Source organism: Halichoerus grypus, chromosome 4 (assembly GCF_964656455.1).
Source record: "Halichoerus grypus chromosome 4, mHalGry1.hap1.1, whole genome shotgun sequence".
NCBI lineage: Eukaryota > Metazoa > Chordata > Mammalia > Carnivora > Phocidae > Halichoerus > Halichoerus grypus.
Window position 1 is genome coordinate 25,833,742 of NC_135715.1, and position 72,089 is coordinate 25,905,830.

Genomic DNA, 72,089 nt, shown 5'->3' on the forward strand with positions numbered 1-72,089 from the left:
TAAAAGCAATAATAGTAAAAATGTATTGGGTGTTTATAATGTATGTAAAAGCAAAAATGACATGAGATTGTAGGGAAAAATAAGGATATCTTGTTATAAGTACCTTACACATGAAGCAGAAATAAATGAATTTATACTTATTATTTTATATTCAGTATTGTAAAATATAGTTTAAACAAGCTTTGAAAAGGTAATAATGATAAAGATACAGGCAAGAAAATGTAGAATCCTAAGAAAGATTCAATTAAAATAAGGAAAGGCAGAATAAGAAGAAAAATGTAATAAAATATAAAAGGAAAAGAAAACTGATAACAAGATGTCAGATTATAATCTAACCATACCTATAATCACTTTAAATGTAAGCAATTTAAAAACACCATTTAAAAGACAATAACTGTCCCATTAGATAAAATTGTAGGACCTTCTTTAAAGAAATCCATTTAAGTAGCAGGACATAAAATGAGTTTACGATAAAGATATGAAAAGGGATGTAGCATGCAAACTCTAAAAGCTAGATGGCTATACTAATTTGAGACAAAACAGACCTCAGAACAAGGAAGATCATCAGGACTAAACAGGGATATTACATTATGAGAAAGCAGTCAATTCTATAAGAAGACGAAGTAATCCTAAAGGAATACAAATTTTGCAGTATAACTTCAAAACACATGAGGTAGAAACTGATATCTGAAAGGAAACTTAAACACAATTATAGTTGGAAATCTAATACTCCCTCTCAATTACTTTTCAATAATGTTACAAGGCAATCAGTGAGGCTTAAAAGCACTACCACCCAACCTGACCTGACTGACCTCTATGGAATACTATCTAATGACATCAAAAAAAGCATTCCTTCCAGGTGTACATGGGACAGTCAACAAGATACACCACATACCTGGGCAAACACCTTAGTATCTAAACAAATTTAAAAGAATATAAATCATACAAAATATATCTCAGACATAATAGAATGAAACTAGACATCAATTACAGAATATCTCAAAAATACCCAAATACTTAGAGATTAAACAATATACTAGTAGATAATTCATGTGTCAAACAGTAAATTGCAAGAAAATTTGAAAAATGTGATTTACTTAAAAAAAGAAACATAAAACATCAAAATCAGTGCATTGTTACTGAAGTGTCACTGAGAAGAAAATTTAGAGGATTAAACACATATTTTAGCAGAAAAATTTACCATCAACAGCCTAAACATCAAATTCTTCAAATAACCGGAACGAATAGATTTCAAGCAGGAAGAATAAAACAAAATATAATAAGAGAGTAGATATAGATTAAGTTGAAAATAGGAAAACAATATATATGTTCATATATATGTTTATTTTTAAATTTTTTAAATTTTTGATTTCAAGTTTTTATTTAATTCTAGTTAGTTAACAAATAGGGTAATATTGGTTTCAGGTGTAGAATTTAGTGATGTAACACTTACATACTACACCCAGGGCTCATCACAAGTGCCCAGTAAGGGAGAGAAGCAGACTCCCTGCTGAGTACAGAGCCCCACACCAGGCTGTGTCAAGACCCTGAGATCATGAGCTGAGTCAAAATCAAGTCAGACACGTAACTGACTGAGTCACCCAGCTGCCCCAAATTTGATTTATTTCTAAGATCACATTACAGGCATTATTTCTAATATTATATCACCTCATTTTATTGCACTTCGCTTTATTAAACTTCACAGATACTGCATTTTTTACAAATTGAAGGTTTGTGGCAGCCTTGCACCAAGCAAGTCTATCAGCACCATTTTTCCAATGGCATTTGCTCACTTTGCGCCTCTATGTCACATTTTAGTAGTTCTTGCAATATTTCAAACTTTTTCATTGTTTTTTTTTTTTAAGATTTTATTTATTTATTTGTCAGAGAGAGAGAGAGAGAGTGAGCGCAAAAGCAGGGGGAGAGGCAAAGGGAGAGGGAGAAGCAGACTCCCTGTTGAGCAGGGAGCCCAACGTGGGACTCTATCCCAGGACCCTGGGATCATGACCTGAGCCGAAGGCAGATGCTTAACTAACGACTGAGCCACCTAGGCATCCTCAAACTTTTTCATTGTTATATTTTTTTATGGTAATCTGTGATCAGAGATTATGAGTCACTGAAAGCTTAGGTGATGGTTAGCATTTTTTAGCAATAAAGTATTTTAAGGTATGTATATTGTTTTTTGACAGAGTGCTGTTGTACACTTAATAGACTACAGTATTGTGTAAGCATAAACTTTTATATGCATTGGGAAACAAAAAAACTTGTATTACTCACTTTCTTGCAACATCCACTTTATTGAGGTGGTCTAGAACCAGACACACAAAATCTCCAAGGTATGCTATGCCTTTGGGGAAATAATCAAAAGTGGGAAAGGAATCTAGAAAATGATGACATTTGTTTAGAGAAAAGACCATCTATACATGTTGACACAGTAACATTCCAGCTGAAATATTCAAGATAGTGCTGACTATCTTGATATTTTCTTCATGACTCTATTCAGACTGTGAAAGGAGAAAAAAAAAAAACACTCGAATGCTCCAAATAACACTCTGTATACTTATTTCCTTAGAGAGAAAATTCTTTTCATTGCATCAAATTTATGAGTTGCTTATTTCTGAATGGCAAACTTTTTTTTTTTTTTTTTTTTTTTTTTTTGTATTTTAGTCCCTATGATTCTAATTTCATACGTCATTCCTTCAGTGTTCTGACGGACCTGGACTTCTCTTGCACTAGTGTCAGGCAATGCCAGGTTGCTTCTCTGGCACTAAAAGAATCTTACTCTCCATCTAATAATACTAATGGCTGGACCAGTTTAAGATGTATAGATGTACTGAATTCCAACAAACACACTTGCTTTTAAATTTATAACTCTCTGAGGCTATTTTTTCATTGCTAATAGGATAGATCTTCTTATCTCCAGAGTTATTCATCCTATATGAGCAGTGCTTTCAAGGTGAATTGATTTCAGCCTGTGAAAACAAATACATTGCTCCACCACATGCTTTATTAATGCCACCTAGTGTGCTGCCACAGCCTTAAGAGTCTGGTTATAAATAAAATGACACATGATGAGTGAAAACACTTCTATGCCCTTAAATTGGCCCAATCAGAAGACACGATGTGTACAAGGAATTTTAAGACTAAAAACTTACAAAATTTTAAAAAATGGTTAAGATTGAAATCTAACTGTATAAACTTATTTTCAAGCTAAAAACAATACATTTAACAAACAAAAGTGATGCTATATACATAGTTTTGAACAGCCTTGAAAAAATCATATAATAGATTCTAAAGCAATTAAAATCAGTAATGAAATAACACACGCTCAGTTATTTATCAGGTGGTATACATAAATACATGCATTAAAATTAATTAAAAACAGTGTTTTAATAAAATTGAAATCAAATGTATCATTTTTGAGGAACAAAAAATGAATTTATCAATTCAGTATTTAGTAACAAAATATTTTAAGTATAGAATTTTGGAAAACAGGTACCTTGAATTAATTCTCATCAATTTTTAGGGGACCATAAATTGATCTTTCAAAAACACTATCTACACAAATATTTCCCAAGTCAAATTACTGACATCTCACACAATGCATATGATTTATTCCCATTTAGACATTTTTTCTTATGAATAAATATCTAATATTGGAATGAAAAATGGAAACTGCACTGGTCAAAGTGACCTATGAGAGATAATACATATAAGTCTAAGCAAATAAATTTGAAAATTTAGAAAATGGACATTTTCTTAGAAGAATAGAACATGATAATGTAAACAAACAAACAAAAAACAACTTTGTACATGTACCAATTTGAAACTCTCCTAATCCTTGGTCTTCTCATTTAATGAAGGTACATTTCACTTTTCATAATGACTTTCTTTCTTTCTATTTTGAAAACTTTAGTCAATAACCAAAGCTTCTCAGCTTTATTTTTCTGCCATCAGTCAAATGCCAGTCCTTCCTGTTCCCCAAATCCAAAAGACACATGTCTGTGAATTTTTTTTTTCTTACAAATCATAGTTCTTCACACATAGTTGTAATGCATTAGTCAAATCAGTGCTTTTTATAACACTCTGACAATTATCTCCAGAGAAATCCTCTAGTGACTTCTTCAAACTCAACAGTATTATTCCCTTCATGTGGATTTTAAGCTAAGGTTCAAGTGGCAGAGACATGTACTGTTCATACAATGTGCATTCATTCCTCTGTATTTCTCCTTATCTTGAAATTAGTTGCCCATACAACTAATTGTGCCCGTAGAACTGATAAGTGGAGTGTATGATTTCCTGCAGATGCATTTCAGAACTTGTTCCAGAAACAACAGCTAGTTTGCTCAACTGTCATAGTGACTACAGAGAAATTATTTTCTACATGATATAGCTACATATTTTAGAGGCCCTGTCAACCAGGGTACTTCAGCAACTCTGTAGACAAAAGGCTGCTGAACTATGCAGCACATAAGAAGTGAGTTAAAAAATAAATCTTTGTTGTGGTGAATCATTGAGAGTTTAGTTCCCAAATTCTCTACTATATCCTAAATATCAGGTGGTATACATATGCAGATAGATATCCCTGGTGAGTGCTTTTATAAGAAATACTTAAAATATTGGCCTCCCAGTCAGGTGATAGGGGAAAAAATGAATACTTTTTTTTTTAAATGAATACTTTAAGCTGGAAAATAAGTATTTAATTTTATGCACTGGCAAAACTCTTGGTAAACCATCAAATGTAATGATTTTGGAAACAGATCACACATACTGAGCAATTCTAGGAGAAAAGGCTTATAGTGGCTATTGGTTTGTATTGGTTATGTTTAGCAAAGTGCTAAAAGGAATAAAGTAAAAAAAAATCAACAGATTTTCAAGCAAATATGAAAAAGAAGAGTTTGGAAATTAGGTAACTTGGAAAATTGTAAAAGCTGATTCTTGATAGACTCCAAACACCAAGTATGTAGGATAATGCACATTCAATTATCTCATTCTCTTATCAGATTCCGAACATATTTGTTTGTATCATCTAAAACTCCATATAGGAGAAATAATTAATACTGCTAAAGTGACCAAAATCTTTCCTAGCAATAGAAAAAGCTAGTGAATGTATCCTATAGTTTCATGACCAATAACAGAGAGGGTAAAATGTCAGTGAACAGGAATAATGGGTATTTTATTTAGTATTTATTAAAAATTTCATATTCCCAAGGTCATCATAAGATAGTAAGTAAAAAAATGCATAAATCATATATCATCCTGCGTGAGATTATATATGTATGTCTGTATATATGTATGTATTGCCTTATTTAGCAAGTGATCGGCATTGTTTCATTTCATCTGAATAGCATTCATTACCGTTCCATTTCTAGGCATTTTTTTGTCAAAAGTATTTACAACTTCAAGTAATGCATTCACATTTATATGGAAACTATACAACAAATCTGAATTGTGATTTTCACCTTTAATTGATTTTATTTATAAGTTAAAATTCTAGAAACTTTCTAGAAACATCATTATCAGATATTTTAAAGCAACTTATAATTCCTTCTGATATTGGCACATTAAATGCTAAAAAATATGTAAATGGTAATGAGAAAGCAAAAGTAGTCTTTTTTTAAGATTTATTTATTTATTTGAGAGAGAGAGGAGGGGAGGGCCTGAGGGAAAGGCTCAAGAGAGGGAATTCTCAAATGACTCCCTGTAGAGAACTGAGACCAATGCGGGGCTCTGATCCCAGGACCCTGAGATCACCACCTGCACTGAAAGCAAGAGTCGGAGGCTTAACCAACTGAACCACCCAGGCACCCCTAATTTTCTTTATAAATGACACAGAATAACAACTTCATGCATTATGAGCTCCCTTGCATTTAATGAATTCAGTATTTAGTGATTTAATTAACTTTTTAATTAATTAATAGATTTAAACCAAGTCTTTAACATGAAATAAAATTATACGGATATTTGTTACTACTCTTACGAAAAAAATACAAAATATTACTTGTCCTGCACAGTTGTTTCAACAAAAGAAAGAGAGGTTAAGCAGCGATTTTTTTTTTAAGTATACTGAAGTTGGGTGAAGTTGTTCTCTGCATTTTTATCGTTATATTGTACACAATTATGCTAACTGCTGATTTAGATTTTCAGTTTTAATATTCATTAAATTTTAATAAATTTAATGAATTTGACCTTTTAAGCTAGAGTGTCTTAAACTTGGTAGTTTACTATCAATTTACTATTGATAATAAAATGAATTGTTAATCAATAAAATTGGTGACTTTAGGAAAATATTTTCACTTGTCATTGCATATTTAAATATTTTGAAATATTATTTAAAATAGTCACATTATGCAAATGAAAGCTTTAAGTAAAATTTTCTATAAATTATAGAATGTGATATATAATTTTAATATATAATTTGAAATTTTTCAATTTAAAAATTGGCATCTTTACATTCAAATAGGTAGGTGGTTGAAAGACACAGATAAATAAATTAGATAATTTATTTTGATAAATATTCTTTAGAATTTCTGAAAGCATTTTTTCCCTGTTGATGGTGGTAATGCGTTTTTGTATATCTAAGTATTTAAGAAAGAGAATCTTATTAATAACATTTGAAAATTGCCAAAATTAAAAATAAAGATTTAACAACAAAAAACTACTAGAACTAATAAAATAATTCAGTACAGTCTCAGGATATTTTACTATAGTAAAATAGGGATAAACTTAACCAAAGTGAAAAACCTGTACACTAAAAATCATAAAATACTGATATGTGGAATTTGAGAAACAAGGCAGAGGATCATAGGGGAAGACAGGAAAAAATGAAACAAGACGTTTCGAAACCAGAGAGGGAGACAAACTATAAGAGACTCTTAATCTCAGGAAACAAACAGGGTTGCTAGAGTGGAGCAGGGGTGGGAGGGATGGGGTGGCTGGGTGATGGACATTGGGGAGGGTATGTGCTAAGGTGAGTGCTGTGAATTTTGTAAGACTGATGAATCACAGACCTGTACCCCTGAAACAAATAATACATTATATGTTGATAAAAATAAAATAATAAAATAAAAAAACAAAAAAAAACATTGATAGAAGAAATTTAAAAAGACACAGGTTAATGGAAAGATATCCCCTGTTCATGGCGTTGAAGATTTAATATTGTTAAAATGTCCATTCTACTTAAAGTAATCTACAGGTTCAATGAAATCCCCATCAAAATCTCAATGGCATTTAGAGACAAAAAAAAATCCTAAAATTCATATGGAGCAAAATACCACAAAGAGTCAAAACAATCTTGACAAGAATAAATCTGGAGGCATCACTTTTCATTGTGGGGATTCACAGTGCCTGGATAGATAAAATCTGACTTGCATATGCCTCTCTGGAGGAGACTAATTGAAAAGCAAAGGAGGAGTGCCCAGAATGCCGGCCTCCTTTGAAGTTTCTTGGATGAAAGTGGCCAGATTCTTACTGTGGTTCAAGGTTCTCATCTAGGGAGTAAATGTGTAAATTTTGAAGAAAAACAGGCACCTGTGGTGGTCACATACTTCTCGAACTCCTTGCCTTGCATGCACGTCACAAGCACTGCTTGCCCCCATCACACTCTGCCACATGTATTATTGTCCTGATCATTAAAGCTACACACTCCTTCTTGTTTTGCTCTTGCACTTGGTGTACCAATAAAACTCACAATAAAAGTGGAGACAAGCTTGGCTCAGGGCCTTTCGCCACTAGAGCATCTGGTCCCCAGGCCCTCTCCTTTTTCCTACTAAGCTGTCTGGAGTAAATTTTCATTCACCATCTCAGGGTTTGCTGGCCAAACTTGACACTTCATGATTTCAAAATATATTATGAAGCTATAGTAATTAAAACAGTGTAGTACTAGCATAAGGATAGACACATAGACCAATAAAACAGAACAGAGAGCCCAAAAGTAAACCCATGCATATAAAATCAATTAATCTTTGACAGGGTATCAAGAATGCACAACAAAGAAAAGACAATCTCTTCAAAAAATGGCATAGGGAAAGCTGGATATACACAAGCAAAAGAATGAAACTGAATGCTTATCTTACACTGTATAGAAAAAAAACAACTAAAAATGGAGTGCAGACGTAAACATAAGACCTAATACCATAAAACTACTGAAAGAGAACATAAGAAAAATCTTGGCATTGCTTTGGCAATGATTTCTTGTTTATGACACCAAAAACACAGGGAACAAAAATGTAAATATATAATTGGGACTGTAGTAATCTAAAAAGCTTCTGCAGAGCAAAGGAAATAATCAAGAAAGTGATAAGACAACCTAGAGAACAGGAGAAAATATTTGCAAACCATCTGTTTGATAAGGGGTTAATATCCAAAATAGATAAGGAACCCATACAACTCAATTGTCAAAAAACAAATAACTTAATTGAAAAATGGGCAGAGGACCTGAATAAACATTTCTCCAAAGAATGCACACATTGTACAATGTGAATATGAAAAGGCATTCAACATCAGTAATCATCAGGAAACTGCAAACCATAAGAATAATAAGATATTACTTCATACCTCTTAGGATGGCTATTATCAGAAAGAAAAAGAAATATCAAGTGTTTGGGAAGATATGAAGAAAAGGGAACCCTGGTGAACTGTTGATGGGAATGCAAATTGGTGTAACCACTTGGAAAACAGTATGGAGGTTCTTCAAAAAAATTAGAAATAGAACCACCATATGATTCAGCAATCCCACTTTTGGGGAGGGGCAGAGGGAGAGGGAGAAGCAGACTCCCCACTGAGCAGGGAGCCCAACAAGGATCTGAAATCAGATCTTGAAGGCATATCTGGACTTCCATTTTTATTTCTGCTTATTCACATTAGCCATGATATGGTAAAAATTTAAATGTTCATCACCAGAAATATGTATAAAGAAAATGGGGTGTCTGTGTGGAATATTATTCAGCCATAAAAATGGAGAAAATCCTGTAATTTGCTATAATGTAAATGAATCTAGAGGACATTCTGCTGAGTGAAATAAGCCAGACTTATTTCATGTGTAATCATGTGTAATCACACTCACTTCATGTGTAATATAAAATAGTCTAACTCAGAGAGAGAGTAAAATGCTATTTGCCAGGGGCTGCAAGATTTTACATGGTAAGATAATGGTCAAAGCACACAAAGTTTGGGTTATACATGATGAATAAATTCTGGAGATCTAATGTACTGCACTGAAATTTGCTAAGAGGGTAGATTTTGAGCATTCTCACCAAGAAAGAAGGGCAGGAAGGGGAGGGGAGGAGGGGAACAGTAGTAAGAGGGGAGGGAAGGCAAAGGGAGGGGAAGGACGGGGAAAGAAAGGACAGCAAAGCACAGGAAAGGACAGGACAGGATGGGAAAGAAATTAAGAAAAGAAAAGAAAAGAAAAAAAAGAAAAGGAAAGAAAAGGAAAGTGGTAGGGAGGGAAGGAGAAAAGAAGAAGGAGAGAACAAAGGAGAGGGAAAAAGAAAGAAAAGGTAACTATGTGAGGTGACAGATATGTTAATTAACCTGATTTTGGTGGTCATTTCATAATGTATACATATATGAAAACATCTAGTTTTACACTTTAAACACATACCATTTTTTGGTCAATTTTACTTCATTAAAGCTGAAAAAAATGATGCTTCCTCATTTGGAATGAAACTATAAACTCACCCCACCTCCTTAATCTAAATATGAAAAAGGCATAGAAAATTATAAAGTATCTCTATGGCTGTAAAGTTGAAAAAAGTGTTTATAAATAGGGTACCACATCTCTCCTATAAAAGAAAAGACTGATAAATTGGATCTGTTCAAATTTAAAATGTCTTTGCTTTTAAGAAAATGAGATCATAAACTGCATCTTAACATTGTTTCACAGAGTAGTAAATTAATTTAAGATTTTCCTGAAGAAGAAAGCAAGCTCAAAATATTCAGGGATTAACTAATACATCTATTTATGGTTTGTGACAGTGAAAAAAAAATAGCTATGTAAAAATAACTACAGGGTTTTGTGGCATTTATTTATTTTGTTATCTATTTATTTATTTTTACACTTGTCTAAAGTACTTGATTTGATCTACTGTCAGCAGTCTTGGTAGTAACACCAGGTAGTTTTCAAATCTCTTGACTGTGAAATTTGTTCCTGTATACTAATGTGAATTTCTAAAACTATGGCATTCTGAAGGAATTTCTATATAAACCATTCTAGATAAGTAATCTTTACCCAAATCCATAAGCCAAATTCAAATTTGTACTTAGATTTTGAGCAAAACTATATTCCCATTCACAAAAATGATCATATTAACAGTAGTCTAACTTTTCCTTTTAGACTACCTCCAAAAATTCCTTTAGCTTTTCTAAATAAAAATAAACTGTATTTTCAAGATAGAGAAAATCATCTTTTTGCTTAGTATATTTATATTTTCTTAGTATTTATAGTATACTATGCTACTGTTATTTTATGATTCTTCTGTGGTTTGGGACTCATTACAAAAAATATTATATATCTATATGTATACCAAACAATATTAAATATGTGCGTTTCTATAGTACCTAGACCCAAACTGTTTCCTTGTATTTTTTTTTCCCCCACACCCTTCCCATTGACTTTCTTGTTGATCTGATCTTCTAGACCCTTTTTATGTTTGAGCTCTTCCCACTCAGGACAGTGTACTATCTTTGTGAGGAGGAACTCTTATTGAAATTTTATAGCTTATTCCCAATGCTGTGAAACCCCTGCAATCTCTCTTCATCCTTTAACTTTCGATGGACTCTGAGTTTAGAATGGAGTACATGCAAATTGTGATTTTTAGTGTGTCAGCTATACTTAAATTTTAAAAAATTAAAATTGTGATTTTTAGTTTTCTCTGACATCTATTTATGTTTTTACTTGTCCCCATATCTCTCTGTCTTGTTAGGAAGAGAAGAGAAGAGATTTGGATAAGGAAGCCATTATGCTTTAGAATTGATTTCACATATGAAGTCCGGAATGGATCCATTCCTGGACAAGTCAAATGGTGTGAGAGAGGTTGTGACAAGCCGCACTGGCACGCCGATGATGACAAATAAAATAGAAGACTCTACTGAAAATAAGTTTTATTAGCCTGTTACTCACCATTGTGAGTTGAAGGAACATGAGTGGTAAAAAATGGGAAGCAGGCAGCTAAACATAAGGACCTATTACTGAGCTACTTGTTGCTCATCAACTATCTACATGTGCCTTACATTGCCCACTCCCTGTGAAGGTGGAGACCTGTGACTAACTCTAAGTGAGCAGAAGTGAACATACATGAACATTTTAGGAAACAATGACAAGCAGAAGTGAGCATTTAAGAGGAAATGGTAATGAAATAACAAAGAACATTTTTTAAAATATTTTTCCAATATACTCATAGTTCAATTCTTAATTACTATAACTAAATACAGGTCTTCATAAATGGTGGAATATGTTTTCTGTATCAGTGGGATTTATCCCCAAAATGCAAGCATTGGTTAATATTGGAAATTTTATTTATTATACAGCTGACCTTTGAACAACACGGGGCTGAACTGCATGTTCCATTTTTTTTCCCTTTCAATAAATGTAGTACAGTATTATAAAGGTATTTTCTCTTCCTTATGATTTTATTAATACTGTTTTGTTTTCTCTAGCTTACTTTATTGTAAGACTATAGTATAGAATACATATTATACACAAAATATGTATTAATTGACTATGTTATCAGCAAAGCTTCCCATTAACAGTAGGCTATTAGTAGTTAAGTTTTGAGGGAGTCAAAAGTTAAATGTGGTTATTTGAATACACAGGTTTGAGTGCCCCTAACCCCTGTGTTGTTTAAGGGTTAACTGTAATAATGGAGCCAAAGAAGAAAAGGCATATTCCTATTAATAAATCCTGAAAGAACTTTTGGTCATATTCAAATCCATTTCAGAGGAAACTTTCCAGTGAATTAAAATTGAATGATTATTTAATATTCCTCAAAGCAAAATCTCACTAAATGGGATGATATTTTCTCTACTGTGTTAAAAACAACACAAACAAACAAACAAAAAACAAAAAAAAAATCCCATAAATTATGGTTCCTATTATCAAACATAATATATATTGGAAGCATTAGCCAATGCAATGAGATAAAATCAGCTGTTGGAGGTGTAAGTATTAAAGAAGGAAGCAAAACTATCTGTATTTGTAGATGACAAAATAAAGAATCACTTGCAGAGTAAATATGAAGCCAATACAAATTTATCCCTTTGAGGAAGGCTTAGGAAGTGGGGTAGGGGAGACAGGACTACTAGAAAAATCTTCTAACAAATAGCTTCTTATATGAATTTTAATGTAGATTATGTAAATTGCTTTCCTATTTTCATTCAAAAATGTCAAATACAAAAGAAGTGATCACATAAATTTCAAGTAAACTGAAACAAATGACATTAACTATGCCTTACCTTGGTTCATAACCATAATGAGGAAAGAATAATTTCAAATGGCTTAATACACTAAATTTTGATTACATGTCAAAAGTGGAAAACGTGAAAATGTGGAGAGGTACAGACCTCTGACACCCCAGCTTGATCTTGTTGGTCATACCCTTCCAGAAGCTGTTTTAGAGCAGCAGAGCTGTCAGTTCCATGGACCCCTGGTGTGCTAGAGTTCTTATCACAGCTTTCTAGAGCGATGTAGTCCTTTCTGTGTAGGTGAACTAAGACTTGAGCGACTCTCTCTTTTAACCAGCTGAATAATTCTCAATATATGATATATATATGTATATATATATATATATATATATTTTTTTTTTTTTTTTTTTTTTTTTTTTCTGAATTGAAAAGAAAAAGTAGGAAACATCTGAAACACTCCAACCTCCTTGGAGAAATGACTCAATCTAGATTTGGGGCAGAAAATGAATCAAGTGAGTTTGGGACATCTTGTACCGGGAAGCAAAACTAATGAGGACTTGTCACCAAGTTTAAAGGTCTCATACAGTTTAACTAGTGGAAATTTTATATTAAAAAATGATGTAAGTGTATGAAATACACTGAATATTCGAAAAAGTCCATGAGTCTATAATAATACTACAAAAGGAGAAAGAAAGTTGAAAATCTAATTTTCCAATATTGAAGTAGTGTTTACATCAACTTCTTACTCTGAAAGTTGGGAAATAATAAGAATATAGTAAGTCTTCATCTTGCCTTTTACAAAGAGTTTTACTAGATGGCAATCAAATAGACCCGGATAATGAATGAAAAGTATTTTTCACAGAGGGATGACAGCTGCAGATGTAGAAAAAAAGTATAAGATTTAAGCATAGTTTCACCATAATAACTTCGTGAAGGGAAAGCAGATTTAAACAGGCAAATAAAAACTACTTTGATATATTATTTGTAAAAACCCCAAATACATTTGCAACTTCTTTTCATCTACCTCAAATTTGTAATACAGCTATGATTTGCTAAATATGTTCAGTGTTTGTTTTTTAATCATTCATCTGTGGCTCTCAAATGGATTTAATCTGGGATAAGGATGTAAGCCAAAACAAGCAAAGCACCACTTGACTCACAGAGATAAACAAATGAATTTGCGGTTATCAGAATATGCATGTGTTTTAATAAACTCACAGAGAATGAAAGTTTAAAATTTAATATGGTTATATACATTATAATAACAAAGCTGAACATGGGGGCGCCTGGGTGGCTCAGTCGTTAAGTGTCTGCCTTTGGCTCAGGTCATGATCCCAGGGTCCTGGGATTGAGCCCCGCACTGGGCTACCTGCTCAGTGGGAAGCCTGCTTCTCCCTCTCCCACTCCCCCTGCTTATGTTCCCTCTCTCGCTGTGTCTGTCTCTGTCAATTAAATAAATAAAATCTTAAAAAAAAAAAAAAAAAGCTGAACATGGTGCAAATATTTTCCAGCTTGCTACATTAAAATATAAATTATATATATTAACTAATATTCATTCCTATTTAACTGAAGTTATGCTGACTAAAAAGCATACCTCATGCTAAAATAAATGACAGTATTAATCCAATAGTTCATTTAATCCTCATCTAATTTAGATCTGAAACATTTAAACTAAAACATAAATATAAGGGAAGCCAAATTCACATTTTGTCATACTTTGGAAAAGATTCTTGGTAGTTTAGGAAAACTATAAAAAGTAAAAGTTGTCAGAAGTTATAAGAGTAGAATGGGTGCCATTAAAGATAAGTGGGGTTGTATGCCTTTTACTAGATGAGACACTATGGCTAAGCATATTGGTTTAAATACTAAACAGGCCTGGGGATGTTTTCCTTGTTAGAAAATATAGCCAACATGATCATATAGTAAATATCTTACTACATTTAGTAGGCTTTATGTCAACTTTTACATTACTATTACTTTATTATATTTGCAAATAGCAATAAAATGTCCTTTCGTTTGTATTAAATACAGTTTCCATCAATGCTATTATCTTTTTAGAAGTTACTACTGGTTTCAAAAATCTCACTAAATACTTAGACAACAAAAAAGTTGATGAAATTCCCTATGAACTTCTATGAAGGATTCTATGTCAATAATTAAGCAATGCCTGCAAGGTACTGTGCTGCCAAGAAAAGAAGTAGAATCAGAGTAAAAGATGTAGATAAATAAAATAGACTTATTTTTACATGGAAATATGATTGAAAGATATTTAATCTTAAGCACCTTTATCTAATTAAGATCATTATACACTGATACAAAATAAATTTAATTGAAAGTTGTTTGCTTTTGAATAAAAATTAGGAAAGAAAAAATAAACAAAACCAAACAAAAAACAGCTTTATTTACCAGTCTGGTACAAAAAATAACAAAGCTTTACGTGAAATTTCATAACGAAACTAAGTTCCCAAAGGCATCTGGTGCAAAATTTCTCCCACAACTTCACCAGCTGCCTAACAGTTGAAATATAATTATTTTAGGGCATTTGATACATCTGCCATTTCATGTTATTGCAATTGAAGGCAGCAATACATAACCCAAGCAGATGCATTTCATAGGAATTGTATAATAGCAAAGGGTAGCAACTATATATACACAGTATACCAAATATGTTTTTCCTAAGGAAAAGGAGAATAATGTGGTCTTAAAGTAAAATGAGTGGCTGATCTAGAATGAGAAAAGGTAATATGGAGGATAAAATCTTAAGAGATATGAAAAGCTATATAAGGTTTGTGAAATAGGAATTTTTTTCTTTTGGTCAAAATGAGTAGTTTGGGGGTAAAATTCATATTCATTTATTTGTATGATTTAAAAAGGATTTTTTAGAAGAAGCTTTAGAAATAATAGCATACTGATAAAAAAATATAATATGATTTTGTCTATGTTAAAATGGCAGATTTTTCTTGGATTATTGGTCTTCTTGTAATACTTGGTTGTAAATGGCTTTTCTTTACCTCCTGAGTCAACTTCCTTAAAGTCAAAGATTGTATGTCAGATCAGAAAAATTTTTTGTTTTATGCTGGCTTTATGACACTCTTGATTATTTAAGAGAACCAAGTCTCACTTTTAAAAGAGCTAAGGTTTTTATAATATTTCCTCCTATATCTAGTTTTTAAAATACTGTCATTTTAAATAGTCTAGTACAGTTTCTCAACCACCCATAATCCAATTTAGCCAAGTGTTCAAATCTGACAACTTTTGACATCTTGTCTTCCCCAAAGAAAACTGGCCTTACCCAAAGAAAAAGTAAACTTGTTCTTTTTAAACATATAGTGTTATATTAGTTTCAGGTGTATAATACAGTGATTCAACAATTCTATACATTACTCAGTGCTCATCATAAGTGTATTTTTTAATCCCCATCACCTATTTCACCCCCCACCCCCACCACCTCCCCTCTGGTAACCATCTGTTTGTTCTCTATAGTTAAGAGTCTGTTTCTTGGTTTGTCTCTCTTTTTTTTCTTTCCTTTGCTTGTTTGTTTTGTTTCTTAAATTCCACATACGAGTGAAATAATATGGTATTTGTCTTTCTCTGACTGACTTATTTTGCTTAGCATTATACTCTCTAGCTGCATCAATATCCTTACAAATGACTTATGTCATTGTTTTTATGGCTGAATAATACCCCATTGCATATGTATACCACTTCTTTATCCATTCATCTAATGATGGGCACTTGGGCTGCTTCCATAATTTGGCTACTGTAAATAATGCTGCTATAAACATAAGAGGGCATGTATCCCTATCCCTTTGAATTAGTGCTTTGTATGTGTTTTGGAAAATGCCCAGTGGTATGATTACTGCGTCATAGGGTAGTTTTATTTTTAACTTTTGTGGGGAATCTCCATACTGTTTTCCAGAGTGGCCGCACCAATTTGAATTTCCACCAACAGTGCAAGAGGGTTCCTTTTACTCAACATCCTCACCAGGACTTATTGTTTGTGTTTTTTATTTTAACCATTCTGACTGGTGTGAGGTTATAACTCATTGTAGTTTTGATCTGCATTTCCCTGATGATGAGTGATATCGATCATCTTTCCACGTGTCTGTTGTCCATCTTTATGTCTCCTTTGTAGAAATGTTTGTTCATGTCTTCCACCCATTTTTTATTTGGATTATTTGTTCTTTGGGTGTTGCGTTTTGTAAGTTGTTTATATATTTTGGATACTAATTTTTTTTTTTAAGATTTTATTCATTTATTTGACAGAGACAAAGAGCACAAGCATGGGGAGGGGCAGAGGGAGAGGGAGAAGCAGACTCCCACCTGAGCAGGGAGCTTGATGTGGGGCTTGATCCCAGGTCCTCAAGATCATGACCTGAGCCGAAGGCAGACATATAACCGATTGAGCCACCCAGGGGCCCCTTGGATACTAATTCTTTATCAGATATGTCCTTTGCAAATATCTTCTCCAATTTAATGGTTGCCTTTCAGTTTTGTTGATTGTTTCCTTTGCTGTGTAGAAATTGTTTTTTTTTAATATAGTTCCATAATTTATTTTTGCTTTTATTTCCCTTGCCTCAGATGACATATCTAGAAAAACGTTGCTACAGCCAATGTCAGAGAAATTACTGCCTGTGCTCTCTTCTAGGATTTTTATGGTTTCAGTTCTCACATTTAGGTCTTTAATTCATCTTGAGTTTATTTTTGTGTATGGTGAAAAAAAGTAGTGCAGAATCATTTTTTGTATGTTGCTATCCAGTTTTCCCAACACCAGTGTTGAAGAGATTGTCTTTTTGCCATTGGATATTTTCCTGCTTTGTCAAAGATTAATTGACCATTTAATCATCAGTTTATTTCTGGGTTTTCTATTCTGTTCTTTTGATCTACATGTCTATTTTTATGCCAGTACCATACTATTTAGATTACTACTGCTCTGTAATATAACTTGAAGTTTGGAATTGGGATACGTCCAGTTTTGTTTTTCTTTTTAAAGGTTGCTTTGGTTATTCATGGTCTTTTGTGATTCCATACTAATTTTTGGATTGCTCATTCTAGTTCTGTGAAAAATGCTGTTGGTATTTTGATAGGGGTTGCATTAAATGTGTAGATTGCTTTGGGCAGTATAGACATTTTAACAACATTTGTTCTTCCAACCCACGGAATGTCTTTGCATTTCTTTGCATCATCTTCAATTTTTTTTACCAATGTTTTATAGTTTTCAGAGTATAAATCTTTTACCTCTTTGGTTAAATTTCTTCCTAGATATTTTATTGAAAAGTAAATTTTCTTGCATCTTCACAATAGGAGGTAATTTTACAATGTGGAGCAAGGTTCCTACCTAAATTAGATTCTCACCCACCCACAGAGATGAGTAGATTGAGGCTGTGTCTTCCTTGATGATTTAATTTGAAAGGAATGGCTCCCAGCTCCTTGATAAAGACAGTGCGGGTTCTCATGAACTCTTAGAACAAGAGGCTAAGCAGTTGGGAAGAAACCTAAAAGATTTGATTGCTTCAGCAGATCACATAGGGTAAGTTTAATGCCTGGAGCTGCTGCTATATGGGCCACTCAAGCAGTTTGCCAAAACTCTTTCATGTTCCATACTCTGTTTCCAAATAATCAGGATTGTGGACAGTCTTAACTAATGCCACCAACATCACTGCCAGAGAACTATAGGAACTGAAGCAAGAGGTTCTCTACAATCATCTGGCATTAATCATGATTATTGCTTCTCAAAGCATTACTTGTGCAGTGTATGGAAGCAACTGCTATACATATGTTCCACAAAATCTCCCTAGTGTCTATGCCATCACCAAAAATATTTAGACTATGGCCTGGGAAATTCATCAGATCGCCACTGTCATGCTCACACTACCATTCAGAGACATTTTGAGCACAATATCTTGGAATCATCTCAACTGGCTCCCTCCACAAACCACAATTCTTGGTTTTATTCCCTTAGTCAAACTTTAGTAATTATTCTCTTTTTATACACCTCTCTTTAAATACCTGATTTCTAAGGCCTTCCAACAGCTGTCAGTTCAACAGCATCCTCAATAGATTATATAACGAGTCTTCCAAAACCAACAAGAATGTGAAGGGCAGCCCATCACTGAAAAAGACTGTACCAATCTTAATCCTGAAATGACTTATGTCATCTCCATAATGTTTAAGGACAGCTTTTTGTCTGTCTTTAAACAACAGGGGAACTGACCCAATGTTCAGCCACTCATTTCTTATCCTTTGGTTTGTCTTGACCAAACTTTAACCAGGCTTCTATGCTTTCTAAGTATCAACTTGCCCCCAAGCCTGAACAAGCACTAAAAAGTGGTACCATTATCAGCTTATCCTGAGAACAGGCTGACCATAGTGAGACATTTTTACTGTCAGACTCCACTGATCATTTCCTCTTGCTTACCCAATTTCCCTTAAGAGTTTCTGCTAAAACTTTTGCTTACCTCTCCCTACATTATACAAGGAAAGCTATATCCCTTTTCTGAGATTCCTGCAGATTTCTAAGATGGGAGCATTCTCCTGATTGAAATAGTCTTTGTAATTAAAATCTCCTTTTTATCTAGGTTCTGATTTGCTAGTTAAAAGATTTTTAACGACTTTATTGAGGTTTAATTGATACATAAAAACTGCACATATTTAATGTATACATCTTGATGAGTTTGGACATATGCAGACACTCATGATAGCACCATTACAATCAGGGTTAGAGATGTATTCATCACTTCTGAAAGTTTCCTTGTACCCCTTTGTTTTCTCTTTACTTTTTTGTTGTTGTTTTTGTTTTTGTTGGTAAGAACACAACATGAGATCTACCCTCTTAACAAAATATTAGGTGTACAATACAGTAATGTTAACTGTAGACACTATGTCCTACAGCAGGTCTCTAGAGCTTATTCATCTAGGATAACTGAAACTTTACACCCATTGAACAACAACTCATTTTCTCCCTCCACCCCCCACCCCAGTTACTGAAAAGTGTCAATGAGGATGTGGAGAAATTGGAAGACTTGTACACTGTTGGTGGGACTATAAAATGGTGCAGCTGCTTTGAAAAACATTTTGGAGATTTCTCAAAAAGATTAAAAACAGAACTACCATATGACCCAGGAACCTCACTTCTGGGAATCCAAAATAATTGAAATTTTGAAAAGAAATCTTGAAGAGATATCTGCACCCCTACATTAATTGTAGCATTATTCACAATTACCAAAATATGGAAACAACCCAAGTTTCCATCTATAGATAAATGGATAAAGAAAATGTGATATATACATACAATGAAATATTTAGTCTTAAAAAAAAGTAGGAAATCCTATATGTGGATGAACCTGAAGAACAGTATGATAAATGAAATCCTGTCACAAAAGCACAAATACTACATGAGTCCATTGATATGCTGTATCTAAAATAGTCAAACTCATAGAAGCAAAAAATACAATAGTGGTTGCCAGTATGTTTTTATTTGACAAAAGTTATAGACTGCTTTTGTTTTTCAGTAATGGGTAATTAATAAAGGATATAACCACTATAAGAAGGATTTGAAAAAATCTACCCTCTTTTCATATTTATTTCACTGAAACAGCCTTTATAAAAACAGAATTGACAAGCTGTTTAAAAAACAAACAAAACTTATATGGAAGGACTTTTAGTGGCCATCAGAAACAACTGTCTTTGTTCAACAATTTAAAAATACTGTGCAATGTAAATTTCCCTCATTATGTGTCCTACTACATCCATTAAGATCTAGATCTCATTTTACCTTAGTGCTAAGGCACAGAGGTGTGAATAAGCTCCCACAAGTAATATCACTGAAAAGATAATTAAATCATGAGGACATGAGACTAAGAGGTAGTTGCTTAGGGCATTCTTTCTTAAAAAATATCATTTCTCTTTGTAGGCATCAGTGGTGTAGGGTCCTAGGAGTCACCTGAGTTAGCAGACTCTTCACATTTAGTGTTGGCTCTGGGTAGGGGTGACAGAGGCACTTGTCCAGAAGACTCCATCCTTAGTTTGATCAGAGAGTATTCTGAGCTTTTAAGCCTGGAGTTATTTTTCCTGGAAATTTTGTGAACTAACACCTTTTAATAAATTTGATTTTCTGTTCTAACTAGGCAAAGGATCTTCTGCTAATTCCAACTAGAACTCTAATTACACAGGGTTATAGCTCTGTATCACATGGATAGGAAAAATAAGGGAGACAATCTTCAAAAATGTAGCTAAACAAACTTCATAAGGAAGTAGTAGAATTTAATGGCTTTGACACAATACAAGTTTAAATAGTTGCTTTATTGTTAATAGTTTCTCTATTCTCTAATAGAGAATACAAGTTTCTCTATTCTTAAATAGAGAAAATGAAAAACTCTAGGAGAGGGAAGACCAAAGATATATTTCTATACCAGTGGGTAAAGAAGGTAGACATCGATCAGCAAAATGAGACCTGAGTTACTTTGAGTTGAAAAATAAAGGATGGAAAATATTCCCTACAGGAGGGAGGGAAAATATTCCTTGTTAAAAAGAGGTGCATAAAGGAAGAATGGGAGTGAACTGAAAGGTTCATTTTGGTGCTTTGTCAGAATAGCCATTAAGTTGCTGCTTTCTGGTATCATTTAAATCTGTTTTGCTTATGGTATTAATGGTGTTATGCGAATAAATAAAAATGTTTAGAATGGGTATGATCATTTTTCTTTTAAAAATAACCAATTGGTTCAAAATTACATATGTATACATACACAAATGTAAACTCATTAAAATGTATTAGCTTTGTTATGTGGAGTAAGGACAGGATGTATCTCCCCACACACACAAAATTGTTTGTTTTCCTTTTTAAATAAATAGAAAAGTAGAAAAAGTATTCTAAATTATTATATATTAGCCTAATGGTATTATTTTACTTCCTTTCTTTTTTACGCTTTCTTTCTTGACTTATTTTATGTTCAAATACTCCCTTGGGCTATTTATGCTAATCTTTAAGGACACTAATTATTCAGAATTCTTATCTGACAAATGCACACTCACATACCATTTGTCTCTAGGCTTAGTAACATTTTAATGGTGATAAACAGAAATACTTCCAAGAGTAATTGACTGCTATTTTCTAATTATGTTTTATTCTACTTCTTTGCTGAAAAGATTTTTACTGATGCATGAAAAATACTCCAAAAGCAGGAGGCACATTTTTAATTATTTTATTGTTTTCTGTCAGAGGTTTGGTTTTTGCTTTAAATCTAGACACTTGGATATTTTGGTATTTGAGCATACATAGCTTTTGTTTCTTAGTAGTTGTAAAGCTGATTAACACATATTTCAAAAAAAAATTTATAGAGAATGACTGTGATAGTGAAGTTTATCTAAGATGACTATTTTAAAACCCTACTTTATTATGTACACAGATGTTTTATGATGTTCATTTTTCATGGCAAGTATAAAGAATCTAGGAAAACATCTAAGTAATGCAAAATAAATTTCAAGTGTTTAAAAACATGCGTTTTTAAAGAGTATAACCAAAATAAATTGAAAGATGAAATATTTAATGCTATAATGGTGTTTGGAGTTGTTTCAACTAAAATAGAGTGTTTGATTATTTGTTTTTTTCATGAGAATAAAATTAAACTTAGTTGGGGAAACTTTCCCTACTGATATACACTTTGAATTTAAAGCAATTTAACATAAATGAATGGATCATATGGATATTTATTTACCTAAATTTTGACTATACAAAATAATTTCTCTCTTCAAATACATATTCTATTCTAAGAAATTAGTATTAAATTTTCTAATAACTTGTGACATAAGTATGGATACTTACATAAAAAATCACCCTGATCCTATATTAAGAATTTATAATGAATATCAACATATTAGAAATTATGGAGATTATTAATACTGAATTCCTACTTTAATGTTAAGCTTGATCTTCCTTTTGTGAGTTCTTTTTTTTCATTATTTAAAACATATATTATAGAATATATTGCATACTGATTTACAGATGAATTATGAGAAGTATTGTCAAATGTCCAAATAACTGGGGCATGTTAGTATTTCTTCAGGCAGTGCAAAGAATTGTCTGACTTCTGATCTGTGCATTTCAGCTAAAACAGAATGTACCAAACTGCAGGAGAAGCTGAGGAGAGAGGCAACAGATGCAGAAAACATGATTACTTCTCTCTTGAGTTCTTTCAACATACAAAAATGCTTATTTAGTATCAGTTGTGTTTCAAGCAATGAGAATATTATGGAGAACAGGCGAGACAAGAACTGCCTTTCAGTTTATTTTAACATGGTCAGAGATAGACATGTAAAAAAAATAAATAAGACATGAAAAAAATTACTTTAGTTAGTGATAAATTTTATGAGGAAAATAAGAGTGATGAGGTAGCAGTAAGCAATTAATACTATTGCTTCAGTGATCTGATAAGTTATTTCTAAAGAGGGAGCACTGGAGCTGAGTCTGAATGAAGATGTATTCACAATTAGGAGAAGAGGGTCCCAAGTGGAGAAAATATCAGATGCAAATAACCAAAGAAAAAATACAGAGATCTTGGGGAAAAGGTAAACACAATAAGGTGACTCAACATTGATTATTATTCTTTTCCTTTTGAGCATTTAGTAATTGGGAGACATAAAGCTCAGATGTCAAGTAGAAAATAAGATGCTAGAGCTTGTGGCATCTCACTGGCTATGGCAGGTAGAATTTGGATTTCATGGGCGCCTGGGTGGCTCAGTTGGTTAAGCGACTGCCTTCGGCTCAGGTCATGATCCTGGAGTCCCTGGATCGAGTCCCGCATCGGGCTCCCTGCTCAGCAGGGAGTCTGCTTCTCCCTCTGACCCTCCCCCCCTCTCATGTACTCGCTCTCTCTCAAATAAATAAATAAAATCTTTAAAAAAAAAAAAAAAAAAAAAAGAATTTGGATTTCAAAGTTAACAAAAATCCTAGAGAAAAAGGGAACTACCAAGAAGTGAGTCCAACATTATATCCCAAGTCAACTTTAAGGCATTTTCCCCTTCCTGAACCATGGATATGTGCATTAACCAAGCAGAAAGAAGCTTCTAGGAAGTTTAAAGAAATATAGAAATTTTGGTAGGAAATGTAAGCAAATACTTAATATGGAAGTTTCAGGTTCTATGAAAAACCTGGATTCTAGAAAATAATTCAGGCCTACAGTTGAGATCTATAAACGATTACATTCCAAAAAGTAAATAAGAAATAGGTAAAACCTTAAGCCTATTCCCGATTAACCATGGATAAACTTGAAAATAAGCCTTGTCTACTCAAGTGCCCTGTCTATATTTAGTCCAAAAAATTAAATTCTTTCTTAATAGGATAACATTGTTCATATTAGCCAGAATTTTCCAAATGGAGTATTCAATATCATTAAAAATTACTAGTAATGTTCAGAAACAGGATGGAATGACAAAAAAGTATCAGAAATAATACACAAACCATGAAAACAGAATCACAGGTGGTCCTGTTACTAATGTGAGGGAGAAAAAAGACTTTAATAACTTTTAATAATATACTCAATATAAAGAGAAATTATCAAAATTTTCTAACTCAAAATTAATTTGAGAATTGTATTCTTTCTTTATATATAGTATTCTAAATTTGAGAAAACCAGTTTAAAATTAACTAGAAATTCCAAAAATAAAAAATACATTAACAGAAATGATGTATTCTATAGATGAGCTAAAAAAGCTAAAATCTTTAAAGTTAAGAAAAATAAAAGAATGATACTGACTATAGCTATGACAGTATTTTTGAAGTATTATAGTAAAAAGAGTGTTTATTGGTGTAAGAATATTGTACACAAAAATAAATAGAATAGAAGAGAGAGATCAGAAACAAACACATGCAAATTATGTCTATCTTTGACAAAGGAGGGACGCCTGGGTGGCTCAGTCGGTTAAGCGGTTGCCTTCGGCTCAGGTCATGATCCCAGTGCCCTGGGATCGAGCCCTGCATTGGGCTCCTTGCTCAGCAGGGAGCCTGCTTCTCCCTCTGCCTGCAGCTCCCCCTGCTTGTACTCTCGCCCACTCTCTCTCGCCCACGCTCTCTCTAACAAATAAATAAATAAAATCTTAAAAAAAAAAGAAAGAGTATATCTTTGACAACGGAGACATTGAAATATAATAGAGCATATTAAAATAGATACTCATATGGGGGAGATGAACCTAAAACCTTATCTCACACCATATTTTGAAAGCCTACTTCAAATCTATCATGAGCAAAAACAAACAGTAAAGCAATGAAGTTTCTAAAATATACAATAGGGGGCACCTGGGTGGCTCAGTCGTTAAGCGTTTGCCTTCAGCTCAGGTCGTGATCCCAGGGTCCTGGGATCGAGCCCCGCATCGGGCTCCCTGCTCTGTGGGGAGTCTTCTTCTCCCTCTCCCACTCCCCCTGCTTGTGTTCCCTCTCTCGCTGTTGTCTCTGTCAAATAAATAAATAAAATCTTTAAAAAATAAATAAAATAAAATATACAATAGGAGACTATCTTCAGGATGTTTGAATTTGACATAATTATTTTAAATAGGAGAAATAAGTTTAACAAAGAAGAATGCTTAATCAGATTTCATTAAAATTAACCACTTTGTTCACAAAAAACTAAATAAACAAACAAAAAACAAAAGAAAACATACACGACCAAAACAGTGAAAATGCAAACCTGGAGTGATAGGAGATATACAATAAGTATATCAAATGAAATGTCTGTATTCAAAATATATAAGATATTGTTATTATTACAATCAAAAAGTGAAGATAGATAACCTAGATTTAAAAAGGGACCCCACAATGAATAGGCAATACACAAAAAAGATAACCATACAGAAAGTAAACAATCAAAAAAACTACTCAACAGAGAAATAAAAATTTTGACTACAATGAGATTTCCTGCTTTAATTTGGAGACAAAGAAAACAGCAAAATGCTAGAAAAATTTAAATGACTTTTCTTTAACCCATCTGAGAACTGAGATGATAGGATCAAGAAACTGTCCCTCAAGCCTACAGATATGAATAAGTTGGCACCCCCTCTGGAGATGTTTCCTTCATGACATCAACTAGGTACTCACAGGAAGAACAAGGGAGAATCCCAAGTAAGCCTCCTTCTTGGCGCTGACTGGGCCAAGGGAGCAGCAGCCATTGTTAGACTCACATCTAACTCTGTGATGGAATAAACACCTTAATCTACAAACAGAAGAGGGTGGGGGGAAAAAAAAGACAAAGCAACACAAAACAAAAAAGACTGCTTATGGTACTGATAGAAATCCATTTCAACTAGGGGAAGAAAAAGATAAAAAGTTCTACTCTCGGAGAGGAGCAGGAAATATATGCTAGCATTAGCATTATTGCAAGTTGGGAGGCAAGAACACTTGAAAAGTCACATAATATAACACCTAGGTTCCCTGTGCCTGATATAGACAGAGGCTTAATCAGCACAACAGAGAATACTTCCTTTCCTCAGTTCCCATCACCATGTCAAACGGAGTTTAAATAACAGTACAATATTGCTGGGAAAGTAGAAAGAGACAAATTCTCTCAGTGAGCAGACAATGGAAAAAACCAAATAACTCTGACAATCCAGCCTACAAACTGAACACTAGGTATCCCTAGAAGAATTTAAATTTTGTGGCACACTGAGGGTAAACCTGGCAACAAACTTCAAACCTAGCCCAAATTCTGACTAGATTAACACAAATCCACCCAATGCCCAGCAGTAGGAAAGGAATGATCTTCAAGCATTCAAAATATTTGCATCATTATCTATTCCCTATTAACACATCTAGCTTTCAACAAAATATTATGAGATGCACAAAAAGATAACATAAGACTCAATCTAAAAGAGGGGGAAAATCAGAACCAGATTTCAATAAGATTTGGACCTAATGAAATTTGAAATAACTATGATTAATATGTTACAGACTCCAATGGAACAAACAATGTGCAAGATCTGATACGTAGTTCAACAGAATGATGAAAACAATAAGAAAAATTCAAATGGAATACTAATCTCCAAAAAAAAAAAAATGTTATGGAGATGAAGAGTAGCTTTAATAGGTTCATCAGTACACTTGACGTAGCTGAAGGAAAAAAAATGAGTGAATCTGAAGACAGATTAATAGAAATTTCTATTTCTGCATTACTTCAAATGCAGAAATAGAAAAAGAATGGGGAAAAACAAAACAGAATGGAGTATTCAAAAGTTGTGGGACAATATAAAATAAACTGTAGAAGAGACAATTTCAATGATAATCAATGCAAGGTTATAAGAGATAATAATATAGAGATATATACTTATAAAAAATTAGGAAATATTCATTTCAAAATCTCATAAAATTAACAACAGCACCAAAAATAATTTTAAAAAACTTACACACAGTTCAATTTTGAATGCGTAACTACTAAATCATTATCATATTAACACTTCCTCACAATGGAAATCATTTCAAGAATAGCTTTCAGAATATTAATAAAATTCACTATATTAATATGTAAAAGTAACAAACACTATACTATCTTCGTTCATAGATCATTAAAGGAAATGAATGATTTTCAATACTGATACTTGTTAAAATAACAACCTTATAGTAAAATATGAATGGATCATTGCTTCCTTACTATGGTTGCATCAGTTTGCATTATTTGGTTGCAGAAACCAGAATCTGCATCTAACTAAGTTAAATAAAAAATAAATATGCTGAAGTAACCATAGCTGGTAAAAGTAGAGAGTGGAGATCAAGACTTGGAAGCAAAATAAAAACCACTGGAGGAATGAAGGCAATTCAGGACAATGTAGGTGTAATAACAATTTACACTCCATTTCCTTTTCTATCACTCCAGCTGAAGTTCAGCACCTTATAAGAGAGTGATTGTCTTAGCTTCAGTCATGGGCATCTCATTTGGAGAGAGAAAAGCAGAGCATCTTGATTATACTTTTAACAAATCAAGACTACACTCTGGTAAGAAGGTAGTTTCTCAAATGGAAATTTGTATGCCTTAGAAAGCTTAAAAAATATATAACTGCAAATGTCCTCTGTAGTCCAGATTTTTTTTTTCCTTTCAACACACACAAACACACACACATATCTTTCTATCCAATTGTGTTACATCTTTAAATGATCCCTCCCAACCTAAGTAGGCTGTCCCATAAAAAGTCCCAAAATATTAGCCAACCCCAAAAAGAAGACGCTGCAACACCAGCTCTAGCATCAAGTAAGCCATCATGTAGTGTCACGTTTTAGATAACTGGCTCTGATGTCCACTCCTGCTCTGCTTTGTATTTTCCATAAATATACTTTATAACCCTTGAAATAAGCTTAATTTTGCAGCCCATTATAACATTTTATGCATAATAGCAGGGGATGGAAGAATCATGGAAAAAATAAGTTATCTGAGATATGTTAATTTATATGGCAAAACAATAATGAATATGGCCTAATATCTCAATATTTTTATTTCTGAAACTAATCACAAGGGCGTTATTGACATTTATGATTGATCTTTCTATACTATCCATTCTGTGTACTCCTTGCTCTAAGTGAGTTACCTCGAAAGTGTGACTCAAAGCTTAGTCCCTAAAGGGACAGAGAAGTTCTGTTTGTGTGATGCCTGTGCAGAACTCTAATAAAGCTTTATTATTTTAAACCTTGGGAACAAATACAAGAAGTGCTACAGAAAACTCTCAGTTTCCATATTTACTTCTGGCTTCCATACACCTTTGTCCCACAGTGACCTTATTTTCCCTCAATAGTCAAGATTAATAGCCCTAGTAACACAGTAACTTATCTTTGCCTTTACTCAGTTGTACAGGGACCCCCAGATAAACACTAATCATTCTAGCTTGTAAACCTGTAGTGGCAGCTAAACCCTTCAATTTAGCAGAACCCAGAATCACAGGAAAGAAACATCCTTTCCCTCAAGTTGTCATTCAGTTTATTATAAGTAGTATCTTAAATTCACCCCTTTATTTTCTAATTAGCTGCTCTAGGAGATTCATGGAGAATCCCGCTGAAAAATCCTATGGTTTATCAACTCTATTAGCTTATAATGTCTTTCAACATAAGAGAACACAGTACGTGAGATTTATGCTATTACATCACCTCAAGATAATGTAGATAAGTCATAACAAGTGAATTACTGTCAGGGCAAGTGTTATTATTTACTCTGCTTACTTTAATAAGTGGTTTTTGCTTCTTTAACGTGTACATATTTATATGAGGAAATAGAAGCAGCCTATCTCTCATACCTCATACCTCAAATAAGACACACACACATATATATATATGTATATATAAAATGGGTCTTTTCTCTGCAATGGCTTTGAGTATAGAAGATGGAGACAGTGTTTTATATTTCTGTAAGACAACAGAGGAAGTCTTTCCCTTATGCCTCAAATAAGAAAGGAAAAATATAACTCGATGCTGTCACTTTAATTATTTTGATTATTTAAGATGGAGGAGGTTCAACTGTATGAGAAGTGAAGATGAGATAACCACCATTTATATCTTTTTATTTTAAGATAGAAGGACTCAAATTATAAGAGGAATTTTACAGTTTGTGGAGAGTAAGCCTTTACCAGGAAAGGAAATAAAATCATAACAGTAACATCTGTTCAAAACATGAGTAATATTATCTTAATAATATTAAATTAAAGAGATGCCAGATAAAAGAGCCTTTTAACAAATTTTGTCTCCAATATTCTAACTTACTCCCTTAGTAGCTTATAGAAAGAATCCATTGTTTTAGGTCTTCAAAAAGTAAAGGGAGCCTAACTGAATTTGAACAAAAATATACATACTAGCTGTACATTATGCTATTGGACAAATTTTACATTCTCAGTCATGGTATAGAAAACATGAAATTAGACAGGAAAACACCCCACATTTGTAAGATATTGTGTAATACTTTCATCATAAATTAACCTTCAATAGTGCATCCAGCCAACTTTAAGACTAATTGCCTTTCACGTTGCTGTTTATAGAAATATGTGAAATTCTTAGAAAGTAAACCACTGCTTTACTATCTACTCTGTAAAGTAAGGTGTTTTTGTTTGTTTGTTTTTTGTAAAGTAAGGTATTAAAAAGCAGTGATGGACACCATAATGTTCTATAAAATACTTAGTAAGTCTATGCAGGGAGCTGGCATTGGAAGAACTATCACAAACAGTGGAAGAAAATGAAAATCCTCCTATTTCAGTGAGGACAGTAATTGCTTCCAATCATCCCGGAATCAATAAAATCAATCTGTGTCTAGTTAACTCATGTGTTCTTTTGAGAAATTATGTCTTACTGGGGGAATCTGAGCAAGTTTGTTTTAATTAATTTGGCATCAGTAGTTTATACGGTCTGCTGTACTTCGGTGAGGTCAAATTATCACTGATCCAGTGTAAAGCCTCCATCCCAAAATAAGGGCCATATTTTTACAACAGCACATTAAAGAGAATTACTAAAGAGACTGACTGATCTCTACTGGGTTGATGGCAATCCCTTGTGACTATGAAGTACCTGTTTTCTGGTGTGGGCATTTTAATAAGCATTCATAGAATATGGGGTCGGCAGTACACATATATTGTATCTCCTGCTGCAGTTGCCAGTTAAATGTCCAGGTTTGTGTTCCCTGAAAATATATATGTTGAAACCCCAATGTGATAGTATTTAGAGGTGCGATCTTAAGGAGGTGATTAAGTCATGAGGGTGGAGCCTTCATGAATGAGATTGTGCACTTATGAGACCCCCAAAGAACTCTCTTGCTCCTTCTGCATGTGAAGAAACAGCAAGAAGAATACCACCTGTGAACCAGGAAGCAGGACCTCAATTGATACTGAATCTGCCAAGTGCCTTGATCTTGGACTTCCTAGCTTCCAGAACTGTGAGAAATAAATGTTTGTTGTTCAAGCCACTCAGTCTATGGTATTTTGTTATAGCAGCCTGAACTGACTAAGACACCAAGTAAATTTGAATTTCAGTTAAGCACTAACATTTGATGGACCATATTTTATTAAAAAACTATTTGTTGTTTATCTGTAATTCAAATTTAATTGTGTGTATACATTTGTATTTGTTAAATCTAACATCCCTACCATAGACCCAACCACATGTCATCTAATTATGTCAACCGTTTATCTGATGTTGCCTGTTCCATTTTCCCAGATATGTAGAAAAATTTTGACCCCATATTTCATTTTTATTTTTAATATTTTTATATTTTCTTTTCTGTTGATTTTTTCTGATATATTTTATTCACTAATTTATAGGCAATCTTTCAGTATTATTTTATTTTCAGTGATAATTACAAAATAAAACATTGAATATCTTTACTTATCAAACAAGATTGAGTTTGCTTTGTGACTTTACCTCCTTGACATGACTGATTATCCATCTATTGTATTAGACAGGATGTCCACATGAATGAGGTGGACCCTCAAATTGAGTAATTAAGGAAAGTTTAATAATAGTAATAGTACTGATTTCAAAGATATGACAGGATGTGAGGAAATGACAAGTGATAGTGTATTATCTTGGAACTAGTAATAAGTGAAGTGCTCCACTACACTAGGCTTACCTGAAGGAAATAGTTGTGGGGAGAGGGCCTTCTGACAGGAGAAAAACTGCCTGACAACTGCAATACCGCAGGTACTTATCCAGGGCAATAATTATACTAACCCCATTTTTCCCATTCCCTTCCTTTTTAACACACTTGGAACTAGAGTGCAAGAGACCTGAAGCAAAGGTCAGGTAACTTGTGCTCAGAGACAAGGTGAAGTATGGAGAAAGAAAGTGAATATAGAGGAGTAAACTGAGGATATCCAAAATACTTCTGTGACCTTGATTTTGTTTTTTTTTTTTTAATTTTTGTTTGCTATGTTTTTCTGTCATCTTATTTTATCTCTTTCCTGGATCTTTCTGCATTCATCAACTTTAGTTGGTTTTTCTACTTATTCTCCATAGTAATTTTTTCCAATTTGCATTCTTATTTAAATAGTAGTTTAACATTTAAAGAAATATTCTAAAAACATATTTACATTTTATTTTTTAATGAGCGATTACTCATACTTCCTTTCCAATAAAATAAGTAATGATGAAGGGCAGATAAATTAGTATTCATCTAGTCCACCTGCAATGGTCTCAAATTACCTTGTTTATGTAAAACATCTGGTAACAGAATTCCTTTGAGAGAACTTTTTTTTTTTTTTTAATAAGTGGTTTGGTCTGACTGAAACTGAGGTGATGAAAACAAGGGTTACCAGAGATTAAATAAATAAATAGCTGAAATACTTTGGTGGGGAGTAGGCTAAAAATTGCTGGTGAAGTTTAGAATAGAGAACAATATAGAGAAAATTAAATGGTAGTTTCATAACCAAAAGAAAGCTTATATATAGATATGTCAACTTTTTTACATTTAACTTTTATTTAGACTCCTTTTCCATCTCCTATCATTCACCAATGTTCTGAATGACATTAAGCGATATCAATTCAATGGTGATTCAACTCAAGTGAAAGGACCTCAACTCAGAAATGCATATAACTTCGTAATTTCAATTTTTTTTCAATTCAATTATTTACTAATTTGATATTTGTAATATAATCCCTGGAAGTCAGTCATGGGTACAGATACCATATCAATTTTAAAGAAAAATAAAGTTACTCTTGGAGATTGTCTGCTTCATCTATTATAACAAAACTGCAGACCAAGTGGCTTAAGAACAGAAATTTATTTTTCCCACGTCTGGAGACTCGAAGTTAGATCAGGGTGTCAGCATGTTCATGTTCTGGTGAGAGCTTTCTTCCTTTCTTGCAAAAGCCTGGTTCTCTCTGTGAACTCAGATGGCAGACAGAAAGAGAAAGAACTCTGGTCTCTCCTCCTTTCCTGATAAGAGCATTAATCCCATTGTGGGGATTCTACTCTCATGATTTCATCTAAACTTAATTACCTCCCAAAGGCTCTACCTCAAGAACCATCACATTAGGGTGCTAAAAATAAGACAGTAGATCCCAAATGGAGTCAGTAATGCTAAGCCCCAAACTAAGTCACCAAACCAAGACTATATTATAGTTTTTGCATACCCAGAAATAGAATCTTAAATCAATCAGGAATTGCCTGATAAGTACTGCCTGATAGACCCGTGCCATCCCCTAAAGTGACCTTGCAGTAGTCAATACCCCACTTTTTTTTTCTTAGTGTAATTTCCTTATTCCTGCTCCCTGCTGCCTATAAAAGTTTTTTGTTTTGCACAGCTCTTTTTTATCTGCTAGACTGGATGCCGCCCAATTCAGATGAATTTCTCTCAAATAAACTTTAAAATGTTTTTAAATGTCTCCGTTTATCTTTTAACAAAAAAATGAAAACTTCAGCACACGAACTGGGGGGAGGCACAAAAATTCTGTCCATAACAGAGATATTAAGTCACCAACATTATTTACTTATTAGAGTTTTGCTTGTTGTGTTGAAGAAAATCTAGTTTCATATTCCTTAGAAACAGTTCGTTATATTGTACATTGATCTTCCATAAAGTGTCCATGTCACCAATTATAATACCTGAGAAATTAAGTCTGTCAAATGGATTTCACTATCAGTATTTATTTATACCCATTCTCTATAGAATACCTTATATCAATAATGAAGGTTCTTCAATAATTTCCAGTTTCAGCAGTTTTCTTTTCTCTTTCAGTGTATTTGTGATTTTTTAAAATTAGTAATTGAATGTATAACATGGTTTATTAAATGGAATGTTTTATTGAACATAACCCATATACATCACTAGCAATTTATTGCGATCTAATCTTGTTTCCACTTCAAAAAAAATAGATGGCTAGAAGGGGAAATGATAGGTAGATGATGATGGATAGATAGATACAAGATTGATACCAGATACAAAGAGAATGTGGTTAAAAATGTGCCCAAATACCCATTCATTCAACAATGAAGCACTAGGTTTTAAGCAGAATGCCCTCTAGGACAGTAAAGAGAAATGGTGCTGTTGAGTCAGCTCTGTATACATCTGAATAAATATATCAAGTTAAATTTAAAGAATTCTAAAAGTATTAAGTGAAGAAAAAAAGGATTCTGCTACTTGCCATCATATTGTCTTAAATATATTTGAAGGCTGCAAAAATATACTGAAAAATATACATAGAAATAAAGTCATACTTTTTTTCCCCTGCAGAATTCTGACAAAATCTAGTGGAATAAGTAAAAAATGTGGTTAAATTAATATTATGGATAATGTGGGTAACAATATTATGGAAAATAGGCTAGCATTACTTTTTTTTCTAAAATGATAGTACTAACAAAAATCACATATAGTAAAATGAATTACATCTTTTAAGAAGCCTCAAGTATTCTATGTATGACTAAATGGAGTTTGAAATAAAAATTATGGAGAGTATATTGAAAGATGTGGTTTATAGAATAACTCCAGCATGCTATTCTGCTATAGCCTGAATGTAGCAATAAATGCAAGACCAATTATGGTTACATGTAGTTCATTTTGTACAAAATGTGGTTCCTCTGTTTTTCAGTTAACATAACTAAGTTTTATTTCCATGACATTTTAGAATCAAAGCAGCCACTAAAATCCAGTTACTGGTGAACAGAAATAATAGGGACTGTTCTATAAGGAAAAAAATCACACACTTAGCAAGCAAAAATTTCCAGAGACTTTAGAGAGTTGAGAAGACAAGACCTGTTTAAATTTCCTTTTATAATTGAAGAATTGCCATATTAAATAGAACCTACTACACTGAATAATGAATTCCTCTTAAAGTTAAATTGGGTCAGACAGGAGTATAAGTACCATTATACATGAACCATTTTCTTTCAAAAAAGGGATCTTAAGGGGGGAAAATCAATTTCTATGGTGTTCTTGGGAATTTTAAAATTATTAAATTCAAAATAATGACCTATTCAGAAGAGTGAGAAAATAATGTTCATGTTCACATGGAATTAGGCTAATTTTACATGATAGATGATTGTATTTTTTCTTAGATTTGATGGCTCTGAAGTATTGCCTGTTTTAAAAGGAACTGAATTATTTTACTCTCAATCCCAAGGCTTTCATTCTTTTATCACAACATTGCTTGGCAATTCAGTCTTGAGATATTGCTCAGCTTTGATGGAGAGAAATTAGAAAAAGGGACAGAAAAGACGAGTGGAAATTACTCCTTTAAGCCAGTTATTTAAAGTTTGGTTCTTAAACTAAAATTGCTAATATTCATTAATATACTGCTTTGTTAAATTGAAGAATAGTAAATTAACAAATTCATTGAAAACATCCATTAAGTTTTAGCCTAAAGAATTTTTTACAAAGCTGCAATAAGCCCTGAAGACAAAGTCTGTAATAGCGATTCTCACATTACACTTTAACTAGACAATTTTAAATTGAGTTGTCATAATAAACTCTATTTTTTCCCCAACCAATAAAACCAGTCGATTCAGATTCAATTACTCAGGCTCTTGCATTGGAATTCATTCACTCTTCAAAAACACGTTATTTAAAGCCTTTAAGTGTTAGCTGATGATGGTGTTAAGTTGCAATACATGTGTTGATTTTAAAATAGGATAAGGTCAGCATAGTCAATTTCTACCTCAAAAACACAAGAGCATATTCATATCTAGGCATGCTGCATTTAATGTAGGTGTTAAACCTGATACTAAAATATGGGATAATTTTGATGCATAGCTGACAATCGTTGAGACATAGGTGATAATAGCTGACATATGATAACTTATTTAAAGAAATGCAATTTCACATTTTTATAAAACAGTTGGAAGTTTGAGCTTTATTCATATTATTACATATTGACAATAATGACTACTATGACCTGAATGGTTTGTGGCCCTCTGCACTATTATTATACTCCTCTTGCTTAATTGCTCTTTGTATCAAAGAGAGTTTGGTGTATTATTATACTCCTTTTGCTTAATGCTCTATTGGGCAGAGCAATTAAGCACAAGGAGTATAATAATACGCCAAATCTCTTTGATACATTTTTTTTTTTTTTACAAACTATCCAGTAGATACTACTTTAAAAACTTTATTGTAGATTGATTTATCTTTTATTACCCAATTTGGGATGGGATAATTTTACGGAAATTGGATTTTCACAAAAAAATGGGTTTCTTAATGAAATACAGACAGAAGGAGTTAGTATAACATCTACAAAACATTAGACACTGTTGTGTCTTTTGTTTTTTTGCTTGACACACACTTTTCTCTATTAGTATATTTTTAAGTAAAAATTAAAATTATAGCACACTCTGATGTTAAGAAAAAATAATTATAAGTATTCCAAGAAACTATTTTCTCCTCATGAGAAAAGATGAAACAAATATTATTTAAGATAAAGTTCAGAAATCATAAATGTTATAAGCTTTCAGTGAGTATAATATATGGCAATACACGTTAATGAGGATATTCTTTTAGTTTTCAGCCAATGAAAAAAAGTAAAGTAGAAAATAATGATATTATGATTGCAATTCACAAAATGCATTTTCCCGAGTATTGTAATTGGTATATTTTGGTCTGCTTCATAAAGTGTGTTTCATTAACTCTGAAGTAGCTCACTATCCAAAAGTAGTTCCTAAGGCTCTGATTGCTGATGATCCCTTTCCAAAACTGTTATGACTCATTTGAAAGAGATTGTTTTTGTTCATACTGAATATCGTTAAAAAAACTGGAATATGTCAATATAAGATCCTTGATGTGTATGGCAATATCTGAATGAATGTGACAATTTCAACCTAAGTTTTTCATTGGCTGAACACCTGAAAACCTGTTTACTAAAAAAAGAAATAAGGTCCTTGACTTAAAATAAAAATAGAAAGTTTAAGATATTTAGACATCCCTAAATAATTACCATTGGTGTTACCTTTGGTTATAGGAAGGTACTATGCTGGTAATATTTTACTGAAAGAAAATGAAAGTTCTATATTTGCTAATTTATAGAAGAAAATATTATAATATAGTAGAATGTAAAAATACAATTAAGTTTACCATAAAATAAATAACTTTGAAGTATATATATTTTTAAAAGATGTATTTATTTATTTTGGGGTGGAGTATGGGGGGTGGGGCAGAAAGAAAGAGAGAAAGAGAATCCCAAGCAGACTCTGTGCTAAGTTCTGAGCCCAACTTGGGGCTTAATTTCAGAGCCCCAAGGATCATGACCTTAGCTGAACCTAGAGTCAGATGCTCAACTGACTGAGCCACCTAGTCACCCCTGAAGTATATCTTAAGATATTATTTTTAAAAATTATTAAGAGGTGCCTCTCTGGCTCAGCCAGAAGAGCACACAACTCTTGATCTCAGGGTCACGAGTTTGAGCCCCATGGTGGTTATAGAGATTATTAAATAAACTTTAAAAAACAAAAATATATAAAAATTATTAAAATACTAACAAAGTATTCAGATATATTGATTGTACAGAAAGTTCAGAAAATAAAAATACTTGAATAAGGACTGTTAGGTGTGATTTTTTTAAACTAAAGAGAATTCATATAACTGGGCTCATAAACTTGCAAAACAGTGTAAGCCATGGAATTTTTGAAAATATAAATTATCAAAATTTATACAAAGGAAGTAATACACAGAAATAGTACAAAATCCTGAAGAATAATGTTAATATAAAAGTTTACCAAAATTACTTCTTTTTTTTTTTTTAAGATTTTTTTTTTTTTTTTTTTTTTTTTGAGACAGAGAGAATGAGAGCGAGAGAGCACATGAGAGGGGGGAGGGTCAGAGGGAGAAGCAGGCTCCCCGCCGAGCAGGGAGCCCGATGCGGGACTCGATCCAGGGACTCCAGGATCATGACCTGAGCCGAAGGCAGTGGCTTAACCAACTGAGCCACCCAGGCGCCCAACCAAAATTACTTCTAAGACAGTCATGCAAATTCAATTTTAAAATAATTTCTTTCTTGTCTTTCAGATTGTTAAAAAAACTTACAATGCTATTTGTGACCTAACATTCTTTGTGCTCATTTGTCATTTATATTTATTGTTTAGAAACATTTGTTCATTGTTTTCTGTTAAATTTTTCTGGATATTTTTAATTGTGTTTTCACATTTTTTTCTATCGATTTTTGAGAGTTCTTTACAAATCCTGGGTAAAAATACCGTATCAGGTAAGTGATTTAAAAATATTTTCTCCCAGATAGCAGCTTGTCTGTACACTGTCTTAAAAATGTCTTTCAAAGAGAAGCAGTTTTGGGAGCGTGGCTGGCTTAGTTGGTTAAGCATCTGTCTTGGGCTCCGGCTCAGGTCATGATCCCGGGGTCCTGGGATCTAGCCCAGCATTGAGCTCCCTGCTCCATGGGGGGCCTGTTTCTCCCTCTCCCTCTGCCTGCTGCTCCCCCTGCTTGTGCTCTCTCTCTCTCTCTCTGGGAAATAACTAAATATAATCTTTTTTAAAAAAGGCAGAAGTTTTAATTTGATGACGTCTAATTTATCAATTATCTTTATATGAATTGTACTCTTTTGTTTCAGACTTAAGAAATATCTGTTTAACTCAATGTCACAAAATTGTCCTATGCTTTCTTCTAGAAGTTTTATAGCTTAAAATTTTACAGTGAGATCTTTGCTACATTTGAGGAAAAATATTTGTATATGTTGTAATGAATGGATAGAGGTATATATGTAGATATGTATTTTTTTGCATATACATATCCAATCTTTCTGCTGGTATTTGTATAAAAGACTACTCTTTCTCCACTGAACTGTTTTTGTACTTTCTCAAAAATCAGTTTAACATATATGTATGGGTCTATTTGTAGGCTCTCTTTTTGCTATTCCATTGACCTATTATTCTGTCTATATGCCAATATCTCATCATCTTGATTATTGCCAGCTTTAAAATTGGTCTTGATATCATAGTCAGTTCTCTAACATGGATCTTCTTTTTCAAATTTGTTGTGGCTGTCCTCTATTTTATGAATTTTATATACATTTTAAAATTTGTTAACTTCTACCAAAAATATGAAAAAAGCAGTGGAATTTTTATTGGAATGGCCTTAAAGCCATTTGAGGAGAACTGATATATTAACAATATAGAATCTTTTGACCATGACCACAGTATATCTAATTTATTTGTGTCCTTTAATGCTTCTCATCAATTTTTTAGATAATTTTCAGAATAGAATTCTTGCATATATCTTGACAGATTTGTCCTTCATAATTTTTATGTTATCTGGTGATTTTCTAAATTCTAAAATCTGACTCTCCAATGACAGTTTATAAAAATTAAATTTATTTTTGCATGTTGAATATATACATTTCCTATAAACTTGCTGAACTCACTATTTGGTTGCTTTAACTTTTTGAATGTTCCATAGGACGTTCTGCAAAAACAATAATGTCATCTGACTATAAAGACTTTCACTTCTTCCTTTACAATTTGAATGCCTTAATCCCTTTTTTTCACTTATTGCACTACTATATAGAATCGCTAGTAAAATGATTAATAGAAATAATGAGAGTATATCCTTGTCATGTTTTGAGATTAGGGGAAAATAATTCAGTCTTTCATCTTTAGGTATGATGGCACTGGCAGATTCTTCATAGATGTTCATTATAAGTTTGAAAAAGATTCCTTCTATTCCCACTTCGCTGAGGGTTTTTATAATGAACAGACCAACAATAACAAGTGTTGGTAAGGATGCATAAAATGGGAACCCTCACACATTGTTAGCGCAGTTATTGTTAAAAAATACTAAGACAATTTCTTATTTAGTTAAAAATAGATTGCCATATGACCAAGAGATTCTACTATTATGTATCTATCCGAGAAAAATTAAACATGTCCACACAAAGATTTGTGCAATAATGTTCACAGCAGCTTTATTCATAATTGCCCAAAGTGGAAACAACCTATAGGCTCATCAATGGGTGATGAACAAAATGTGGTACATCCATACAGTGGGATATTATTTGGCAACAGGAAGGAATGAAGAACTGATACATGTGACAACATGCATGAACCTCAAAATTACGTTGTTCAGTAAAAGAAGCACAATGCACAAAAAGCATATATTGAAAAATTCCATTCATATGAAATATCCAAAAAGCCAGTTCTATAGTAACAGAAAATGTCTTTCTATTACTGGGGGATGGGAATGGGTAGTGACTATAAATTGTCACAAGTTATCTTTTTAGGATTATGGAAATGTTCTAAAATTAGGTTGTGATGATAGTTTCAGAACTGTGTAAATACACTGAAATTCATTGTGTTATAAACTTGAAAGAAGTGAATATTATGGAATTTGAATGACATAACAAAGTATTAAAAATTTACTAAGCTACTACCTTAGATCAGGCAATTTGCAGATATACAAGATAAAAAGGCAAGAAAAATATTAGCACTTATTCTATGGGTTTACAGTATAGTGTATAGTGACAGACATAAAAGCAAAGCAATGTATTTAAATGTAAAGTGACATAATAAGTATATTTATAATCAAGTAGTTGATTTAAAAAGTGTGGTTGTTTATGTATTTCGTGACAGATTTATGAGAATTGTGTGTTGAAAATGTCTGTATTTGTAATTTTAGGTATGTAATTTAATCTTATTTTTTTTCTTATATAAGGAAGAAAATTAGAAGGTGAAGTTTGAGTAATTGTATCAGATATTACCAAATGGATAGTTCACAAAAAAATAAGTAGTACAATTTACCTGCTCAAATATAGTAGTGGTCGAAGACCAAGGACAGTTCAGACACAGGACATAGGAAAGTTTTTCAAATATAGTATATCAGTTCATCCAGACACATTAAAGTAAGAACTCATAAACAATTTGTTGGAGAATTTCTTATTAAGCACACAATAGAAATTCTTGGTTTAAAATGTGACTTAATTTGTGTTCTGCAGTAAATATTGACTCTGAAAACAAATTCAGCATGCTAATTGTTTTCTCTGCCAGTACTTATATTCTCCTAAACTCCAAGTGCAAATATATGTAAATTAGGCAAATTATTCTTTCAAACTAATTGCCTAGCAATACTTGACTAACCAAAACATAATGTATCTTGTGCTCATCTGTACCACAAAATATTTATATTATATGAACATACTCTCCAAAGCATTCATTAATCTATTTGTTCATTCATTCACTCATTCATTCATTCATTCATTCATTTGCTTATTAATTCATTTAGTTTATGTAACTAGTGTTCATTCTCAACACTTGCATTGCCATACATTCAGAATATTTATCTTAAAAACACAGGCCACCAATTATTATATATTTTGAAAATTATATATATATGTTTTATACGTGTGTGGTTTTTTTTTTAAGATTTTATTTATTTGACAGAGAGAGAGCGAGAGCAGGAACATAAGCACGGGGAGTGGAAGAGGGAGAAGCAGGCTTCTGGTGGAGCAGGAAGCCCGACGTGGGGCTCGATCCCAGGACCCTGGGATCATGACCTGAGCCGAAGGCAGACGCTTAACGACTGAGCCACCCAGGTGCCCCTATACATGTGTGTTTTACGTATATAAAATATTATATATGAGTTTATATATAATACATATATATGGGTTTATCTATCTACATACACACACACACACACACACACACACAGATGGGGCAGAGACAGAAAGTAGAAACTTTTCTCACAGTGCATCCAAAATAGCCTTTTTTTTTTAACACATGATATTATTCATTCTTCTGTTCGAAAGCTCCAATGGCTTCCTTTTGAAGTCAAAGTAAAATTCAATTTACTAGTTATATGACATGGGGTCATCTTCTACCACTCTCCCCCTTCTTCATTCACTTCACATTCACTGACCTACTTGATACTTCTCAAAACAATACCCATGGTCACAGCCTTTGTACTTGTTGATTTCTGATAGAAATGATGTCACAGATATCTACATGATCCTCTACCAAATTTCCTGAGGAGTCTTCACTAAATTAATTAATTAAAATAGGTCTAACTTATCTCTTCTTGCCTCTTAACATGCTCTGTTTTCTTTTTCCTTTTTTTGTATCTCAACATGTAATAGGACAAAGATACCAGTTCTCATGGATAGGTGGTCTATAAGCAAAAGCATTATTGCTGTATTATTATAGGAGAGACAGTTATCAGGCTAATAATGGAATCAGGTTTTTGGCTTGGGGGACACCTGAGTCAAAGGAGCTAATGCAGGCGTCTTAGCGTCATATATCACACAAAGAGTGAAATGGTACAAGTATTCTGCAAGATATAATTTGTCTGGCTAAATTGAACTATTTTATGGGTGAACTATTTTCTTGGAATTTTTGTTGTTTGTTAGAGTTCTACCTCTGACAATCACCTTGGTTTGCATGTTTTTTTCCACAAAGAGTGATTATCAACTAAAAGGAAGTTGTCCATTTATTGTTGTATGTGCATTACATGAAAATTACCCTGCTCAATTTATTCAGACTAGTTCAAAACTACATGTTTGAAGAGGGATTATTCTGCTTGTTTGTATATCCATGAATGCTATGCCTTATTATAAAAGAACAAAATGGAAATAGAAGTAAAAAAGTTAGGGTATATATTATTAGTTGTCTAGTAACATTTAAGGAGGATTTTTTTTTTAATCCTAATACTCCTTGGTTGGTCTGCGAGTCAAAGACTGAGAACCCAGTCTGTAGAGCTTATTGATACAACTTTTCTACAGCAGTCTGAATTTTGATTGTATTGGTTTAATATACTTGTATGGATTTACAGGTACAACGTATTTGATTGATTAAAACACATTGCCTTTTTTAAGTTACTAACAGATAATAAAGAGCTAATTGACTTGGAGTAGATATTTTCTATTAGGCTTTCAATTTCTCTGAAAGGACCTCATGTCTGTATTGGAATTAAGGCAATTTCTATATGGTCTTTAAAGTAAATTGAAGTGCTTTCTCCAACTTACTTATCCTTAAAACTGCTATCAGGATTCTCACGGACTTTTAAACCTAAGTTTCTTCTGTCTATTCTTGATAATTTCTTTTGTTCAAGAATAAGCTTCCTCTAGGGGTACCTGGCTGGCTTAGGTGATAGAGCATGCAACTCTTGATCTCAGGATTCTGAGTTCTAGTGCCATATTGGGTGTGGAGCCTACCTAAATAAATAAATTAGAATAAGCTTCCTCTAAAATATATAAAGTTACCTAGTATATAAAATATATTACTTCAAGACTTTTGCTGGATTTATCTACTTAACATGTATTTTTCCAGTTTTAAAGATACTTCAAAAGCCTTAATGCCATAACACTAATACAATCCCTGCTGCTATAGGTTGGGGTAGATGAAAGTAGAAAGTTGTAACAGGTCTTCTTCTCTGGTATGATTTTGCTGGCATTGTTAATTTATGAGCAGTGTAGTAATTACATTACTGGTGCACTGTAAAAAGCCATCAAGTCAATTTTATCAGATAGAATTTGGAAGGATATTATTCTCCCCACCCAAAAATGCCATTTTCTCCTGTGCTTAAATGTGTTACTATTGTTCTATTCCAATACTCTTTCAAGGATGCCTTTCTCTGCACACACGAAAATGGAGCTTCAGTGTCATTGTTAATTTCTGATCATCTGGTGAGGTTCTACTGTACTTACTTCATGGCTTAAATTATTTCTAGCTTTGGCCATTGGAATCTCACTCATTTGCCTTCTATGTTTCTTTGACATACACTCATCCTTTAAATTTTCTTTGAGTACTGACTTTCTTCTGGCACAAGGTGTGCCAGGCTCATTCGGTATATACCCCACTCCAGTTCTAGAACAAGCCATTTCTCTAAGGAGCCTTGATATTCTTTATTGGGGAATGGTATTAGAAACCAGCTTCTGAGTGTTAGTTGTGCTTGTTGCTCTTGGGATAGCATTGCTTCTCTACCTTTTTCAGCTGACAGACAAGAAAATATATGTGTATACTATCCTGCATATGTATACAATCTATATTTTTATATGTAGTCATCTGTATCCATATTAAGCTAAACATGAGTTCATGCTGATGTCATCTACCCTAATCCATTACCAAACAGATCATCTTAGCCTCCTTCCCTTGCTTATCTCTAACCCATCCAACTCCAACAGTGAGAATCCTGGTTGAGCTATGCACTCTTCATTTATTTAGCTGTTTAATTAAAAAAAAAATCACATACAGTTGTTCCAGAATTGTTAACATATTCCTATAGAAGACAACTTTATCAATTAGACTCTAATTGTTATATGATTGTTTGCTTTTTGTCTTATAGACTCCACTCATTTCCAAATTACCAGGTAAGTAAGTACCTTTTGCCCTGATTCTGGAACTTCAGTGACAGTACTAAATAATTACAGCACTAAATGCAATTAAGAAGGAGGAGAAAACAGATCACTCATGTATTGCCAGTGAGAACGTAAAATGTACTGCTACTACAGAAAACAATTTGGAAGTTTCATATAAAAATAAAGATGCAGTTAACACATGACTCAATGACTGTATACTTGAGCATTTATCCCAGAGATATAAAAAAAATTGTTTTTACACAAAACCTGTCCATGAATATCCACAGCAGTTTTATTTGTAATAGGCAAAAACTGGAAATAATCCAGTTGTATTTTAGTGGTTTAATGGTTAAACAAACTATGGTAAATCCATATATACTATGAAATACTATTTAGCCCTAAAGAAAGAGGAGAGAGAGAAAAAGAAAGGAAAGAAAGAAAGGAAAGAAAGAAAGAAAGAAAGAAAGAAAGAAAGAAAGAAAGAAAGAAAGAAAGAAAAGAAAGAAAGAAAGAAAGAAAGAAAGAAAGAAAGAAAGAAAGAAAGAGAAAGAAAGAAAGAAAGATAGGAAATACACTTGACACTTCCAAAACTTGATGAATCACAAGATAATTGTGATAAGTAAAAAAAAAGCCAAGGGCGCCTGGGTGGCTCAGTCGTTAAGCGTCTGCCTTCGGCTCAGGTCATGATCCCAGGGTCCTGGGATCGAGCCCTGCATCGGGCTCCCAGCTCAGGGGGAAGCCTGCTTCTCCCTCTCCCACTCCCCCTGCTTGTGTTCCCTCTCTTGCTGTGTCTCTCTCTGTCAAATGAATAAATAAAATCTTTAAAAAAAATTTTTTTTTAAATAAAAACATTACAGGAGGAACTTTGCAATGATAGAATTTTTCAATATCTTGACTGTGGTGGTAGATACCTGAATCTAGAAATGTGATAAAGTTGCATAAAACTAAAGACACACACAACACACACACACAGGATTATATGTCAAATTAAGGAAATTTAAATAAACTATGTGGATTGTTTCAAATATTCTGGCTGTGATATTGCATTTAGTTTTGCAAGATGTTACCATTAGGGAAACAGGATAAAGGGTACATGATATGAGAGTTTTCTGTATTATTTCTTACAACTACATGCAAATTTATACTTCTCTTTACAAAATTAAATTTAAAAATTCAATTACAAAAACTGCAAGGAAAGAAATCTTTCTCTGAAGATTTATATCATGGCAAAAGGTTTTAGCCCCTGATAAAGATCTTTTAAAAAATTTTAAAAAAGAATCTATAAGTTAACACAAAAATGGCTGACATCCGGATATGAACAGACAGCTCACATACACCAAAAAGGGTGAATATCTTAAACCTATGAAAATATCGTTAAGCTCATTCGTAATCAAATAAATAAAATATTCCAGGGTACACATTAAAAAAGTTGTATTCAATATGCACAGAAAAAACAATTAAAATATAACAAGAAAAATAAATATTATTTCTATGAAGAAAATAAGGAGAAATAAAATAACAAAGATCATATTACAAACAGAAAACAAACAGCAGAATAATAAATTTAAATATTAAACTATGAGCAAATATATTAAATGCAGATTTTCTAAATTCTTCATAAAGTGCATAAATTTTCAGGCTAGATTAATGAGAGAGTAAACCACATTTACTATGATTTATAAACACACATGCTATTTATAAAACATACCCACATACATTAGGGTACAGAAAAACTGAAAATAAATATACAGAAAAAGTATTATGCAAACGTTCACTAAAAGGAAGCAAAGATGGCCATCTAAATATTAGATAAAATTTATTTTTTTTTTAAAGATTTTATTTGTTTATTTATTTGAGAGAGAGAGAGAGAGAGAGAGAAACAGCATGAGAGGGGATAGGGTCAGAGGGAGAAGCAGGCTCCCCGCCGAGCCAGGAGCCCGATGTGGAACTCGATCCCAGGACTCCGGGATCATGACCTGAGCTGAAGGCAGTCGCTTAACCAACTGAGCCACCCAGGCGCCCTAAATATTAGATAAAATTTAAAGCTAAAAAAATACAGGTGCTAAAAAGATGTATTATTATGATTCAAATATTACTTCTATAAGATGTAATAATCCTAAATTTTATACACTTAATAAGAGTATTTTTCCAAAAAAATGAAGATTTGACAGAATAATGCTAAAGAGGAAAATTCCACAATAAGTACTTTAACAGACCTCTCTTAAAAACTGATAATACAAGCAAACAAATCATTAAAAACAAAGAAATTTAAATAACATGGTTAAATGTTGATAATATGTATTTGACGTATATGAAACACCATATCCAAAATCTGCAAAATATCATCTTTTCAGATGCATGTTGAAATTAACATTTTCAAATATAAAACCTGTAGCAACCAATATCAAAACTTTGAAATTACTTGTGTGTATGTTCTCTTAATATGTGCAAACTAGAATGCAGCATTAGAAGGCTAACTGGAAAATCTCGAAATGTTTAGAAATTTAGCTACACAGATCTATATAACCTATGGGTCAAAGAAGAAATCAAATATGAGTGAGGAAATGTTTTCAATGTAATGAATATGAAAATCAATATATTAAATGTTTGGGATGAACATAAAGCACGTCTAGGAGATTATTTTTTAATAGCAAAGAATGGGACCTACTTCAAGCATTATTTATTCATTAAACAGATAAATTGTGACATATTCATGCAACACTGAAAATGAATGAAAAGTTTGTGTACACAATACCATTAATAAATATCATAGACATAGTACTGAGGGAAAAAGCCAGATACAACACAACACTAATGCTATTAAGTGCAAAATGAGAAAAACTACTATCTGATGGTAGAAGACAGAATAATGGTTGTCCTTTAAGTTGTACTGCTAGAGAGCAGCACCAAGGAGCCTTCCCGGATGCTCAGACAGCTTTGTATCTTGACAAGGGTGGTGTTCACATGGTGAACATATGTGAAAATTAATACATACGTATCTAAAAACTCTACAAGCTGTACACTTAAGATTTATGCATTTTATTATGTACAAATTCTACCTCAATAAAAAATAAAGCAAACTATTCTGTCATACAATATTCCATTCATCCACCTGACAAGATCCAATGCTAATAACACCCTCTTTTTGTGAAACTAAGGAAACAGTGTATCTCATATATTACTGCTGAGAGCGTACACTGGCACAAACTTCCTGGAGGGGAAATTAGCAATATATATCAAAATTACATGTGTATATGCAGTTTCTCCCAGAAATTTATGTCTGGGGATTTATCTTATGGAAATCAGTACACATGTGAAATGATGTATGTACTAGTTTACTCATTTAGCTTTGTTTGAAACAGCAAAATATTCTCAGCAACTCAGATATGCAGCAACAGACAACTGGTTAAATAAACTGTGGTATATCCACAAATGTAATAATACGCACTGCAAAAGAAAAAGAATGAGAGCACACTATGGAAGATACTGATTTTTCTTCCAGATAAATTGTTTATCAAACAACCATGTGGGAAACAGAGTATCAAATGTCTTACTTCCTTTATTAAAAAGAAGTGATGGGGATTAAGGAGGGCACTTGTGATGACCACTGGGTGTTGTGTGGAAGTGTTGAATCACTAAATTGTACACCTGAAACTAATATTACACTGTATGTTAACTAACAGGAGTTTAAATAAAAACTTTTTTAAAAAGTGAAGATAAGGATTTATTTCTATGCTTTCACAAACATTAACACTGTAAAAGTACAAAAAAATTTATTATCAGGGAAGGGGAGCATTTAAATTCATAGATTATTTTTTTAGTCATATGAATATATTCCCTATTCAAATATACTTTAAATGAAAACACAGGCCACTGTCCAGGACACAGGTACTAGGTTTAAATGCAGAGAAAATATGGTAAAAAGCCTGGCTGTAGTATATGGCAGCAACAGTGTGGCACAGGGAGACATCCTCACTTACCATGAATACAATCATAGTATTTCCCCCTTTTGAATATCCAAACAGCCTCAGAATTCCTTTCATCATAAGAATAATAATTTATGGGGTGCCTGCATGGCTCAGTTGGTTAAGTGTCTGCGTCAGGTCAGGTCATGATCCCAGGGTCCTGGATTGAGTACCTCTTTGGGCTCCCTGCTCAGCCGGGGAGTCTGTTTCTCCCTCTCTCTGCCCCCTGCTCATGCTCTCTCTTGCTTGCTCTCTCTCTCAAATAAATAAATAAAATCTTAAAAAAAAAAGAATAGTAATTTATAACAAACTTAATACGAAAATATTTGACATTACTGATGTATTTAAAAGAGAAGGACTCTGTAGACTGGAGGCAGCATGTATTAGTTTGCTATCTTGTCTGGTAAATTATTACTATTTTTTTAAAGATTTTATTTATTTATTTGACAGAGAGAGAGAGAGACATTGAGAGAGGGAACACAAGCAGGGGGAGTGCGAAAGGGAGAAGCAGGCTTCCCGCTGAGCAGGGAACCTGATGTGGGGCTCGATTCCAGGACCTTGAATCATGACCTGAACTGAAGGCAGACACTTAACAACTGAGCCACCCAGGCACCCTTGTCTGGTAAATTCTTAAAGTTAGATTTTATGTTACCCTCCTGTCCTCCCAGTCTTTAGACATTGATCAGGGCAGCTGCATGCATTGAGCAGTTGTGTCTTGCCCTAGTAGGTAGCAGGAAGAGAAAACAACCCATGTTTTGCTCTCCAAGCTTTGTACCTCTGATTTAGGGTTGCTGAATAAAAGGCAATGACTGCCATTTCCTTCACACAAACTTGCTATTCTGCTCATCATGACTTACTTTTATGAGGCTGCTTCTGCTTAATTCAGCATAGTGGTGATCCAATATTTGAAAACAGACACACAGAATGATTAATGATTAAGAAATAAAATTAGTTCTGTATTTATTTTAAAATTATTTTTATTGAGGCGTAATTTATAAAAAGTACATAAACCTTGAGTGTACAGGAACATAGGCACCATTATGGGTAAATGCCACCCAAATCAAGACACTGAAAATTTTTATCACCCCTAAAGATCATTCATATCTTTTCCAGGCCAAGCTGTGCTATATGAGTAACTATATTCTGATTTTTATCACACCACTTAATTCATCACCCCTTTTCTTGAGAAAAGGCTATTCTTTGAGGGTCCTATTTATTATCATTGCAGAGAGGCAGTTAGATATAATCAAAGAGAAAAAGGCTTCTGGTTTCTGCATAAACATGTAGAAAAATAAAAATAAAAACAAAAGAAGAAAAGAAAAGAAAAGAAAAAAAAACCTTACAAGAAAAAAAAAAAAGCATCAAATTAATGATTATTTTGTGAAATCTAACAGAATGTGTTCACAGGATAAACAGTCTTCCCAAATCTGGATAGAGACAGACAAAATTCCTTTGATGGCTGCTGCTGCAATTATTTTGACTAAAAATCATTCCCATCGATTATTTCCCTAAATTTTTATGTTTTTCATACTTTATGTGTCCATTTCAAAAACAGTAATAGGAAACTGTGGCAAAATAGCTACTTGCTAGGGAAAAACTGCAAAAAAATTGAAAAACAATTTTAAGCTGTTAATGGAGTTCTACTCTAGGGAGCACATACCTATATCTACCTTTCGTAGATATAAAGTGCTTCATAGCCTATAAATTTTCAATATTAATATGCCCTTATGATTCCTATTAACCCATCAGTGTCACCATTCCTAATGGCATATGCAGTAATATTCCCTAACCTGTGCACATAAAAAGTTTGGAAAGTTTCATCTAATGTAATTCCAGAGAAACTTCCAAAATATTATACTGAAAATTTTTGTGATAAGGTAGTAAAGTAAGTGCTCATAATAAATGCAACTTTTAATGCAATATTTTGTAGATTCATTGTTTTTCCCTAAAAGAAGAAATGAGTATAATAATTTCCATGGGTAACAATATCTAAGGACAAATAATATCTAAGGAAAATATTATTATTTCCTGTACATTTCTAACATGAAAATAGATGCATTCCTTTAAATACATGCTAATACTGCACACATACAATGCAGGTTATAACATGAATTCTTTTAAGACATATTTGTTGAGAATCTCCTATTAGCACTAGTAGAGAATTTCTTCCAGCACTGGAGAATACAATGAACAAAATGGATAAAACCCCTCCCCCCTCTACTTAGCAAAATGGAGAATACATAAAACAAAAAAGTGATAAGAGCTAATGAGGAAAATAAAGCAGGAAATGAATTTAAGGAATGCATTAAGGTCAACAGGTGTTTGATTTTTTTTTCCCTAGAGTTTTACTAACAAAGAGGGGATGAGTTGCATCCCATGGTTTAGATAAAAAATCTTAATGATTATTTTTGTTTTGCCTTGTTTAGGTCATTTGCTTAAACTTTGGACCAATTTAGACTTGTCATGTGCCTAGGACACCAAGGACAACTGGCTACCAGTAAGCAATATCTCTACCTCAAGTGAATAGTATGTGATTTTTTTTTAATTTTATAATTTTCTTTAATAAAATGTATTTATTTTGTCATAATTAATACTTTGTTGATTTAATTTTACTGCAAAATATTATGTCTTTTAATTTTTTGGAGATTTAATATTTTCCTTTTTTATAGTTTTTTTCTTAAATTTTCTAGTGTTCTTTCATTATCACACTTAATAATGAAAACACACAAATTTACAGACCGGTTTAGGTTTTTTTTTAGTACAGTGTTATATTTTCCTAATATTGATTATTTTTTAATTACAAAGTAACATTTTGGCTATTAGTGAAATTGATTGAAGTAGTGGTCTTAATTCATAAGCCCTCTCTGTATCCTTTGCCATCTTAGCTGTACTCTTCTTTCTGCTGAAATATTTATAACTTGCCCCTTGCACTTGCTGTTTCTTTAATCTGTAGTTATCTTCTCTCATTGTATTAGTTTCCTTCCTAGGGTTGCCATAACAAAGTACCACAAACTGGGTGGTTTAACACAATAGCAATTTATTGTCTCACAGTCTGGAGTCTAGAGGTCCAAAATCATGGTATTGGCAGGTCCAGGCTCTCTCTGAAACTCTAGGGGAGCCTACTTCCTTGCCTTTTCTAAGATTCTAGTGGTTTTCAGCAACTGTTGGGGTTCCTTGGTGTGCAGCTGCAGCACTTCATCTCCGCCTGTATTGTCACCTGGCATTCTTGCTGTTGTGCTATTGTCTTCTGTTCTTCTAAGAACACTGGCCATATTGGACCAGGGCTCATCCTAATGACCTCATCTTCATTTGATCATGTGTCCAAAGATTTTATTTCCAAATAAGATCGAATTCACAGGTATCAGAGGGTTAGAATTTCAACATAAGTTTTTGGGGACAAACTTCAACACATAACACCCAAATATGGACATGATTTCCTTTTATGTATCCTTCATTCTCTACTCAAATTTTACTTCATCAGAGTGATTATTACTAATAAAATAGTAATTCCTTATAAAATAATAATCCCCTACATTCTATGTCTTCAGCTTTGTCTATTTTTTTTCAGAGTATTTATCCCTAACGGACAAAACATTTATTTCTCATTCTGTTTATTAAACTATTTTGTCTGTCTCCGTTAAATAGTGAGTCTCATGAGAGTAGATATGTCATCGACTTTATTGACTGTTCTGTTGCCAGCAACTTGAGCAAGGCCTGGAAAACAGTAGGTGTACAAGAAATATTTATGAAAATTTTGATTGAGTGAAAAGAGATTAAATGGAACTTGGTTACCAACCCATTCAAATGGCTCATTGTCCAGTTGACCCTTGAAGGATGCAGGGGCTAGGGGCACTGATTCTCCACATAGTCGAAAATCCCTGTGTAAGTTTTTACTCTCCAAAAACTTTATTATTAATAGCCTACAGTTACCTGGAAGGCTTACCAAAATATAAAGTTGTTTAACACATATTTTATATGTTACCTGTATTATATGCCATAGTCCTACAACAAAGTAAGCTAGGGTAACAATGTTATTAAGAAAATGCTAAGGGAGTAAAAATACATTTACAGTATTGTACTGTAAAAAATCTGTGAATAAGAGGACTTGCATAGTTCATACCTATACTATTCAAAGATCAACTGTAGTTTCAATCTCGTCTTTATAATAAAGCTATATGACTCCAGGCGCCAGTGATAATAGTTTAAAAGAATGAAAAAAGGCACTATTTTAGTAATTTAACTGCTCTGTTGAATGATATTAAAACTATTTCAGTAGATCTCTCTGACTGTGAGAGAAGTTTAGTTACTGTTTTTGTTTTGTTTTGTCTTGTTTTTTATCCCAAAGTTCTTTTTTGTAGATGAATAGCTTAGCATTCAAACCATTTGATATTCTCATGGGTTTGTTTTATATAATACCAACTTTTTTTTTTTTTTAATCCTTTCTTAACTTCATTTTTTTCTTTTGAATTTTTATTTTTATTTCTGACAGACTGGCTTCTTCTCTTTGGGCCACCGGGTGCAACTGTATTTTAATCATGTTTCCTTTTTGCATAACCCATATTTGATAATGAAAAACAATTTCTTTGGAAAATGCAGAGCAGATATACTTGACTTAGCATGCACTGTATTTTATTTGCTACAGCTAGATGGCTTTCTTTCTAAAATAAAATTAAACTGTTGGACTAAAAGATGTAGAAATCTGCTTTTGATGTTAATTAAAAACCAAGCAGGACATGTGCAGTGCATTTAAGTAATTTATCATTAGGTATAATGATAAATTATAGGCATTAAGGGAAATTATTTATTAGTAGGATAGTACGTGAGTAAATATAAGTTAGAGTCACATGGTTTTTACATGTTATTTACACCTTTTGTAAATATTTAGCTCCTTGAAAATGAGTGCCTTTTTGCTATGTTTTTTCATATGCCTTTTTACAGTGTATAGAGTTATACCAGTTCTTTCCTCAAAGAAGGGATTAATCAAGTTTACTATAGATGCCCCTTGTCCATCATTAATTTCATATATACTCTAAAATATGTTTCTAAGTGTAAGTGATTCTATAATTTATTAGGAAATATGTATTTTTGAATCCTTACTATGTGCCGGATTGACTTCATTGGTTGTTAATCACTATGTGCAGAATAAGGTTTCATGAAAAATAAGAGATAAAAGTTTTCATACATGTATACATATATACACACCTACATTAATATTTCAAACCAAACAAAGTATTCTATTTTACTCTATCTCTCATTTTGACACAACATTAAATGAAGTGTGCAGAGGGGGATTAATTTCTTCTTGCCAAAATGATGATTGCATATGGCAATAGTGCTTATAACGCATATTTCTGGGGTCATCTAGAAGTCAGTGAGGCAGCTTTGTGACCTTGGCTGGGTTAGTTTACACACTGGGATTTGGCCAGCTGTCTGTTCATTTAGGATGGCCTCAGTTGGGACTACTGAAGTAAATTATGGCTAGCCCACATAGCTCCTCTGCTAGCGGGCTAACCTGGGCGTATTCTTATGGCAATGGCAGAAGGGCAAAAAAAGAGCAAATTCAATTGTACATGTGCTTCCATAAGCCTTTATTTGTATCACATCTGCTAAAAACCCCATGACCAAAGCAAGTTGCATGCTCAAGGCAATAATTAGAATAAGAGTGGACTTCAAAACCATATGGCAAGGGAAGTGATAAAGAATTAGGGTCATTTGTGGAACCTTATGTAACACATTTGTCTCACATAATTTAATTGTGACTGCTAGTTGATAGATAGTACCAATAAAGTCATGGATTTCTGATAAAATTGAATTTCTGAGATGAGATAAGCAAGAAGTTTTTTTTAAAAGATTTTATTTGTGTGTGTGTGTGTGAGAGAGAGAGAGAGAGAGATCGCGAACACGAGAGGTGGGGGACGGGCAGAGGGAGAAGCAGACTGCCGGCTGAGCAGGGAACGGGATGCGGGACTCTATCCCAGGACCCTGGGATCATGACCTGAGTCGAAGGCAGACACTTAACCAACTGAGCCACCCAAGCACCCTCAAGAATTTTTTTTTTTCTTTTTGTTTTCTCTTTTGTTTGTTATTGGTGTAGCTTTTCATTTGTTTTTTTTTTTTCTTTCTATCATGAAGGCACAATTTGTAGATATGTCAAAATATCACTTATACTAATTATAATTTGAAGGTATAATTAGGCCAGCTACATGATCTTGTTATTTAATAAATTAATAAGGACAAATTTATAATAAAACAGAACAAGGATGTAGAACTATATTACAAAATAGCTTGTTTTTCCTTTGTAATGTTATGTATTTTATACAATTCAAACATTACTCTGAGAATGGATCTACAACCTTTAACCAGCTTGGAAAGTGGATTTATGGACCAAAAAAAGTTAATTATATACAATACAGAGTTTGAGTGCAAGTAGTTGCTGATTCTATTTTCACTCCCTTCCTGTAAAATTTAGAAAAGTACTTAATAATACAGTGTGTTGAGGTGCCTGGGTGGCTCAGTCATTGAGCGTCCGTCTTCGGCTCAGGTCATGATCCCAGGGTCCTGGGACTGAACCCCGCATCCGGCTCCCTGCTCAGCAGGAAGCCTGTTTCTTCCTCTCCCACTCCCCCTGCTTGTGTTCCCTCTCTCGCTGTCTCTCTCTCTCTGTCAAATAAATAAATTAAAAATCTTAAAAAAAATAATACAGTGTGTTATCAAGATACTTCTTATCTAACTAAAATAATTGAATCCTGCTTCCATAAATGTTTCTCTCTCCTCAGATCTTTTACCTTAATAATTGACCATTAAATGTAACATTTTAATATAGTAATTATACCAACTAGGCATCTTAAATGTGTCAGTCTCCATTGTTAATTCTTTCACTTACTCAACAAACTTTTCTTGAGCACTTCTGCTATTGCTAAGCACTAAATTATAAGTTAGAGATTGATAACTAAGATGTAGAACTCAGTATCTAGTATTTAATAATTTAGTAATTGAAAATGACAAAGAAATGCACAATTAAAATATTGCTTAACACATGCTATCATAAAAACTACCTCAGAATGTTAGAAGGTATACTCTGATAACTATGCAAAGAGGGAAAGGGGTAGGGTCAACAAAAAATGTCATACTTCTATGACTTTGTACATGTTCATTTCTTCTGTCTATGATAATATTTCTTATTACCTGCTGGAAAGATACTAATTATAAAACTTAGTTCAGATGCCATATATTTGATTCCTCTTCTCTTTGCAATCTCATAAGGTTTTGTTCATTACTCTATTTACCATATCATTTATTAACTAATGTTATTTCTAACACTATATTTTGAAAGAAGTTTATGAGTTCAAGGACTTAATTTTTCTTGTTTGTGTTCTTAATACTAATTCAGTATTTGATAAATGCTTAGAAGTAATGAGGAGCTGAGGATTTGGAACCAAATGGCACAAATTCAAATACTAGCCTGATCACTTGGTAACTATGTAAGCTGGATGAGACTTAGTTTCTTCTTCTGCAGTAAAGACTTTGTAATATAACCCATATTCTATAGATATTCTAATGACATATAAATTGTTTGGCATATTACCTATACAGAATAATGGTACTTGTCTATTATTTTTTTTATTTTTTTTTTTAAGATTTATTTATTTATTTGAGAGGAGAGCAAGCGAGCAGGGGAGGGGCAGAGGGAGAGAGAGAGAGAGAGAGAAACTTAAGCAGACTCCACTCTGAGCTCAGAGCCCCATGCAGGGCTCCACATGGGGCTGATCTCATGATCCTGAGATCACAACTCTGAGATCATGACCTGAGCGAAACCAAAAGTCGGCCACTTAACCAGCTGTGCCACCCAGCGCCCCAAGTAGTAATCTATTATTATCACATACTATAAGAGCAGCAATACCATCTTATGAATGTTTGTGGCATTAATCTCTAAATGGCCAAAAAGAGGTAAAAAAATGAAAATCTTGAATTTAAACTCTGTATTTCTTAGAATTAAGTAAAAAAAAATTACACTTTAAAATGTAGGTATCTAGAAAATTAATCTGTGTGGGAGTTTTGATGACATTTCTGAGGGATGTATTACTTCTATGCACTTGTTGAGTAATTGGTATGACACTGGGATCTTCAGTTTTCCATCCTAAGTTTTCATTTGTTTAGATATGTGAATCAACTGACATAATAGCAGCACACAATGTAGATGATTATGTTTTATTTGAAGATAATTAATAATTTTCCATATAATTAGTTAGATAAATTGCTTTGGGGAATCAAAATGATAATCACATACATCTGCATCTTAGCATTTTCTTTTTTCTATTGTTAATCAACATGAGCTACTGGTTAGAAATTATAATACCTCCAATTATTTTTCTTACTATATTCATTACTAACTTAAAAACAATTGGATAGGTAAATAGCTTGCATTGTGTTCAGTGGATACACTGCATGTTTAAAATTGGGCATGAATTATTTAGAATTTTTACTATTAATCACATGACATAGAAATGCATTAAGTTCTGTATTATCTCAATGGTATGACAGTTCTTAATCTGTTTTATGTGCAAGTATTTATTAAACATTAAAATGAGATCATTTTATATAATTAATGTGAATATTTATTTTAGATACACAGTATTCAGAGTTTATAGGAAGATTAGAAACAATGAAGAGACATCTGGATTAAGTCAAAGCATTAAACAACCATATGGAAATAACAGTGTTATATAATTTAAAATTTTATGACTTAACATCTTCATTGGTTTTATAAATCAATTAAATTATCTTATAGTTACTTTAGTACTTTCTGCAATTCAACATATTGTTGGTTTATGAAGACCTAAACTTGATTTAAGGGTGGTTAAATTTATACATATTAAATTTATACATATTACTTTAGAAAAACATAAAAATAGAAAAAAATTTTTTTTGAAATTTATTTTAAACATTCTGAATTAAGTCCAAGCTAAATTATTTAGTAACTTAAGATATGACTAGTGTTCGTTAGGTAGGCAAATTAGAAGTGTCAGGAAACCTGTATTAGTGAAAACTTGACATTTTCACTAAGACTGTGGATATGTCTCTCCTCTACTCTTAAAGTAAAATTGTGAAGTGAATTTAAGTTGAGGCTTTATTTAAAAAGCAATACTATATTTTATTTTATTTTATTTTCAATGAATTATATCAGAAACATCTCTAATCCACACATCTTCAAATTTTTATGGAGGAGAACTTTCAAATAGAAATCACTTTTCTTGGCGTGCCTGGCTGGCTCAGTTAGAGCATGCAACTCTTGATCCCAGGGCTGTGAGTTTGAGCCCCACACTGGGTGTAGAAATTACTGAGAAAATAAAATCTTAAAAAAAAAAAAAAAAAATCACTTTTCTTGTTTGTGAATTGCTCCATTTGTTTTCAGAATGCTGTCTTAAGACAAGGAGTCACAATCCAGTAGTAGAAGTTTGTATTTTCTAACATGGGGCTGCAAAATATTTACTGTCATGTTTTTCTGGAAACTTCTCTTTCCTTTCTGCAAACTCAAGTTTAATTTCTCTCACCTTAGTCTTGGCAGAAGTGAGCTATGAGACCTCCCAGGTTTAGTTATGAAAGCAGATATAGCTTTGACCTTTCTTACCGGAAAGGTGCCTTACAAGGCAGAGACTGGCAAACCTTGTTCTGTAAAAGGTCAGATAGTAAATATTTTAGACTCTGCCAGGCATGTGGTCTCTGCTGCAACTATTCAACTCTGCTCTTGCAGTGCTAAACCTTCCATAGACAAAACCTAAATGATTTGGTTTGGCTGTGTCCCACTTAAATTTTACTTATGAAAACAGAAGAACATCCAGATTTGGTCCATGGTTATGAGATGCAGTAAATAGTTATATTTGAATTTCAGATAAACAACAAATACCTTTTTCTTTAAAGTGTAATTTGATCCCAAATATTGTCCAGACCATATATATACAAAAAAAGTTATTCATGTTTATCTGAAATTCAATTTAACTGTGTCATATTTTTATCTGGCAATGCTCCTTGTGCTATTCTTTCCTGACCTTTGGTGTAAGTAATCTCACTCATGAGAAGTGGGAAATCCAAAACAGAAAAGAGGAGAGAATCAATGGAGAAGAACTAAGACAACACAAAGACAGAAATGCCCAGCCTGCATACATCTATTCCACCCAAACCTCTGCCATTTCAGCTCCAGATACTACCTGATTAACTGCATGACAGTTCTTGGGCCAGAAATCTAGATGAAACCTTGCTCAAATCCTGATACGCAAAACCATGAAAAATAATAAAATGAGGATTGTGATTCATTATTATACAGTGTTATTAACTGGAATACCCCTCCCACACTTTTTAAAAACATTTTCACTGTTTTCTTTCTGCATCTGGAGTTCTAAGTTGCATGCTTAAACATGAGAATTTTTGACAACTTCACATGCAACCATACGCTAGAAAGTTTGATCATAACAGAGATATTTTTGTGTCACCTCAATCATTATATCTTATTTTCTGGTTCATTGCCATCTCAAATAAAAGAGTAGCATTATATAGAAACCTATGCATTCCACATATTTTTTCATAAAACTCAAATGCCAGTGAGTCTTCCTTCTTCTCCTATTTATGAGAAGTTTATTTGTGATTAAATCATCACATATAGTGATCTCTACTCAACCTTTAATAATGATGAGCCGAAAATGACTCTTTCTAATGGGATAGAGGTTTTGCTGTCCATTTCACTCTCTGATGTCAGCTGTTGAGCATTAAAAAAATTCCTCTCGAAAACAGAAACAGAAGTTTTCTAATATCAAGAAAGAACAGTAGTCCTCAAAGTGTGTTGTGAAAAACTGTCACTTGGAGGCTTATTAAAGATGCAGAAAATATTACTCCCAAATGACTCCATGGTTTTAAAATGAATTTGGACCAGGAAGGTGTCTAGAATATGAATTTCTAATGTTGTCCTGCTGATCAAATTTTGGGAAACATGGAAGTGAAGCTAAAACACTGAGTTGTCTTATTATCATTTTAAAAGCTTCTCCTTGTTCTTTTTGATTCATCTTTCAAGTTCTTAGAATTCTCTTTATTTTTAATTATTGGCTTCACTTCCATTCTAGCTATACATATACACACTCACAAACTTAAATAGGAATGCCATGAGAGCCCTTCATTAGTTTTTGAGAATGCAGTGTCAGCAGGATGATCTGCTTCTATAAAGAAGAATATGATAAGATATCTGAATAGTAGTTTCTGTTTATTTTATATTTATATGAATGTGTTTTATGAGGTGTAACAAGTGGAGAAAATCAAAAGTAATTACTTTTGGAACCTGATCTGCATTATTGATAACTCATTTCTGTACTTCATTATGTAACTGCAAAATAAAGATCTTGAAATAAGATCTGAATGCTGTCTATGCATGTCTGTTTCCAAAAACAAATGCAACAGAATATTTTGCAAGTCGAATAATTGATGGCTGGCATCAATATGAGTATATGAACAAATGCTCATACTATTATTCCAATAATAATAAAGCAAACTAATAATTCTGACTTCACACAGTTAATGAATATGTGTATATCAGGTGGTAAGGTTATTTTAACCCCATCACAACACTATTAAGAATGATTGATACTCTCTTTTTCTCACAATAGAGTTTTTAAATTGATGTCGCACAGAAGTTATTAAATTATTAATTTTCAGAACTAAACAAGTGCAGGTCTAGGCAGCATTTACCAGTCTACATTATCAGTACGATATATTTGCCAAATATAATTCATCATAAATAAACTTTATATAAATCAAATTCATTTACCCATGGCTGTTTCTCTATTTATCTTGATGTTTATCTATTGTGTGAGTATTCTCATTATCTAGATCAAAGGTCCAGCTAGACCAAAGTTATTAATTTTCAAATATGAAACCAACATTACATTCCTGAAATAAACATTATTTGGTAATAATTTTTCTTTCATGTATTGTAGATTTAATCTGATAATAATCTATTAGAAATTTTCCTATTTGTCATGATCTTTGGAATACTGGCTTAGTTTAAGGCTTATATTTCCATTCAATCAAATCTAATTTAGTTATTATTTGATAATCTTCTTATATTTTTCCCCAAGGTCTAGTTGCTATGCAGTTCATATTAGGTGCTGGCCATCAGTGCTTCATATACCTAATTTAAAAGAGAGTTTGTCTTTCTTATGGGCAGCTATTGCATCCAGGATCTGAAAGAATCCTTTATTTCTGATTATATTTCTTATAGCTATCACTTCTGGTACTGATAAACAAAAAAAAAGACTGTATCAGCTCCCTTTTTTAATAAAGTGAATAATCATGGAGATTCCTTCCTAGGTCTTGGCACAATTTTCCCAGATCTTATAAATCTGCCTGATATATACTCTAGAACTGTAACTTTGTTTTCTCCATTTCTTCTATTTATGTTTTTTTTCCCTCTAAAAACATAAAAGGCATAGCTGCTGGAAACCAATCATCTGCTGCACTAGGTAGATAGTGATTGGCTCAATGCTGCTTAATGGTTAATACTATAAGTAATACTATATTATAACTGCTTACAGTTCTTGTAGTGGTCATACTGCTTACTTTGCCCTTTTTTTCTGATTCTATTTCTTTCAAAACTTTTTCTGATTTTGTGACATTTCTCCCAAAAAATATCTGGCTTTTCTTCTAACATTTTAGTAAGTTTTTTATGGGGTACCAAGGGATGATTTCTAAGAAATTTCTTCCATCTTTCTCTTATTAAAACAGCTAACCATCTCTCACAGAGCCTATATTTCTACACTTATTCTTAAGTATTTCCAGCACATCCAACAGAAGTAATTAATATTCAAAGCGACATTTTTGCTAAGGTAGAGATCAGTTTCTCAAGATTCTCTTAAGGGCGTCTCATCTCATTGCCAATTAAATGATTTGGAGAAACAGCAAATCAAGATCAAGCAAAAATCCTGCACAATTCATTAACTATGCAGGTCAGTGGATTACCACAACACAATCGCATCTTTTAACTACAACTGTCAAAAGTCAAGAAATAGAAAAAGTAGTAGCAACTCAGAAGACCCCTCCCGCCCTCTTCCAATCATTATCTCTCTCTCTCTCCCTCCATAAAGGCACCTTGAGATCTGCATGGTGGAAGTAAACCACTTAGCTGGCAAAACTTTCATTTTACCCTTTTCAACAAGGGATTCATTCAGCTGTCTCTTTGCTTTGCCTGCTGTCCACCCTCAGTTGGTGGGTTTAGTAACATTTGTTTCGCAAACAAATGGAATCACCTTGTGATCAGCTTGTGTTGGTTCACAGCCAGCTCAGCTGGAGAAACCAGGGGAATTGAGGCACCTTATCAATTTTGTTGGCTTGGCTTATATTCTAAATAAAATAGTAGTGGGAGCTTTGAGTTAACCTTACATTTTATTAGTCTGAATATTAGTCTGCAAATTGCATTTGCAATATTTTGATTGGTTGTTCCCACTATTATATGATGTATTTATTACTTATGTTACAGAATTTGTTTTGTGAAACTTATTTATGTTATGAAAATTTTTATTAATACATACTAGAATCTCCTGATGATACTTTCCAATATTTATTTATTTAAAAGATTTTATTTATTTATTTGAGAGAGAGAGAGAGCACAAGCAGATGGAGGGGCAGAGGGAGAAACAAGACTCACTGCTGAGCAAGAAGCCTGATGTGGGGCTCAATCCCATGACTCTGGGATCATGCCCTAAGCTGAAGGCAGACTGAGCCACCCAGGTGCCCCTCCAATCATATTTATTATGACTTGTCTACAACTCTGAGGTGAACTCTTTTAAGAGAAAACATTTTTTTTTTTTACAAATAAAGGAACATTTCTGGTAGTAAAGCTAGTTTTAAATATAGCAAAAACATGAATATTCACACATTAAAATAAAAAATGAGGCATCCTTTGTGAACTTCACATTGTAGATACAGATGACAGGCATACATAAATCCAAGGACATGCTATTTACATAAAGCTCTAAATATCTAGAATATTAGGTGATGAAATTGTGAAGTAAATGAATGAAGACATTCTTAGTATTATCAATAATCAGACAAATGCAAATGAAGATGACAAGACAGGCAACTAATTTTTAAAAATAAATCAGTTGACAATATAAACAAGATAGTAACCATCATTATGACTTATTGTTTGTGTGATTATAAATTGTTATAGCTTCTTCATAAAAGAAAATTGTCATTTTTTTAATGTTGAAAATTATAAGTTTAAATTCTTGCATGAATGAATGAGGCCAATTTCTAAAATGTTTAGAACATTACTTAATGCTTTTGAAGCATGGAACACAAAGAGAAATGTGCACAATTCATTAACTATACAGGTCAGTGGATTACCACAACACGATCGCATATTTGTAACTACAAGTGTCAAAGGTCAAGAAATAGAAAAAGCAATAGCAACTCAGAAGACCCCTCCTGCCCTCTTCCAATCATTAACCCTCTCTCCCTCCATAAAGGCAACCATTATCCTGATTAGTAATAGTCATTTCATTTTGCTTCCTTTTGAACTTTGGATAAATATCATCACCGCACAAGTACTTTTGTGTTTTCCTAATTTCTTTCATTATTATGTTTGTGAGATTCACTCCACTGTTTTGCATAACTCTAACATGTTCATTTTTATTGCCATAAAGTAGATAACTGTATGAGTATATCCATTTTATACATGTTTATACATGTGATATATTTGGGTTGTAGTAGCTATTACAAATAATGCCTCCATGTACTTTTTGTGCATGTCTAATATTGCACATATGTACACATTTCTCTTATATATGTAACCAGGAGAGGAATTTCTGCAAATACACATGTATGCTGATCCTTAGTTGATACTTCCAAAGTGAACATCTCCATTCACACTCTATTAATACCATATGTAATTACAAATTACATTCTTTTTTATTTTTTAAGATATTTACTTATTTATTTATTTATTTATTTGAGAGAGCACAAGAAGAAAAGGGAGAGGGACACACAGAATCCATGCTGAGCATGGAGCCCAACGTGGGGCTTCACCCCACGACCCTGAGATCATGACCTGAGCTCAAATCAAGAGTGAGATGCTCCACCTACTGAGCCACCCAATCGGTTGAGTGTCAAATTAAATTCTTGAAAACACTTGGTAATTAGAAGAAAAAATTCATTTAGCCATTCTGGTAGGCACTAATGGAATCTCATTATAGGTTAGATTTAAATTTGAATTGAATCCTTGTAATTAGGATATATTTTTGTATATTTGTTAGCCATTTGAATATGTCTCATGACATGTCAAGTACTTTGATATTTTTAATTTATGCATGTCTTTTATAATTAATTGGTAACAATTATATATGGGTTCTATATAGAAGACCTATGTCAGGTATATGTATCACAAAATGTTTCTCAGTATTTCAGCCTTTTTAACTGTCCTAAATATTTGAACAGATCTTAATTTTAATGAAATCCAATTCATTAAAGATTTCCTTTTTTGGAAAAGCGTTTTTGTATTCAATTTAAGAAAAGTCTGCCAGCCCTAAGATTGTCCTCTGCTATCTTGTAGATGTTTCACTTGTTTTTTATTTTGTTTTACAGTTAGAATAACAGGTCTTTGTTTAAGGTAGCTAGTGAAATTATATTTCTTAATCCATACTGACACTGATGTAAACCTAAAATTAAATAAATATTGACCAATACAAACGATAATAAAAAAGTAAAAAATACACAGAATCTCTCTGAATTATTTCTTACAATAGTATGTGAATCCATAATTATCTTAACATAAAATCTTTAATTTTAAAATAATGAAACTGACATCAGACAAATTGACTTCATGAAAAAAAAGAGATACTGGGAGAAATTTCATAGCACCACTTCTCATAATAGAAAAACCTTAAAACCCATACAACATCCACTTTCAGAATATGAATAAACTATAGTATAGTCAAAGAATGAAACAGTGTACAGCAGTAAAAATAAAAGGCTGTAATGAAATGCAACACCATGGTTGGACTTTAAGAAAAAAATATTGGGGGGCGCCTGGGTGGCTCAGTTGGTTAAACGACTGCCTTCGGCTCAGGTCATGATCCTGGAGTCCCTGGATCGAGTCCCGCATCGGGCTCCCTGCTGGGCAGGGAGTCTGCTTCTCCCTCTGACCCTCCCCCCTCTCATATGCTCTCTCTCTCTCATTCTCTCTCTCATAAATAAATAAAATCTTTAAAAAAAAAAAAAAGAAAAAATATTGGGATATTGGGTGAATAAAACAACTCTAAGTAGATTATATATTGCCCCATATTCCGTATCTCTAAAAATATATATATAACTAAAATATTGTATAACCATGCATAAATATGTGATGATTGTTGAGAAACAAGAAAGGGAAATGATAAACATTTAAACAAGATAGTGCTTACCATGGTGGGAAGGGTGGTGCACGTGGTAGCTTAGGGGAGGAGTATACAGGTATCTATAAATACCGGCAATATTCTAATTCATATATTGGATAGTGGATTAATAAACATTTATTATTTTGAAAATAAGTATATGAATGATTTACAAGTAATAAACAAAAAGTTCTTATATATACATACATTTATGCACTGTTAACAACAAAGATTAAGATTAATCAATATTTTTGTGTTTTAAATCCTACATTAAAATTAAATTGACCACGGATACATTTTTTTAAGATTTGTTTACTTATTTGAGAGAGAGAGAGAGAGAGAGTATGCCAGTGGGGGAGAGGGACAGACGGAGAGGGAGAGGCGAAGCAGGCTGCCTGCTGAGCAGGAAGCCCCCTACATGGTGGCTCCATCTCCAGACCAGAAGATCACGACCTGAGCTGAAACCAAGAGTCAGACCCTCAACCAACTGAGTCACACAGGTGCCAGACTATGGATACTTTTAAGTAAATAATTATTTTAAAAGATGCATTTAGTAAAACATGAAGTCTTGCAATTGTCTAACCTTTCATTCAAGTTTTAAAAATTGAAATTTCATCTTGGTTTTACATATTGATTATTCTCAGGACTAAATCCTTAAGCAGGAAAAAAATATTGAACCACTAATACAGGATTACTTCATTAAGTTACTAAGGTAGCCTCTCAGTTTGCAATCTTTTCTAAAGTTCTTAGATTTTTACTCTAAATAACTTAATGGAAATTCACAAATTTACATATAAGTACCATGTTTAGGCTTTGGAATCATTAATGTAAATTAGGCACATATCTAAAAAATATATGAATTGAATTTATAGAACTATGTATTTCTATACTTACTTCAGTGAACATCTTATTGAGAATTCTAAAATTTTTAGCTTTATTTTTTGTTTTAGAACTCTATAAAAATGAATATACATACTGTTTTAGAAATTATCTGCATTAAGAGTGATGTGTTAAAAAGTGTAGGTTTTGTAGTCCACTCATGATTAATTATTTCTGCATTTTTATTGTTTAAGCAGATGAAATTATTTTCAGTGAATATTCAACTTATTTCAGTAATTTGCAAACAATAAGAATAGTAAAAAATGTTTTTATGTGTTCTCTAATTAATACAGAAAGAAAAAATATTCAAATTAGAATTTAATCAACTGATAAATGTTTTAAGCCTATGCTGATTTGAAATCTGTCATACTTCACCAGAATGTGAGATAGATCCTCTATTTCAAAGATGAGAGTTTGCTAATAAAATGCAATGTTTCAACCAAATCCTTATTCTTTGGCAGGAAAAAATATTTTTAGCTGGCATTTATTTTTTTTAGTATGAATTATACATATAGATGAAAAATACATATAATATTATCAAATTATAAAGCTCTGTGGATTTTCTCTAAAATAAAAGACTTAACATTTTCCTTTCCTTTATCCGAGTGATTTATAATGAAGATTTTCATATTGTAGATTCCAAGACTTTCTGTTACAAAAATATTGTGGGCTTAGCAGCTCTGAAATGTATTACAAAATCCTAAAACTGATGTGTAAAATGCATTAAAATCATATTTCTAATATAGGGGCTTCCTGTAGACCTCCAGGATAGGGGAACATACTGAAACAAGATGAAATGTAGAAATTATGCACAAAGGAACAATGAATCTTACTGTATTAAAATGAAAACTTCTGCATGAAAAAGTACATTATAAAACAAGCAATATAAGTCAATATTTAAGGAGATATTTCCTATGTAAAACTGAACAACATAATATATAAAATAGAAAAAAAGCCTTCTACAAATCCATACAAAATCAACTCAAATCTCAATATGAGAAATGGCAAAAGATGTGCAAACAAGTAATTTACAGAGGAGAAAAATTAATAAAAAAATACTAAAAAGATACTTTAATTCATTATGGACTAAGGAATAAAAATTAAAACTACAATGAAATATATTTTCACATCCATTCACAAGAATAGTATGATTTAGTAAAGGAAGAACAAGACAGAAATAGAAAGATAGTAGGACGAGCAGAATAGATAGAGGAAGGTCATAAATGAAGAAAGAAGGAAGCAATACTACCAGGCATTGGTGAGACTGTAAAAATTTGGAATCCCGTACTGCCAACTGAGCTGTTAATTGATATATCCAATTAGGAGAGCAATTTGGCAACAGGTAGGAAGAATAACAATGCACATATCTTTCATTCCAAGAATTTCACTTCTGAATATATATCTCAGAAAAATTCACATAGGTGCACAAGGAAATGATGGATAAGAATGTTGATTGCAGTATTGGTTTTAATAGCAAAATATTGAAAAAAGTATACATGTCCATCAAGAGTACACTGAACATGCTTTGAGATATATAATTACAATGATATAACACATGGAGTTAAAATGAATAAAACTGGTGTGGCACAGATGAGCTTAAATAAATATCACAAATAACTGAGTCAAAAACCATAAACTGCAGTTATATATTAGAGTAATAAAATACAATTTATATAGTTTTAAATATACAAAACTATATATGTAAGCGTATATTTTGCATATACATACCAATATGCATACATATATATCCACACATACACATATATTCTCATTCTAAATATTTGCAACCCAATATTGTTATATTTTATGCTAAAGAATATTATTTTGGGGGCGCCTGGGTGGCTCAGACGGTTAAGCATCTGCCTGCGGCTCAGGTCATGATCCCAGAGTCCTGGGATCAAGCTCTGAGTGGGGCTCCCTGCTCAGCGGGGAGCCTTCTTCTCCCTCTCCCTCTGCTGTCCTCCTGCTTGTGCTCTTTCACTCTCTCTCTGTCAAATAAACAAAATCTTTAAAAAAAGAATATTAGTTTTATGACTTTATATTATAAAAAATAATTATACACCATAGTAGTATAAATCAAAATGCTAAAAAACGATACGATGTCCTAACAAATTTTTGAGTACTTCATGTGAAATTTAGCAGAAAATAAGATTGTAGTTTGATCTATTACATTTCGTTCAATAATTTTGAAAGCAAGGAAATGTTATGAAGTGGTGTAATGATTATTTATTTTGCAGAAAGAAATACATGGATCTAACACTAAATCTAAAAGAGATTTTTAAAAGTAGTAAACATTCAAGTTTTCCCACTTGAATTTATTCTGAAAAATGGCTAATGTTATATTAGTCATTTAGCACAATTACTGGAAAGTCATTAAAGAATCCTATTTATAGTTTTTGATTTCCACAATTGAGTTAAATCCTGTTAAGCAACTTAATATTTGCCACCTGCTAAATCATTACAATTTCATACTAACGTTAATGGTCTGTCTAAAAGACAAACACTTGTTAGAGCAGATGTTCTCTGGATAAGGACAGAGTTTTAACCAAAGGTCAGCATTTAGGTATGTTCTAGAGTCTTTCTCAGTATTACATAGAAGTAACAACCCACATAATAACCTAAGGTTTCAAATCTAATTTACTATGTTAATAATCTAGAAGGCCATTTGTAAGTGCCTACTATATATTACACATTTTTATTCAAATGACTATAATTTGAACTATAAAAATAAAATCTTATCGTTAGACCAAAAAATCATGCATTTGAGGGCTGTATTTACCTACATCTTATTTTAATATCTGACAGGTTGAAAGCAATGCTTAAGAAAAAAATCATCCCCAGTAATCAAAGAAGACAGATACACAAGAAGTTTGTCTATGTGTCAGTGTGTTGTTTAGAGTTGGGAAACAGTGTAATAAATCTTGGCTATTTTCCCAGGTTAGCATACAGAAAATCTATTAATGCACATTTTTGAAATGCTGAACATTTGCAATGTAAAATATTAAAATAGGTACTGTCATAATGACGCTGATAATTAAAAGAGAAAGGACAACATGGAAATATTTTTAAAACTTGTTTTATGGTTCCTCAACTAACCTTAAATCACGAAGTTCACAGATAGGGACTTGGAAGTATTCAAAAACAGCACGTGCCATTAATTATAACTCTTTTATATAACTGTCTGAACCCTTCCCCAAGACACAACTTTTCACAAAGGTGTTTACAATTTATAATCCTCCCTACTCCTCCATATCCCCATTTCTGTAGATCTATGACGATGAAATATACTCAAAGGAATTACATTTGACTAGGAAGGATTCTAAGGATCTTTTCTTATAATAAGAGCTCTTTTTTTTTTTTTTTTAAAGATTTTATTTATTTATTTGACAGAGAGAGAGAGAGATAGCGAGAGATGGAACACAAGCAGGGGGAGTGGGAGAGGGAGAAGCAGGCTCCTGGCCGAGCAGGGAGCCCGATGCAGGGCTTGATCCCAGGACCCTGGGATCATGACCTGAACCGAAGGCAGACGTTTAACGACTGAGCCACTAAGGCGCTCTTATAGTAAGAGCTCTTAAAAAGAATTCTGATCAGTACCTTTCTTCAGAGATCACCCAAGTCCTCCTGTTGGTATGGCCAGAAGTAATGGAACCATGATTAGTTTCACTTACAGGGTGGGTGTTGCCACCATCGTAATCTTAAGATGCCACCTGGAACACTATATGAATAATCAACTAACATTTCTTCTTTCCTGCCACACCCAGTATTATGAAATGACAAATCTCACCTTGCATGTCCATAACATACTAAAAACTTCCACCAAGAACTTGGTAAAAGAATTTCTATTATCCCTGTAGGAATATGATTCAGTCTAATTCTAGTCAACTGGGAAGAATATATATTAAAGAATGGACGCAGGAATCATGCTTCTACTTCTAAAATCAACTCAATTCCAGCCACTGAGATATTCCTGAAAAACATAGTTTTTTTCCAAGTTTTTATATTTAAATTAAAGATGAAATAAATATATTTAAAATAAGCTTAAAATATATATTTGGAGTTTGAGGTAAAATATATTTTTCAGCTAATATTGATCAGAGTAAATAGTTTCTGAAAGAGCAATATTCCAGTTTTTCCTCTTACCTTGGTTGAATAAAAGCATCACATTGTCCATTTCTTCAATGTATTTTCTCATAGTAAGCCTTGAATGTTATACAAGTATCATCCTGGTAACCTAGAAAATAGTCATAAAATATGCTGTCATTTATGTTCAAGATAAGAAAATATGCACTCTGGTCATTCAAGATCATATCTAAATAAGATATCCTTATTTTACATTAAATGAAAAAAATAATTCTCCAAAGCAGTAGTATAAAACATATGAAAAAAATCCATAAAAAATGTGAATATTTAGGGGCACCTGGGTGGCTCAGTTAAGTGTCTGACTCTTGGTTTCAGCTCAGGTCATAATCTCAGGGTCATAGGATCCGGCCCCACATCGCCCCCCACTCAGATTGAGATTATGTCTCTCCCTCGCCCTCTGCCCCTCTCCTCTCTCACACACATACTCTCTCTCTCAAATAAATAAATCTTTAAAAAATGTGAATATTTACATTGCATACCCAACAAACATTCCCAAGATATCTAATAAGCATCGCAAAATTAACATTTCCAAAGACTAATTCTTATTTCTTGCCCATCACTTTCATACCTTTTGCTTCTTTCCCTATTTCCCACCTGATTAACAACAACAACAACGACAATAATAATTCTTTCAGTTTTTCAGTTCACAAACTTTGGTAATAACATTTTGACTTCTTTTTGCCATACACCAATACTAATCCAAAATTTATTAACTCTTCTTTAGAATATATCAAGAAAGCAAATTATTTTAACCTCCTTTACCTGTATTAAACCTCATAATACTCTCCATATATTATTCAAACAATCTCTTACGTGATCTCTCTGCACTTACACTTTTTTCATACAACAACCAGAGACATCCTTTATTTTTTTTTTATTTTTTTTATTTTTATTTTTTTCAGAGACATCCTTTAAAACTGCAACTCAAAGCAGCTGCAAAGAGACCTTATCTTTACTCCTCATCTCATGTAGCAGAACCCCAAAGAAATCACCATGGCCTATATCGTCACTTATGATACAGTCCTTGCCTTAGGTTACAATAACATCTCTTCCTGCTCTCCATTTTGTTTACTCTGTTCAATTTTACTGGCCTTCTCTTTATTCCTTGGACATGCCTAGCACACTCTTGCCTCAGGGCCTCATCAGTTGCTTTTCATTCTGTGATGCTCTTTTCTCCAGATATTCACAAGATACTCTTGTCACTTCCCTTGGGTAGTGTTAAATAGTTAAACTGTTAAATAGTTCCAGTATCTGAGGTGCTTCCATGACCACCCTATATAAAATAACACTGCCTTTTTCACATTTTCCGTAATTATTTGAATCATTCTTTGTAAAACTTAACATTAGATGATGTTTTGACTTTGTCTCCCCCCCATGAAGACAAGTATATTTATTGATGGAGAGTAGGAATTTTTTCTTTTCTTCACTGCTATATTCCCATCACCTAACACAATCCCTGGTGCACAACGGGTAGTAAATTAATATTAGTTGAATCCAGTTGTTAAATGAAAGAAATCAGTACTGTACTATCTATGAGTTTATAATATGTCCATTATAGGGGCGCCTGGGTGGCTCAGTTGGTTAAGCAGCCAACTCTTGATTTTGGCTTAGGTCACAATCTCAGGGGGTCCTGGGATCAAGCCCTTCATCGGGCTGCACACTCAGCAGGGAGTCTGCTTCAGGATTCTCTCTGTCCCTCTGCCCCTACCCCTGCTTGTGCATGCATGCTTTCTCTCCCACTCTCTCTCTCTCTCTCAAATAAATAGGTAAATCTTTATAATATGTCCATTATAATCAGCAATTTCCTCAGGTAATTCTCAAGTACTAGATACATTTCTAGAGGGACAATATTGAGTATTCCTATCCATAAACATGGAAATTTTCTCCACTTATTTAGTTTTTCTTTGATTTTGTTCATTGGAGTTTTGTCATTTTTTTTACCTCATATACAAGTTGTATACATTTTGTTACATATATATTTATTTTTGGGGTGCTAATGTAATTGGTATTATGTTTTTAATTTCTAATTCCACTTATTCATTGGTATATAGAAAAGTGATTGACTTTTTTTTAAAAAAGATTTCATTTATTTATTTGAGAGAGAGGGAGCGTTCACACCTGTGCGTGAGAGAGAGAGTGTGCGAGCAGGGGCAGAGAGAGAGGGAGAAGAAAATCCCCACTGAGGAGGCAGCCTGATACAGGGCTCCATTCCAGGACCCTGGGATCATGACCTGAGCTGAAGGAAGGGGCTTAACTGACTAAGCCACCTAGGCACCCCCAAAAAGTGGGTGACTTTTTAAAAAAGATTTTATTTGTTTTAGAGAGAGAGTGAGAGAGCACAAGAGAGAGCAGAGCGGGAAGTCTCCCCATTTAGCTTGATCTCAGGACTCCAGGATCAGGACCAGAGCCAAAGGCAGACATTTAACTGACTGAGCCACCCAGGAGCCCCAGTGGTTGACTCTTTATATTAATTTTATATCCTGGAAATTTACTACAATCCCTTATTACTTCCAGGGTGTTTTTTTCAAGTCTTTCAGAATTTCTTCATGACAATCATGTCATCTGTAAATCAAGACAGTTTTATCTCTTTTTTTTCTAATCTGTATAACTTTTATTTCTTCTTGTTAAAAAGAATTTCCAGTATGATGTTAAAATGAAGTTGTGGGAGGGACGTCCTTGCTTATACCTGATATTAGAGGGAAAGCTTACAGTTTCTCACCATTGAGTATGTTAGCTCTGGGTTTTTTGTACACATTATCAAGTTGAAAAAGTCCCCCTCTATTCCTAGTTTACTGAGAGGTTTTATCATGAATGGGTATTGAGTTTTGTCAAAACTTTTTCAGCATGTACTGATATAATCATCTGATTTTTCTCTTTTAGCCTGTTAATGTAATAGATTACATTAACTGATTTTCAAATGTTGGACCAGTCTTGCATACCTGGGGCTAAATCCCTCTTCGTAATGGAAATTCTTTCCATACATTGTTGGGTTCAATTTGCTAATATTCTGTTGAAAGCTTTTGCATCTATGTGCATGAGATATATTGGTCTATAGTTTTCTTTTCTTGTAAAAT